Raw genomic sequence first — 60,948 nt, 5'->3', positions numbered from 1 at the left:
CCCCGAGCGCCGTGGAGCTCCGGTCCGGTGGGTTCCAGGCGGCAGTTGGAAGCGGGCAGTTGGGCACCGCTGGCCCATGGCCCCGTGGCAACGTGCTCCGGCGGCAGGGCACCGCGCTGGCCGGCACGACGCCTGGAGGCACTGATGTGCCACGGAGTGGAGCCCCACGGCCCAGCTAGGAGAAAGCACCCGGGCCCCAGTTTGCAGAGGTGAAGTGGGTCCAACCTCGCTCCCCACGGGTTGTCCAGCCTGTTGTTACTGAGAGGCAGGTCCAAGCTTCACTGACAGCAGCTAGTGGCCTCTTTCCCTTCCTCTGTCCTCTCCACGTAGGTTGCTGACTCCTGAGAAGGCTTTGCCACCATGATCTGTGAGAAGGTGAAGCAGCTCATCTCCGGGTTTAGGGATAACCCCTGCGCCATCCCCGTCCTGGTGTGCAGCTCCACCGCAGCCCTCATGGCTCTCACCTGGGCCGTGAGAAAGCTGAAGAAGAGGAAGTTTGTCCGAGCTAAGGACCATGCAGAGGCCCTGGAGCAGATGGAGAAAGCTGTCCAGCAGTTCAAGAAAGAGGTAATGTCACATCTGATTCTTTTTGCCTCTGCAAGAAAATGGCGTGTTTCAAACAAGGCTGTGGATGTATATTTGCTTTGTAGTCACCCTTGACTGAAAAAGATGCTAGTCTTCCTCACTGTGCCTCCAGAGCTTGGCTAGAGGTATGGCTGATTGCTCCCTAATCTGCATCAAGCTGAAGTAGCTGAGTTACCATAGCAGCTTGAACAGGTAGTTTTTGCCAGCTTGGTGGACTCTGCTCTGAAGCGGTTTAGGGAGCACTCGTGTGTACTCTCCACCAGGAGAGCTGAGGGGAACTGATCGGGAAGAGGATCTAGGTTTGCACAAGCTCCTTTACTCAACCTGCATCTCATGTTCCTCATCAGGACCCTTGCTTCCTACGCACCAGGGAGCGCAAGGGGGTCCGGAGCTCACTAGCTCCATGCATGCTGGAGGAAAGGACCTAATGCTGGCTGAATCAGGTCCTAAATTAGTTGCAAATCATTCCTGCTTCCACGCAGCCTCTTCCCCTTCACTCGCAGCTCAGTCTTCAATCAGTATGATTTTCCAAACACTGCTGGCATTGCCTCAGGCTGGCAATGCCTAGCACAGCTGGTTTAGCAGCAGTGTAGCCTTTATAGGGCTGACTCTCAATGTGAACCTGTTTTTCTATTCGGATTGTTATAAGCAGGAGTTCATTTGGGTGAAGTTAAATTGTTCCTGACACCTTTGCAGAACCCGGACATCCAGACTAGCCATATCCTGTCGCTGCCATTGGCGGAGTTGGTGGAGAAACTGAAGGAAGGTTCCCTGTCTCCGGAGAGTGTCCTCTACTCCTACATAGAGAAGGTGAGGGACCAGCCCTGCTATGCAGGACAGGCAGCAGATAAATCCCCAGTCTACAGAGGCTCATTTTCTGACTGTAGAACAATGAAGTCCATCTCCTGAGTTTTTCTTTGTCACCTGTCCAGTAGAAATGGCCCTGGTTCCCTTGTTCTGCCTGTGCAGATGACTGGTACTCTGATACAGGGACAGATTTTGCTTTACTGTGTACCTGCAGGGCACCTTGCATGCCTTCTACTGCAGCAGGAGCACCAGACTGGAAAGGGTCAAGAACATCCAGTCCAGGTCCCCACAGGGGCATTAACCATCACAAGTGCCAAGCTCAAGATAGATAGTGATGTGTTTAAAATTTCTTTTGTGAGCAAAAACTTGCTTTCTTCCAAGGCTGAATGAACCTCAGGTATCAGTTAGGAAGATTGTCAGCTGAGGGGTTATGGCCCAGATACAATCCATCAGATGAAGTGTTCAACTTCTGAAGATCCTTCAAAGGGAAACCCTGTGATGGAGCACTTTTTAGGTCAAATAGGCGACAGCAGAGAATCTCCCAGAAGATAGTTGTGGGTTTTCTCTTTTTGCTCACACATAACCTTAAAGAGTAAGCTCAGGACAGTGAGCTGCATGGACCAAAGAGGTGACTGGCCTTTCTCTTCTGTTTTATGCTTCCATGCTAAGGCCTTAGAAGTCAACCAGGAGGTGAACTGCGTGACAGCGTTTATTCCTAGCTGCCTGCATCACATCCAGGAAATGAGAAACCAGAAGAAAGGATTACTCTATGGTGTTCCCATCAGCATTAAGGATTATGTGGCTTGCAAGGTGTTTCCCCTTGTCCCCTTATTTGGGAACCTCAGTGTGTGGAGCTAAGAGACAGTGAGCCATCAGGGCTGGGCAGAAGTGCACATGCTGCGTCATGAAGAAGACTGATTTATGATGGGGTTTTTCCTGTGTCTGCTCACCACAGCATCCTACTGGTTAGATGCTATAAACCCTAAACTGCTACCTCCCCAAGACAGTTCCCTCCTGTTCCGGCTGTAGACAAGGCACTGAACTACAGCATGGATCCCTTAGCTCCCAACCTTGGTTACCTCTTCAAGAGACAAATTTTGCTCCCTGGATTGATGGAGTTTGCACTGATTTCAGTGGCTACCTCACCATGGTGCCTATCTCCAGTAATTGTGTCTTTTGTGGGACTCCATGGCAACAGCCTTTCAAACCTTCTTCCTCCAAATGGTCCCACTCCAAAGCCTAGTGTATCAGTATCTTCCAGTGGGACTAGGTAGGAGCAGAAAGGTGAAGGGTTCAGAGTCATGACTTTACAGCAAGAGGATAGTTGGAAGTGTGAGGAGTGAGCAAAGCCTACTGTGGGTGAGGGGAAAAGGAGGTGAAGTTAGACCTCCAGAAGGGGAAATGCCCAGTGGGGAAAGGAGAGGAGTGACATGCAGAAGTCTGAGATGGGGAGAGTGTCATAGTGTTTAGAGTCCCTTGAACCTGGGACTGGGAGTAAGGGAAAAAAGGCCCATTTGATCTGACTGCAGTTACATGCTGGTGCTAAAACTCTGGAGTGTCAAGCTCTTTTTGAGGAAGAGCCTTGGGCTGGTGACATGGTTCCTTTTTCTCCACTCAAGTAGGGCCTGCAAGCTTGCTCATTAGCAGCAATGCTGTATCCCCACTTTGTATCTCTAACGAGTTCTGTGTTTGCCCTCTGGTTCAAGGGCTATGGCTGCATCTGTGGTTCAGGACAGAAGTCCAGCCTCCTAGAGCAAGAGCAGAGCGTGCTGGTGAGAGTGCTGAGGAGCCAAGGAGCCATCCCCTTCGTGAAAACCAACACAGCACAATGCATGATCAAGTAATTGGCGGGACCTCCTCCCCTAACGGTGGCCATGTCTTGTCCCTGGCTTAGCCCTGTGGAGCTTGTCCTGGGACATGGTCTTGAAGATTGGTAGAAAAATGCCTCAATTCTCTGAGGCACTGCTGAGACCTTTGCTTCAGGAAGCAGGAGAAGGGCAACAGGGAAGAGTGCAATTCTGTAGCTGCTCTGCAATATACCAGGCATTGATTTCTCTATGGGGTTTCACAGACCAGGCAGCTTAGACTCTGTCCCCCTTCCTTGAATTTGAAGCCACCTCAGGGCCTTCCTATTGGCATAACCATAGTTCAAGGTGCACCCATTTCTGCCCCCTACGCTTCTCTATTTGGCCACCCTGCAGCCACTGATGCTCCGTCATGTGAATGCAACCGAGCTGAGGATGGTAGCAAAGGCCCAGCCTCCTCTCTCCCTCTGTTCTCCACTCATGAGCTCGTGATCCCGTGTGGGCTTTGTTTTCCCCTATGCTTGCACTGCTGTTGGAAGAGGGGCCAAGATTTGTCAGCAGCAAGCTTGTATTGGCCAGCTTGTCCATGTTTCCACTTCTCAGTTACTCAGGTTGTTCTCAAACAGTTGAACTTACCCACTGACTGAATGCTCCCCCCATCCTCCACAGCAGGGACGATGAGCAGGTTCCCAGTGACTAACTTGTCCCTTTTGAACTCTCCCAGCTACGACTGCAGCAATGCCATCTATGGCCAGACGCTGAACCCTCTCAATCACAAGAAGAGCCCTGGAGGCTGCTCTGGAGGGGAAGGAGCTCTGATTGCAGGGGGAGGCTCCATCCTGGGCTTTGGGTTGGATATTGGTGGCAGCATCCGCCTGCTGTCCAGCTTCTGTGGGCTGTGCGGGCTCAAACCCACAAGCGACAGGCTCAGGTAGGTTCTGGGGTCTGCCCTGCTGGTCCTGCTGGAAGTCTGTGTTTCCTAATTGGCGTCTGGCCAGCCCCTTGGAGAGTGAGGATGATGTGCTCAGCATGCTCTTCACCCTTCAAGAAGAGATGTCCTGGAGGAGGTTGGTCTCAAGGGGTGCAGATGGGATGGATGCTGTCTAGCCTTGCCCTCCAAAGCCAGGCAAAGGGCCAGGAGAAATCACTGGGCTCAGCGAACCCAGAAAAGCTGACATTTAGTCTGGAAGGGACCACCAAATGTCCAAGCCGTATATCTTATCATCCACAGAGAAACTTCACAGCCTTCAGGAGGCAAGCCAAAAAGCAACCCAGTGGCCAGAGATCGGAGAACAGGAACAACTATGGGTTTTGTCAGTGTCTTAGAGACCACCAGCAGCTAGGGCTCCTAGTGGCAGCCCTGCCCACAAGACTTTCTTCCTGATCACAAACCTTGGGCATTTTCCCCAGTGGCAGGTTTTTAATCTCTGTCTCAGCCTCTGTCCATGAGTCGGTGATATTGCTGTTGTTTGTATTTAAAAATGTGTTTCTTTCTCTTCCATAGTTACTGGGGAGTTAGTGGTCCATTGGATCATGTCCAAACAGGTGAGTCAGATTCAGAGTATGGAGACCTCAAAATCAAGGAAGACACTTTTATTGGTGCTGATAAGAACTCCTCAGAGAACAAGGGTGGCCTGATGGCTTCACAGCTCATCTTTGTCAAAGGAAATTGCCACCTGGAGCAACCAAGCTCTTTGCCTGCCTGCTCTTCATTTCAGTCAGTAGGAGTCTGATCCTTGTGGGTGTTTAAGGGTTAACAATTAAGGTCTTAGGGTCAGGAATTAGCATTTATGGCACTGAGAATAACACCTTTGTAGCACCCTTTTTATGCTTCTCCCTAGCCTCGATCACCTTTGGGATACTCTCTGCAAGATATCTTTTCCTGCCTTCCCATTTATTTTTACAATCTCCATTTAATCAATGACAAGCAGTGTTTTGGCTGTTATGGGCCAGCTCTTCCCACTAGCATTGCCTCTGTTCTCTATTCATGTCTGGGGCAAGGGAGAAGGAAGCACCTTTCCCTCCCTGCTTGTTGCAGAAGAGATAATGGAGTTCTGAATTGCCAAGGGCACAGAGCGTATCGGTCCATAGGCAATGTTGGTTTTGTTGCAGTGGGAGTGGAAAACCCTTCTCAGCCCTAGCAAAAAAAATGCCTGTCAGCTCAATCGGCAATATATGGACACACATATGCAAAAGATGATATTTCCAGAGGCCATGTAAAGTGAACCTGGGGGCTAGATCTCATGGACCTCCTATCTCTGTTTGGTAGCTGCATAATAAAAAATCTTCTTTGATGGTTGTGGGAGGTGGGAAGGAGAGAAGGAAAAAAGGACAGTTTTGTGTGGTTGGTAGCAGATCCACCCTGGACACGTCTTATGACCTTTACCAGCTTAGCTGAGGAACAGGTATTTGGCCTAGAAGCTGTGTATATTTTTCTCTGTGGCAGCTACAGGTGTGGTGGGGCCAATAGCAAGAGACGTGGACAGTCTGGCCTTGTGCATGAGAGCACTTTTGTGTGAAGATATGTTCTGCTTGGACCCTACCGTGCCGCCTATCCCCTTCAACATGGAGGTAGTTCATTAAAAAGTGGTGGGTCAACACATGGAAGTAATGCTTGTTAGATTCCCACCTAAGCCAAAATCCTTGGCACCATGGGCTGAGATCCCCACAGCTATCCTAGGACTGAACTCCTCAAAGACTGAGACAGACCACAACTGTTGAGGGCGGAAGATAGTAGGAAGGATGGAAGAGAAGATAATGTAGAGGAAATTAGGCTCTGGGTAGGGCTTTCACCTTGGGCTTCTCCCTAGCCAGTGTACAGCTCCTTGTGCTTGTACTCACAGGTGTTTAGCAGCCATGCTCGTCTTCGAATTGGCTTCTATTCCCTGGATGGCTACTTCTTTCTCCCACCCTGCATGACTCGGGCTGTCCACGAGACCCGGCTGCTGCTGGAGGAGGCTGGACACACAGTAGGTTAGCTAGGTGGGCCCTTTGGGTGTGGGTGAATGTGTATGTGCATTTCTGTCTACCCTTTCCTTCTCTTACTGGACTCCTCAGCCAATTTTACTCCACTTTGATAGAGATGCTGAAGCCTCCAAGGTAAGAAGGTCTTAAAGGTTTTGGGGATATAGACTAAGAAGGGGAGAAGGGAGAAGATTTCATAATGATTCCCAAAGAGAGAAGGGTGATGGGTATACTCAACTGTTTATTAGACATCAGGAAACCCACCTCCTAGATACAGGAAATCAACTCTGAGCTCTGCTTACTGACTTTCTGTCCTCTTCCTCTCCCAGATGATCCCCTTTGTCCCTCCCAGTGTTGACTATGCAATGAACAGCCTGTTTGTGAAGGGGCTCTTTGCTGACAGTGGCTCTGCTTCTGCAAACATGTGGTATGGCTGACACATCCCATTCCTACCTCTTTACCTGGAACAAGTAGGGAAAGGGTGCTAGGTGCCTGTGGGGAGATGGGATGGCTCCCTGCACTGCAGGCCACGACACATCTGATGCACTAAAAGATCAACAGCGACAACATCTTGTCGGCTCCTTGTTGGCTCCTGTGGGCCTTTACCTAGATGAAACGTCCCACTCCCTCGCTCGGTGTAGACAAATAGGATGACTAGACTGTTACTGCAGCCTGAGTGGGGATGGACAATTAGTTCCTTCCCTGTTTAACTGGCTCCTCTGCTTAACTATGAGCTGTTTGGTGGGACTGACGTCCCAGAGCATGGCGTCACAGAGGGATTTTCAACACTCAGGGTGGCCAGTAGGTAGTGGGACTCACTCAGGTGGAGGCTTTTCTTGGTCACAGGATTTCTGCTCATGCATTAGTCTCAATAAATCAGAGATTGAGGCTTGATTCACAGGCAGCGATGGGACTGACTCCTGCCCACCTCCTCTTGTCTTTTCCTCTAAGCAAACTGGACTCTCTGGAGCCAGGCTGCAGCCACTCCATCCGCTGTGATGGACTCCCAACTGTGCTAAGAAAGATCCTGGCTTGTCTCACAAAGCCCCTGGTGAGTGGCCTGTTGTTTACCATATTCCAGCTGGGTGCAGAAGGGCTGCTCAGGTGCTGCATGTCTCTCAAAAGGAAGAGATGGTGCTGGGTCCATTCCAGGGTTCCTGAGTTACTCCAAGGAGCACAACAACATCAACCAAAGGAGAATCTGGATGCTGGAGCTGCCTGGTTTGACCCACCTGTGTCAGCACTGCAAGGATGCAGGGGTGGTGGTAGTGGGCTTGAACCAGGGTGGCCCCATACTCCAGTGAAAGGTTGGCCCAAAGTGAAGCAGTAACCAAGGTGAAAGCAGCATGGACCTAAGGCAAGCTCCAGTAACCTGACAGTGTGGACTCTGCTTTGTAGCTAGTTGTCCAGGGTCAGACAGGAACTGTGCAGCACAGCCTGGGCCCTCTGAAAGCCTGCTGATTCCCGGGTTATGGGATTGTGCCTCTTATCTCCCTCCTCATTTCCAAAAATTGATGCTCTTCTGATGACTCAGAATCATCAGCTTTGAAAAAGGAGCTGGGATTAAGCTAATCTGGGAGTACTAGGAGCCTGGGGTAGGAGCTGAATGGTCAACGTGGAGCTCTAATGTATCTGAAAAGCCAAAGCAAATGTCTTTCTGGTTATTGCTAGCAGTAGCCTTCAAAATAAGACAGGAATTTTACCTAGTAGTTAAAGCTGCTGCATGTGAACTGGGGTTACTGCATCCTCAGCTCTGCCACTGGCTTCACTATAGCCTTTCATCAAGGCAGACCATACTCTGTGCCTCAGCTCCCCAGCTGCAAAACGCAACCCATTGCAAGGTCCCGGCTGCGATGTGCAGAACAGTAGCAAAGGCAGTGGGGGAGGGCAGCAGGCAAAGGAGCCAAGGAGGCGGCAGAATGGTGCAGGGGTCTGGCATTGGCATGCAGGTGGCTGCAATTGGAGAAAGTGCGTAGGAGCTGAGGACACCAGGAGAAGGGCTTGGCATGTGATGTGGGAGGGGAGCTTGGAGATCCAAGGACATCCACTTATTCCAGGACTAAATCACAGCCCTGTTGCAGCCACGGACATCCTCATCTTGTCCTGACAGCTGCTGTTCATTCCTTTGCAGTCACCGTGTTTCGCGAGCTATTTGGACATGCCATGTGGAGTGCGGTAAGAGCCTTTTTTGGGATCAGACCCCAGGGTGGGTGCAGGTTGCTGCAGAAGGGGGTTTTGCAGCATACTGTGGAGCAGAACAGCTGAGGATGAGTCCTGGTCAGTCCCTCTGCTTGGGAACGACTATTCCCATGGGTGGATTAGCCAGATGGCAACTGCACAAGTAGCAGACATAAGAGCAATCGTAGGATTGGGATTTCCTTTCCCTGCTAGTAGGAAACACAGCTCCACAAATTGTTCTTGTAATCACTATGTGGCTACAGAGCCACAATGAATGTGGAGCAATGAGTTTTCACCTGGGCCCGTTCTGCAGTGTGAGGATCAGGTTAAGGAGGGCTTTGCTGCAGCACAGGGTACCTGCTTGTATGTGGAGCTAGTGTTTTATTGCATTGCCCACACTCTCCCTCCTTCCCCAGGAAGGCATGGTGCGGACTGTGCTCTGCCCAGCCACATACCTGCTCAGTGACCAACACAGTTTTGCATTTGGCTCGTTGCAGGTCGTCGAAAGAACTCGCGGACCTTCATGCTGCCATGATGGTAACGGGACTCCTTGAATGTGGTGAATACCACTCCTGCTCCTCTCGCCACTGGTGTGGTGGCTGTTTCACATGGGTCCTCAGGCTGCTGTGTCACATCCACAGATAAAATCCTGGTCCCTGATTTCTGTAAGGTCTCCATCTATGCAGGAAACAGTGTGCTCTGAATCACAGGTGGCTTCATATTTCTTGCAAAAAATGCAAAATCGATTTTTGCTGCTTCTTAGGGGACAATTTTGCTGTTACAGCTATGGGAAGGAAAAGATTTCCCAGAAGCCATCTTTGCAATGTAGTGTGTGTCTTTGTCAGCAGCCCCCAGTGGGGCTGGTCTGCACTTCTCTGTACCCCTCTCATCACCTGTGGAGCTTGCAAAGCACCACAAGCTCTTGAGAGAGGAGGAGGTTGGTGCATCCAGGAATCCATAACAACCTCTTGACTCTCTCTGGCCAGGTTTATCGCTGGGAATTCATCACCCGATGGAAGAACCTTGACCTGGACGTTATACTGTGCCCTGTGCTGGGACCGGCCTTCACGTTGGGCTACATGGAGACAAACCTTGGTAAGCCTCAGAGAGCAGGTGATGTATGGACAGGGTCAACTGGAAATTCACCAAACCCTTTTGAAAGTAGAGAAATCCAAGAAAATCCTTGTAGAAATCATAGCTTTGTTTCCATGTAACTCAAGCCCTCCCCTCTCATCCTGTCTGTAGGGTTAGAGGACATCTCAAAAGGTGACATTAAGGCAAGGTGAAAGCTTGGATGGGCACAGCCTAAAGATCTTGAACAACAAAAATATATCAGCTACTGGGAAGGTTTCAAGCAGGGGGACTGAAGAGATAAATTAGCTGGTTTAGGTGCCCTCTCCTGCCTACCATTAATACCAGCCAGTATAAGGAACTGCTTCTGGCTCTAGGATGTTCTACTTTTGCGTACGTGGTTTGGGCACTTGTGTTTGAAGCAGCATGATGTGAGTCCATCTCAGAGTATTTTTGGCACATCACAGGCCTTACATGTGCCCCCTGGATCTCCCACTCCTTCCCCCCATCTTGCCTAGACGCTCTGTCCTCCACCATGTTGTACAACATCCTCAACTTCCCTGCGGGAGTTGTGCCCGTCACCACGGTCACAGAGGCAGATGAAGAACAGCTGCATCTTTACAGCGGGTACCTGGATGAGCCCTGGCACAAGAAGCTGAGGAAGGTAAGAAAAATGGGTCCTTTTCAGGGCTTAGGTAGCCCAGTGCTCATTGTGACAGAGCTCTCTTCATCAGATTGTGGTAATCCCACACTGGACTATGGGGTCATGCAGGCTTTGTGACAACCTCAGATACTTTCAGGTGCCAAACCTGGCGCTATTTAAGGATATGGAGTCTACTTGGCTTCCTTTACTGAGGCGTTAGTGTTAAAGGCTTGGCTAATCCAACAAGTTATAGTGTCACCAACAGCAAACAGTTGCCAGGAGATACTAGACAAGACTCTGTCTGAAAGTGTTTGGACTATGCCACCAAACCAGCTCAATGTGATCAGGCTATAACATGCCAAAGACTTGCTGGCTATGGGACTACTTGGGGTCTGGTCTGGCTGCCAGACAAGAAGCCACTTCTGCCCTCTTCTAAAAGAGGTGGCCCTGACTTTCCCTGGGGACTCTGGGTCAGGATAGAGCTCCTGTGTGTAGCTCCTGCTCTGTGGTATACTTGTTAATATCCTGGAGACCTTTTTTCCACCAAAGCTTGGAGCTGTACTTGATTTTCAGCCTTTGAGTATCTCCTGTCATGCTTCTTTGCTATCTATCTGTTTTAGACTGTGGAAGGAGCTGTGGGGCTCCCTGTGGCTGTCCAGTGTGTGGCTTTGCCATGGCAAGAAGAGCTGTGCCTTCGGTTCATGAAAGAGGTTGAAAGATTGACCTGTGAGAAGAAACAGAGAACTGATGCATCCGGGGCTAACAAAGCCCAGAGACATGGACTAAGTCAGGCCCCACTGGGAGCAGCCTCTGTGGCTCAGCAATCCGAAAAGTCAAGTAGCACATTTCCAGATGTGTCCAGCACGGTCAGCAAGACAGAAGAGTGCCCAACATTACAAAGAACAGCCTTGCAAATCACCCTCGCAGAGGACCTGTGGGACGACATGCAAACAGCTGCTCTCCAGCCAGAGGTGCAGAGTGAGGTGCAAGTGTTGTCATCCAAGCCTGATGCGGCATCACTGGTGTCCTGGTCAGACAAGGAGAGTGAAGGATCAGTCCTGATTCACCCCCCTGACATGCAAAAGGATTTACAGCCTCGTGAGCCTGAGCCTGATGTGCAAACAGAGGTACCCCAGAGGGATGAAGAGAGGGACCCACAGCGTGGTGAGCTGGAACATGATGTGCAAATGCAGGTACCCCAGAGGGATGAAGAGAGGGACGCACAGTCTGGTGAGCTAGAGCTTGATGTACAAACACAGGTGCCCCAGAGGGATGAAGAGAGGGACCCACAGCCCAGTGCACCAGAGCTTGATTTGCAGACACAGGTGCCCCAGAGGGATGAAGAGAGGGACCCACAGCCCAGTGCACCAGAGCTTGATTTGCAGACACAAGCACCCCAGAGGGATGAAGACAAGGACCCACATCCTGGTGAGCTAGAGCTTGGTTTGCAAGCACAGACACCCCAGAGGGATGAAGAGAGGGACCCAGAGCTTGATTTGCAAACACAGGTACCCCAGAAGGATGAAGAGAGGGAGCCACAGCCCCATGTGCTGGAGCACGATGTGCAGACACAAGCCACTGGAGGTGACATGTCAAGCGAGGACCAAAGCCAACCAATCACCCAGGTTAAGCTCACTGCTCTGTGATATGCAAATCTCCTCTTCCTCCTCTGTGGAAATAAAACTTGGAATACAACTCAGCTACTGTGCTGACCCTCCTTGTCACTGCTCAGTTCCTGTGCCTGTGAAAAGTGCCAGGGGTCCTTTAGCAAAACCTAGACCTCTCAAAATATCTGAGAGGAGACATTTCCCCTTCATTTGGCCTGTTAAATTATAGGGCTTGTTGGCTAGAAGAGCTTTTGGGGGCATGGGATTTTATAAGTGTTTTTTACCCTTAGCTGGCTGCTCCATACATATCATGGAGCAGCTATTGTGTGGTGGCTTGATGGGAAGTCAGAAAAGTGTTCAGTAAGTCATAGCAGTGAGGTGTCCCGGATACTGAGACCCTTTGGGACATCCCTGAAGTTGCTTAAGGCATCTTAAACAAATACTGCAACTTGCAAACATGGGGGGCAGGGGGCTGGCTCTGAAAACCTCTTCCTCTCTGTACAGGTGGGGTAATGGGGACTTCTTTCTAGCAGTGACTGTGTGACAGCAACCTGAGCCAAGCAGCTTTGCATTTCACATGAACATTAAAAAATAAGAAAATAAAAGAATGAGGAAGAGAATTTAAGTGGCCGAAATTACTCCCATAGTTGTTTTACACAGTTGGATGAAGATAATTGTATTGGCAATTGTGAGTGATTACAGTATTATCTGCCATCAAAAAAGTTATTTTTTTGAATGCTAAAAAAATTAATGATACATAAAACTGTGCTTAGATTGAGTGCATTCATCAGCAGAAATGCCTCATGCTGGCACTGCTACACTGTAATTACTCCAGCCGCTTGGAGAGAGAAAGAGAGCGGGAGATATGGGGCTATTCTGGATACTGCCAAAGATTTACATACATTTGCATCCTGAGCAAGTCGGGTGCTCAGGGAAGGGGAGTGGAGCCAGGGCAGCAAAGCTGGACATAGGGGACAAGTTTGACCACGTCTTTTTCTTTACTGGTGCATTTCAGAGAAGAGAATAGGAGGTCATCTCTAGGTTTAAAACTTTTTGGAGTGAAGCCAGCTTGGAGAAGAGGGTGAAGTGCTCCTGAGCATTGCATGATAAGAGCCCAGTCTTGGTATGATACTGCCTCAGCATCTGTTAAATCAATTAAGTCCATTACTGGGGTCATAAGCAGTGCTGACCTGGTCCTAGGAGGCTGATGGTGGAAACAGCAGAGGTGGTGCTCCCCAGGGATGTCTGCATATGCCCTGCACTTTGAGTGAGCCCCTTGTGTTGCCACCTTGGTGGAGCTGGCAGCGTGAGTACGTCTCAGCTGGGAAGAAATGCTCCCCGGCTTGCTCTGTGCCCTGTGATCCTTCAGCAAGGAGACACGGTGAGGGATATGTTTGCAGCCTGGGACAGCCCAGGAAAGGCTGGTGCAGGGGGTGCGAATTAAGCGTGCAGAGCTGCTGGGTGCCTCCCGTGATGCAAACCGAAAATGGGGAGCACGCCTCTGGCAACGATTCGGAGGGGCTTTTAAAGGAATGGGAGTGGGTTGCACCCCTTTATGGAGTGCAAAAGCAAAAGGGGAGAGCACAGACCCTTTCCAATGCATGTGTGAATGCTGGGCCGGGCACGGTGTTCAGCACACACTGCTCCAAGAAGACTGCTAGATATGGTATAGCCTTTCCAATGTAAGCCAGCAGAGAGCAGGATTGAGCTGCTGGCCTGGCATAAATCTGGTGCTCTGGAGGCTTTTGCACCCTAAAAGCCTGCACTGTGCTCTTGGCTTGCAATAAGCACTAAAGGAATAGCAGCCTCTTTTCTGGCGCTTTGGGTGATAGGACAACTTCAGCATTTGTAGGGAGCAAGGCTTTGATTTCAGATGATTTTAAGTCCTCTTAAAAAATGATGGGAGATTTGCTGCCAGTCCATCCTGGCTGGGCTGCTTTTACTAAGGAGGATGTCTCGGAAGGGTTTGATCCTGGAAACCACTGGTGCTCGGAGAGGTCCATTGCCCTGCTGCTGCCAGGATTTGTGCTGGTGCCCAGGATTGTGCCTCGAATCTGCAGGCTGCCAGCTCCCCTTGAGAGCTCGTACTTGGCTATGTGCAAAGCTGCCTGGGCTTTTGAACCAGCAAGGGTATCTCTGCCACTCTCTCTGATTGCAAATTGCAGAAATGGGGGGAGTGGTAGAAATTATTTGAGTTTCAAGGCACCACAGGCCAAGTTTTGAGTGTAACAGGAGCCAAGTTTAATCCCGATTGTTTCCTTGTGGGAAGACTTTCTCCTGTAATTTGGGGTCAAGATTTAAGTGGGGTCTTGAGCCCTTTTGTATCTCTCAGCGTGTCTGGGCTGAACCCAGATCTCCTTGGCCACTCGTTCAAGTTTTCCTTGCCTGGAAAAGTGCGTGTTAGACCAAATTCATTTTTTTTTCTGAGCCTTACTTACTGAACAGGCCAGGAGAGGGAGACAGCCAGCCAGCCACCGCACAAGCCTGATTTCGAGGCCCGGCAGCGCTCCCTGTTTGCCGTGGGATGGGAGCATTCACGCTTAAATGTACACCCTGATACTCCCAGTGCTCCCAGAGGGAAGATTTGATCTGTCAAACTCCAATTAACATTTAAAAGAGCAGGAGACTGGACCGAGGGAGAAACTGAGGCAAGGAGCAGGTGTGCACCTGGCCGGGAGTTGGTTGCAGGATGGCAGGAGCAGGACCTGCATTCTTGGGGACCCTCTGGTATTTCAGATTTTGAACAGTTGCTTTGCATCGACTGACGTAAACCTGCTTGGGCCTGTGTCTGGGGAGAATCTACCGAGCAGGCTGTGGTGGAGCATTTTAGCATTACCCACATTACCCCGGCGGCTGGGAGAGAGCTCACCCCAGCCCTGAGGAGGTCCGAGAGGTCTGTGCATGCAGAGGCAGCCACGGAGGGGCCCTCGCTGGACTCCTGCCAGTTCATCCTCCTGGTGCCACTGGAAACGCTCAAAGCATTGAGGTCCTTCTTTAAACCAAACTGGCCAATCGATTGATCGGTCCCTGCTGCCTCCCGTGCCTTCCCTCCCTCTTGCATCTCTCCCAGACCGACGATGCTGAAGAACTGGTGAGATCACCCCTGCGTTGAAAAGAAATAAATAAATAACCAAATAAAAATGCTGACGTGGAGAAGTCAATCAGCTTTGTGTGGCCTTGTAATATCTCATTTTATCCGCGCCACGCTTTATTAAATTCTCATAAACCTGTCAATGAGGACAGATACCATTTCAGTTTACCCCATTAGTTCTACACAATGACATCGGGGGAGAGGAAGACAGGGAGGTGGCGGGGGAGGCACAGAGAAAAGAGGAATGAATTAAAAAAAAAAAAAAAAAAAAGAGAGAGAGAGAAACCTAGAGCCAAACTCAGCTTTACGACAATAATGTAATAACGTCGGCGCCCAGGGAAAGTAATTGAATTAAGTGGCTTTTGTTAATGGTTTTAAGATTTAGAAATGTAAATAATAGTTAGGGCTCTTTAATGGGACTCTGGTTTTAGGTAACTGCAGCCCTGAGAATAAGAAATGCTTTGCTGTTTAATATGATGTCAGATAGTTTTGTTACTCCTCTGGTTTCATGCCTGCAAAGCATATTTTGCAGTTTTAAAGCCGGGTGTGTTTATCATCTTTCCTTTCTAACTTCAGACGGAGCTTAATTCGGGAGTATTTGCATGAACCCTTCTTAGCCGGTCCCTATCAGTTATTTGCACCGCCAGGAATAAAGTATTATTTCTGCCGAGCTGCTTTGGCGAACTTCCTGACTGAAGGGTTGCTCTGCTCAGAAGCCTCCCGTCTATTTACATGTTCATTAAAGGCAGGCAGGAGCGGATGCTCGCTCCGGCGGGGCCAGACTCTGCTCCTGGAGTAACGCCCCCGGGAGCAGCGCCGTTACGCCCGGCTTAGGCCAGTGGGGATGGAGAATCCAGCCGACAGGTAGGATGAGCTGGGCGATTTAGAAATGACTTTCATGGGAACTCGTTCTGCTTAAAATATTATTGGATTTTCATTTAGGAACCTATCAAAGTGCAAGAATAAAGTCTGAGCTGCCTAACCCACATAGGTCTAAACAAACAGTCCTCCCCGCTGCCCTGGGATCTGACAGCTCGCGGATTGGAGAGGGTCCTTCGTTCAGGGCGCAGCTCCGGGAAACCCACTGCGCCAGGCAGAATAGGCGTTTTGCATTTATTTGTGCTGAGAAGCCCCCCCCCCCCCCCCCCCCCCCCCCGTTTTGGGGTGAAGGCGGCCGCCAGCCTCGGCGCTCCCCTTAGCTCTGCCCGCTGCTGGGCGCGCAGCGGCCGCCCGGGGACCCGCCGCTCCGCGCTGCTGGGGAGGCAGGCGGCAGCAGGGACGCGCGGCCCGCCGGCTCCGGGTCCGGCTCGGCAGCGGGCGAAGCGGCTCTGCGGATGCACCGGTCACTCGTGCATCCTCTGGAGAGCTGCCTCCCGACCGACTTCGCCTTTAACCTGCAGTGGTCTCTGCTTCTGCTCCGCTTCTGTGGCTGGCAACCGTGCTGCTGGGCTGTGAGCTGTGGTTTCTCTCCAGCAGGATTTCCAGACCCTGCACAGCTTCCAAAGCCTTCCTCCACCACCGACACGGGTTTGATTGGAAAGAGAACGTCAAAGTCCCCATCGCCAGCCAAGCCTGCTCCAGTTTACACGGGCAGAGGAGAGAGTCCAATCAAAGTGTAAAAGCAAAAATAAAGCGTGCAAGTTACACATTTTCCCCAGGGGATTTCTTAAGTAGTTTTATTTGTAAATAAAATAAAAATAAAAGAAATAGTTCAGTCCCTCTCACAGAATTTGAAATGAGGCTTCTAGGCACTATTTTCTATATTGCTGTACCTTAAAGCAAAGCCAGGGAAGAACAGAGATGTTTGTTTCTTCCTTTATGAAAACATAAAACATGAATGTCAATAACATTGTTATCAGAACAACTATTTTACCTCAGTTAGAAAAGAAAACCCGTCCACCTTTATCAACGGTGCTCCACCTCGTAGGCCCTGCAGAGGCAGTTTCCCTCTGACAGGCACAGAGCACCCTGCTCCTGCCCTCGGCTCCCCTCAGGGTGCTGAGTCTCGGCACAGAGCGCGTCTTACCAAAATCACCCCGTTCTTCCCAAGAGGCTCTAATGCAAATGGGAGCTGGTGGCTTTCCCTCTTCTGCAATCCAATCTGGAAATGCCAGAGGACCCGGCATTTAGAAATTCAGCGCGCTGGCATTTTTTGTGCTTCACTGTTTCTCAGTGGAGATGCTCAGCAATTGCCTGGCTTCTTGCAGCAATCCTGCTGCAATGTTGCTGTGTCCTCCAGGCTTTAATAAGTTTCTTCGTTGTGCGAAACACAGCCAATTGCAGAGCCTGGGAATGCTTTTCTGTGGAAAGCTGGCAGCCTGAGAGCACTGGAAGAAAGCAAAACTACAGGACTGTTCTCACAAAGGCAGAGCCCTCTTGTCCCACGTGCTTTGCAGGAATAGGTGCTGCCTGGTGAGGCTGAAGAGTGAAGGACCCCAGGAAGAGGGCTCACGCCAACCTCCGCCCCAGCAAGGCGAGGGGCCTCTGGCTCCCTGCTTTGAGGGCTGGAGCAGCTACAGCCCTAGTTAATGGCTCTGCTTTGCAAGAGGGGACAGTCAGCCACACATCCTCATCCAGCAGGCTAGCAGCTAGAAAGAGATTTACATAACTCTGTAGTTGTGGAAAGACTATTTATTGCTTGGAGAGACATTAAATAATTGGTCATGATAAGACACAGGAGATGCTATTTTCTGCAAACAAAAGACAGGTTGTTTTTCATTAGCTTAAAAAGGGCTGTTGGTGGTGATATTTTGCCACAGGGCTCTGTAGCTGAGCAGGTGTGAACAATATTCTAAACTAAAATAACTGAAATTACTAAAGGTTGCAGCAAAGTGCTTGCATCTTGGTGCACCAGGTGAACTGAGAAAGGGATGAGATGAGATGATCCTGATTCAGGAAGCTGTGCTGGCAGATGGGGAGGTGCATAAGCAAGCAGCTCGAACAGGTGACACTGCTGGCACTGCTCCTAACCTGCAGAAACTACGTACGGTTGCATGTGAGCAGGAGTTTGTTACGCACGGCACATCCAAGCGTGGGACTCAGGATGGTGCAGGCCATAAAAGAGGGGGTTGCTCTGTGGTGTGCCCCAAGAGCTAACGAGCCCCAGGTGTACCATGGCCAGAGTTACCACACCGTGGGGTTGCTGTAGCCTCTGGCAGACCCTCCAACAGCCTCATGATTGCTGAACAAACTAAGGCAGCAAAGGAGAAGTGACGCCTGATGGAGGTTTTGTGACACTGCAGACTCACACTGCAAGCATCCAGGCACTGTGGAGTTTTGCTACTAGATGACCTCTTGGGAACCCCATACAAGAGCCAAACCCGTACAGGAGTCAATCTATACAAAAGCCAAACCCATACAAGAGCCAAAACTGTACAAGAGTCAAACCGCAGAAGGCAGCTCGGACTGAGAAGAGCTACGCCTGGCGTTATCTGTTGACATGCACACTTGTTACCAGCTGAGCTCATCCAGCTGCTGTGTAACTATGATGTAGCATTATTTGATCGGATAACAAACTGAGCCCAGGAACAAAGAAAACATAAAATAAAATAAGCCACATACCTCTGGGGCAGACTTGGCCCCACTGTCAGGCGGCCTGTGGACCTGACAACCCACCCATCAGAGGGGGCACCTTAGATGTCAACTGCCAGGGAGAATGTGAATCATCCCGATGCAGCTTGAGTGTGGTGAGAACTATCCAGGGAAAACTATGCTGGAGGGGTGGCCCATTAGCACAGGCAGAGCATGAAAGTGGTTGCCATACTATGCATCCATGATTTGACCACAGAGCTCTGATATGTAAATATTCCCTTTTTCAGTCCTACTGTATTCTATAGCTTTATTATACTTAAGCTTTGATATACTTGTCATTTGTAGATTGTTTGGTGTTAATTGTTTAGTGTAGTTTAGTGTTGTCTGCTATACGTGTAGAACTACTTATCTCTAATAAATTTTTACATTTAACAAATGATGATCTCTCAAGTTCAACATGACTAATGCTGGAGTCCAGAGGAATCCCAGATGCTTTTGATGGTATATAACAGCCTGAGCCTGGCCTGGCTGCAGTGCTGTGTCCATATGAGACTGAATTGCAGGTCTGTTGATGGGTCTGTCCTGGGAAGACATCCTCACTAATAAACTCCCTGCTCAACCAGGAACCTGTTAGAAGCAAACAAGCCTCCCAAATGTAATTTGCACTTATAGCTTGGGGAGAATGGCTCTGTCAGGCAAAGATATAAGGCTCCAGATGATTTACATGGAGCTTGAGAGGCACCAGAAGGGCAGTCAACCCAGAAAATGAGATTATAAACCATCATCTCCTGTTACATGCTGGGCTGTGGCTACAGGGTGGCCCTCTGGCATCATTTGAGGAAGCATTATGGTCGAGTGGTGAAAGCAGGATGCTTTTGTCTCCTAAGGCTGGAAAATCCTCCATCCTGAGGAGTCTCAGAGAACCTGCCTGGGTCTCTGTCCTGTCTCCTGCAGCCTATTCTTGATCCATTTGTTGCATCCAACAGCTTTGGAGGAAGCAGGGACCAGTCACAGCTGAGCCTTGCTGTCCGCATAGCAAGGTCTCAGCTGAGCTCTCAGCCAGGTCGCTCAATGGTACTACAAATTGCTTAAGGACTGGCTGAGTTTGGGTCCCACAGAGCTTGGTGCTGTGCAAACATGGGATGGGTGGACACAATGCAAGGGAAGCCACAGGACAATCCTAATTTTGGCAGCCTCATTCTCAGAAGATGTTTGCAATGTTACTGTATGAGTGGGACTGTCTGCCTGACTGTGATGGTGGGAGGGAACCAGACTTTTCTGCTGTTGAGCCAGGTCAGTGTATGGTGCCTGAGGTGGACCCACAGGCATACACTGCCTTCAGCCAGGGGTGAGGACCCCTCCAGCTACCTTTGTCCAATGCCAGGGCCACAGGCAATAACCATGACCTCATCCAGACCACATTTGGGAGCCTATCTTACATTTTGAGATCCAATATATCAGATTTTGGAGTCGGTTTAATATGTCTACTGAATAGTGTAGTGCTGGTTGAGGGGAACTTGTACCTCCTGCAGTCTGAGTTAGCAGTTCTGGGGCAGGTGGTACCCAAAGTACATCACTGCTGAAGGAGTTTTAAATATTCTCTCTTTTGGGAACAGCAGAGGGAAGAAAAAGAACCTGAAAAGGAGATACAAGAGGCCTGATGTGGATGCATGAAGATGCTTAAACTGGTTTTAGGTTCAAACAAAGCCAGTGTTGCACCTAAGCCAAGAAAATGCAAAATAAATGATCTGTTCACATAAATATTATATCCTCTGGTAGAGGGCTAGATTTTTAATGTTCTCCACTTCTACAATGTGAGCCCATAGGAAAGAAAAAGAAGCACTACAGAGGAGTCCTCGGAAGAGGCAGAGCCTCTTCTGGCGTTTAATCTGTGCTGGCATGGAAATGGTTAATAAGATAATCTCTGGGCCCTCTAACACAAAGCAAAAGTGAGTTTTCTGATCCATAAAGGATCAGTCTGCAGGAAGCCCCATCAGACTCCTCAGCGTGAAATTACACCGCAGCAGGGGGGTACAGTCTTCCTACTGTACAACATTAAAGAGATGAATTAGAACTTGACATTCATGTGCTTAATATGCCTATTCCTGGCATTATCCCACAAGAACCAGTCACTGCCGAGGACTTACGGTCACCAAGCCTAGGAAGGTATTTAGGGTTGCTCATTTGCTTGTTTCTAAAGCAGGTCTATCTGCCTTTCCTATCTAATCTCTCAGCATTAGGAGCAGGGAGGCATGCAGCCCAGCTCGCCTATCTCGCAGCAATCTGGTCTAGTGAGCAAACAACAGCCACGCCATTGCTGGTCAAATAAATTGCAGCGATCCTCTGGACTGATGTGTATAGAACCAGAGGAAAACATGATACATGTGACGTTATGGGTTGGTAGTCAAGGAGCTGAGAAAGGGTGAAAGATCCAACCTTGAAAGTATGTTTCTCGGATAGTTGCTGCTAATAAAAAACTAAATATTTACTGGAAAGGAAAGTCCCAGAAAACCTATATTAGATGTTTTTTTCTCATTTTAAAACCGGATTATCTTCCCCAGTGTTAAATTGGTGGGAGGCGTGCTTTCGACAAATCTGGGTACTTCGAGCTACTTTACCGAACAGACTTTGCCAAGAAGCCAGAGCAATTCCAAGGCTCAGGTCTGTGCTGTGTGAAAATCCTGCCGTTTGAACTTTGAGCCAGTAGAGAACGTTTTTGGTTTGTTTTTTATCCATGAAATATTTTGATGAGAAAAAAATTTGGGGGTGGCAGGAGGAGGGAAGAATCTACTTCAAATTCTGGAAGAAATTATAAAGGAAAATGTTGGCTGCAAGGCCAAATAGTTCTGTTTTTGAGCTGAGCATTTTCCAAGAGAAAATTCAAACGTTTTTCAGGAAGTAGCTGTCCTGCAGGAAATGCCTGATTTGATGGGTGTGCCGCACTTCTAGCAAAAAGCACTTCTGATCAAACTAATTGAAAAGCCATTTAATGGGAACTTGTTTAAGAAGCAACTAAAATTTGGCAGGATTAATGGAGGAAGCATGGACTGGCACAAGAATGAGAAATGAGAAGCAGAGTTCTTCCAGAGGTTGATTTTTCAATCGGCTGGTGTGGAGGAACACTGAGAGGTTCCCAGACATGGCATGTGGGTGCTCTGCAGCACACAAATCCTGCTCCTCTGAATGTTCAGGTTGATCTATTAGACCGTGTGGAAACCAAGGATGGAGGGAAAGGAGAGAGAGAATACAGTGTGATCCTGGCTCTCATCCAGATGTAGTCTAGCCAGGGTCTGCACAAACTGAGCATGAATCTGAAGGTTCAGTCCTGAGCCTGGCAGTACAAAACCATCTCTTGCATTGGTTAGGGGGGCAGGTTTAGCTCAGTTGGTTAGAGCGTGGTGCTGCTAATGCCAAGGTCATGGGTTCAATCCCTGTATGGGGCTATGCTGATGGTTGAGTTAGATGATCTCTAGTAGATTGCTTCCAACCTTACCATTCTATGAGTCTATGACCCAGAGGACGCCCAAGCTATGAAACATATTTGTGCACCATTTTGAATACTGAAATAGTTCTTTTCTTTTCTCTCTGCTTTTTATTTAAAGAAAATGCTGCAATGAATTCTTATTAAGAATGACAGTTAAAGGAATATATCCTGCAATTGCAGTAGAAAATAATCAGGTCTGAGACTGTCATTAGAATCATAGAATCATAGAATCAGTAAGGTTGGATTTACCCCACTTCAGAAGGTATATAACAGGTAATTAGGCAAATTCATGGAAAAAAAAAAAAAAGAAAAGAAAGTACATTGGGGCACTTAACACAAAGCCGTGGCGTTGTCCCTCTTGCTCTACATACAATAGCACTCTGTGCTGGGAGCGTACCACCACGCTCCTGCACTTGTTTCCTCGATCTCTCTTAAGCTCTTGATGACCGGTGGGGATAAGATAATAGAGTTCATGGAGGATTTCTAGGAGCTGTTTTTTGTTTTTTTCTTTTCCCTTAGACTCAGGCATTCTGGAAGCATTTTTCTACTTAAATGTAAGGCAGGGGTAACACTGCTGTGGATGAAATCCAATAACACATTACACCCTGTCATCTTTACTCTTTTCTGTGGGATAGGTGTTCTTGGTGCTGGGCCACAAGGGGCACAGCTCATGTGTTTCAATGTTAAGTCCATCATGGAGATGCTCCTTGGATATACAGAGCAGTCTCTGGTGAATGCAGCTGCTACCTGATAAAAGACAAATAGAGTTAATGGTTGAAGTGGCTGAATACCTCTCTCCATGGACAGAACAAGTTGCCCAAAGTTGTTTTCCTTGTGTAGAGGCACCATTTCAGTGGATGATATGTGGTCACCACTCCATTTTTGAAGTCTCTAGCTGTGTTGTTTAATGAGGAACATCTCTGGAAAACACCATTGTAGCCTTAGATGAATGCCGCCACAATGAGCATAGCAGGTCTCAGCAGTTGCTGGTCACAGCTGCAGTGAGCCTTCAGGGATGGTTGTGTGCGGTGGACTATTGCCTAGGAGAATTACAATCTGAAAGGTTCCCATGACCTCATCCTTGGAAACAAGCACTCTACTGTCCCAAGCAAACCATTAAATCTAGATCTTCACAGAACTTTCAGGATAAAACAAGAAGGAGCTCTAGGATTCTGAAAGCTGTTTCACTTTTTGGTTGTCCCATTGCCCTGTCAAGACAGAGACAAAATGTTCCTGAATCCATTTTGTTGAATTAAAAGAAATCTCAAGAACAATAAGAAAAACTCAGCCCTAAATAGAGCAATGTGTGGAGGGTGATAGAGCTCTCACACCTGATTGATAAAGCCCCATTCTCCAAACAAGTGACAATTTTTTTTAGTGCTCTTGGCTTTTGTCTCCTATGAAATTAGAAATCTCCCACTGAGGGTTGGGTTTCATGTCTGGGTCACAATTTCTACAGAAAAGAATTTTCATTATAGTCTTGGAAACACTTAAGCCTCCCTTTGCAACTGATCTGGCTGAGCTTTTCATAACTAGAGGGACTATGGATGCCATCAGCAATCAGGAGTGAAATCTCAAGCAACCCGAGAAGGAGGTATGAGCCATAGGATGAGAGAGGATCTCATAGTGAGGTTAACGTGGACTGTGAGGGTAATTAACCACAGTAACAACTTGCTAAAGGTGAGGTGGGGGGTGCATCCTTGTTGGCAGTCTTTAAACCAGGGAATGGATTCCCTATTTGAAGAAGGAATTAATTCTTTCAATTTCTTTGGCTTATGATTTGCAGGTTGACAGACTAGATTATGAAGATGGAAAAGAGGTTTGAGGACCAGTCTAGTGACAGCTAGACAGGTCACACAAAGTGTGAGAAGTAAATAGCTATTCCCAACATATCGAATGACATAGTAGAAGAGAGTGTCCCAAAGAGACCTGAGACCTGAGAACTTCTCACAAGGCAAAACCATGTGTAAAAAAAACAAATATACTCTGATCAGCAAAATTTAAAGAATAAAGTTCTTAGCTTGGGTCTTCAAGCCTGAATTTAATTCTTACTCTGCCACAGGTTTCCTAGGTGACCTTGGGCAAGACACCTAGAACTGGAATTCTCTGAAGTTGAATCCAAATGCCCAAGAGATATTTGGTATCCACTAAGGACTCTACATTTGCAGGAAGAAAATATGAAGCTCGTTCTTGTTTAGTGATTCCCATCCTCATCCCGACCTTGTATCTCTGAACAGCGTCACTGAAGTGCTGGAAGACATCCTGAAGCGTGAATGATTATCTTACTGGATACTTTCTAGATGTGTATTCGCTTTCCTCTTGTGGAGCTTCAGAGGAGGAGAATCCAATTTTTTTCCCAAATAACCTGTTCTAGTGCTCTTGCCCTTCTCTCTCAGATTACACAACATCAGTGTTCTCAATCTTTCTTTCTACTGCTTTCCAGTTATTCTCATTATTTTTCTGTGGACTTTTTGTGGACTTTTCTCTAGCCAATACAGTTCATTCTTGAAGTGCAGCTGAAAATGAGACATGCTTTTCCACCTCAGATCTAACTAGAGATGAGTAGAGTAAGAAGATGCATTCCCACGTCCCGTAGGTGCTATAAGGGCTATCAAAGGTTGCAAAAGTACCTGATGGGCATCACACATCTTAAGTCAAGCAGTTATGCTGAAAATCTGTCACGGAAGTAGTAGGCTGAAAAATGGTACACTGCTTTGTGACTATTTTTTTCCTCCTAGAAATGTGCTGAAAATGTGGAATGTCTCCGCACAGCTTTCTCTGGAGAGGTGAGATGCCAAAACCACAAAATATGTTAAAAGGAAGCAAAATAACTGGTGTAAGGTGGCCCTCTTCATCTGTGTTCTATATTTAGAGGGTAACTTCATTGACTAAAACAAGTTTTGACAATTGCAATAAAGAGAAGCTGGGAAGATTTTACCATGGCTCACACATTGATAACGGGTAATAATGCACTGCAATCCAGGCTGACTCAAGGTCTGATGTAAATCTGATGAAATGTCAGTCTAGACCATCAGTCAATGTAGAACGATTTTCATCCCCCTTTGACAAACAGAAAAACCATAATCCACATTCTGAAGCCTTTTCTCTGAACCATGTGTAGTGAGTTAGCAGTGATGACAACAGTAAGAGAAGGATCTTTGACTTGATGAGGATTGAAGTCTCCCCATGTTTCTTAACTGAAAGCTAATCCTTTACTGTGGGTGGTGGAAGCTCTATTTTTAGGTCTCTGTGTTCTTTTAGATATGATCAGATTTTTATCCCCTAGAAGCTGCCATGCAGAGTCTCACAGTGCTCTTCTTACAATTTTTTCCAGAATAAAACTGCCTATTGGACTGTCAGTGCATGAGTAACTGAAGAGCATCCTGGGGTGGTGCTGGGGCATCTCTGGGCTCTCCAGCCCAACCTGCTGCCTGAGCGATGGCTGTTACAATGCTGGATGAAGTTGGCCATGGCTGTGTCTAGCCAAGTCCTGAAATCCTCCAAGGAATGTGTTCTCTGGTGTCCTGTCCCATGACTGCACCACTCTCACAGTAGGGAAATTTTTCCTAATGTTCAGTCTCAATTTCCCAAGCTGCAAGTCGTGGCATTTGTCCATTGTCACATCATCTGCTTGTACAAGAAATATTTGGCTCCATCGTCTCTGTACCTTCCCTCAAGCAGTTGTAGGCTGCAACTGCTGAAAAGGGCTGTGAAGAGCAGGCTGATGGAGCTAGTGTGAATGATGCTATGAGTTGAATCCAGAGTGAAAGAGAGTGATCTCAGGAAAGTTAATAAGGGTGGCACTCTTGTGGTGCTGAGGTTAATCTCTCTGAATTATCTGTACTCCCTCTGATGACCCAAACTGCGTGTGCCTTGTCAGTAAGGCAGTTCCTTTTGAAGTACAGTATTTGGACTAATAACTTGGGTTGGAAGGGGCCTTTGGATGACTTCTGGTCCATACTTCCCCTTTGCCATGCCATACAGCATCTGAGGTTGGGCTGACTGCTGTTCTGCAGGAGTCCATCCCTCATCACCAACTGTGCTGAGCAGAAAGCAGGTCCCTTGTTTCTATACGACTGAACTGAGGCAGGATGGAAAGACTTGGTTTGTCTTCAGAATCTCATGATTTCCTTGGCTCAGGAGGGGTAGCACACAGAGCTGTCATTGCTGTAATTGCAGACCAGAAGAGTCTGGCTGAGGGACTGTGTAATAAATATGAATGCTTCTTACAGGCTCAGATAGGGGCTCCTTCCACTTAAGAAGTGTTAAGCCGTGTTGAGAAGCTCTTCAGGGCAGACAACATGACTTTGCGTGTCTCTGCATTGGAGGTTTCTGCTTCTATTGGGAATTACCGAGAGATCCCCAATTACATTCACTCGTTTCAGTTCTACCACAGACTTCTTGTGTGCTGCTAGGCAAATCCTTTTCTGATTTCTGCTTCATACTAGGAACATGTTTTCTCCTTCTCCCACCTCCTCTTCTGTGTGTAGGTGATGCACCTCTCTAAGGAAAGAGTTGCTTTTACACATGATAACTATGCACGGTGCTTTCCACCATAAAGATCTCTTCCTCCTAAGGGAAAAGGGCCTCAAACAGAATAAAAATAAATGCTAAAAATAGCACGCTGCTGAGCAGGTTTCTGGGGCTGCTCTGCAGAGGGGTAGCAAGCCGGTCCTTAGGAATGCAATCAGAAATGGACTCAAGGCAAGGGAAGAGATGGCCCTTTCCACCAGCCCCCACCTGCCCGTCTTTCCCCTACTGTGTGAACCTACTGTAGATTTCTTGAATTCCCTTTGATGTTTATCTCCTCCAGTAATTCTATTTGGGGGATTTGCTAAAGCGACAGTTAGAAGAATACAGCCTGGAATAGGGAGGCCGAATGGCAAAAGAATGTTAGAAACAGGATTAAGATCATATTCTACAAGCGGTTGTCAGCCGCTGAATAGGGCTAAAGTTTCTTATCGGGCTGGGGTGCCAGAATTCCTTTGGATTCTTTTCCCCTCTTTCCCTCCCCTTTGCATAAGGCTTTCAGCGTAATGGTGAAAGCATAATCATCGCCCTGAATGGGGAGATGGGCTCTTGGAAACTTCTCGGCATGGCGCAGAAGCTGGGAGAGGGGATCAGGGGATTGTTGGTTGTTCAATGTTGTGGGCAAGCAGCCTGACTGCTTGGGGAAAAAAAAAAAAAGGCATGGATAGTTAATGTTGAAATGGCTGGAGGATTTTAAGGTGCAAACCTCTATATTAGTGGGAGAATATTTTCTTCTGAAAGTCCTGAGCTCAGCTTCATGTTTTTTTTTTTTTTTTCTTTTTTTTTTGCATGCGATTTCATGGCTTTCACTGGGCATTTTAATTTTTTATTTTCTTTTTCTGTTAGATGAAATTGACATTCTAGTGGGAATTTATTTGGAAATATTTGGAGATTGTTTCCAGATTTTAGAAAACAGAAGTTCAAGAAAAGTAGAAAACTTTGGAAATATGAAAAAAAATGTATTTTGAAACCAACAGAGGAGAAGATATTTCTGAAAGAGAAGAAATTTTGATAATTTTTGAAACCACTTTCATATAACAAAAATACAAAGCTCACTGAGACTGCTTGGGCTATAGATGCAAATGGGATTAAATTCCCCTGGGAAATATTTGTGCGCTCATTTCAGAAAGCTAAGGACATACAGATTTTTAATGTTTCCATCTGTAAGTTTCTCATACCCTTGTTACAGGTTAGGACCTCATAACAAGGAAGAATTTGTCTTAATCACTGTTTCCCAACCATCTAAGGCAACAGGTGGGCTCACAAGTGGTTCTCAGTAACATGTGAGCATATGAACAACTGACCAGAGCACATTCAAAAAGTTTTCAGAGACTGGAAAAAAGATATTTCAGCAGAAACTTGGTAGAGAAGAAGTGATTCTGATAAAATACCCATATTCATTTACAGGAATCTGGGTATCATTTGACTGTTCGACTAATGTATACAGATTAGGAGGATGTGGAATATTTTTGACTTGTTCTGCACAAAGCAAATTGAAATCTTGCTGACATTTCTGGTTTGTGCTGGAAAATGATATTTTGCAGGTAATATTATTACTGGAATGACCAAAATAGCTGGGAAAAGGAGTAAATTAGCTTTACGGATGATGAATACATGTAGTTATTCCTGCTGGTCTGACAGAGTATTGCATCTTTCTGCAAAGCTTCCCTGTTTTAAAAGGCCAGGAAAACTTGGTCGAGACCGGTTGACTAAAAAGTGTTCAGAAGAAGCATCAGAAATCCAGCAAGAGGAACTATTTCTCCAGAATTTGCAGTATTTGGGGAGTGAGAATGAAAATCAAAGGAGTTAAAACATAACTCCTGAAGTCCTGTGGAAATGAGAGCATCTCGGCTTTTAAGTAAGTTTTTCCGTTGTAGGTTACAGAGGTTTGACAACTGAATACTAAATACTTATTTTAGAGACTCAAGAGTAACTTTCTTGATGCTCATGATCGACAATATTATGAAACTTAAGTGAAAGAGGGAATGAATGACATTACCGTGTCCAAAGCGATGAGGTTAAGGAAAATTAAACAGCAACAAAATAAATTAGACTTTCAAAATTCTTCTGTTTTTCATAGCCCTTAACAAATAATGCTTTCAAGTTGAACTGGGAGGCTACATGCCATAGTTCTTATTGATTTCAGTCAGAGCTTTGCCTAAATAAAATATTTCTGCTTTTATTTTGAGTCTTTAAATCCATCATTCTTTACCATTACTCCTAGACTTTGTCACATCAGTCCCTGCTAAGATCAGCCCTGGTGTGTGAGCACAATCCGCTGGCAAGTTGTAAGAGTTCCTGCCTCAAGGAGCTGACAAATGGTTGGATTTTCACACTTGCAACCACTTCTGACAATCCTCATTTAAGGTACTGGAATATGAAAAATCAAGAGGAGCCCAAGGAGCTGGAGTTGTTGGAGCAGAAGGGGAGGCTATGGGAGCAGGGGCAGGGGCAGGGGAGGAAGCAAGTTGAGGGACTGCTGGTACGAGGGCCATTTGAGGAAAAGATGCTCTGAGGTTAACATCCCCTTGTATCACTTGCATAGTCCTTCCTGCCTCCAGCTCCTCCCTCCTTGTGTGACTCAAGGGTTTATACAAAGAAAAACACGAGAAATAGTTTATGTAGATAAAGAGGATGTGATGAGCCTACTCTCACAGCTGGGCAACTCAGAGCACCTCCAAAGCCCCAGAGTGGTAATGCTGACCAGCTGAGCCAGCGTACGGGAACCACGTTAATGCTCCTTTCCACCAAATTGCTTCCCACAGACATACCTGGGGTCAGGAACTTGGTCTGGGTCAGAGCATGGGGCTGAACCCAGTTTCCTGGAAGCAAGCCTGCTCCTTCCGTCTGTTTTGCATTTGGATGTGGTTGTGAACGCCCACTGCCAAACGTAGCTGGGATGTGTTTGGGGCAGCCCTCCAAGGGTTTTTCCAGGAGAGCAACACTGCTGAATCCGAAGCAAAACCAGCTGAATCCAAAGCAGGAATAGATTTGGCTCCTTAGTACTCCAAATCCCAGTGTCCGAGCAATACATCCATCTTGTGTAGCTTCATGTACAGTCTCATGCTGTGACTCAAACAGGTAAGGAGCTATATGAATACTATGCATTTTGTTTCTTTCTTTTCTTAACCAAGATTCAGGCATCATTAAACAAGGCAGGGTACCTTTGGAAAGGGAGAAATCTTTTCAAGAATCACTGGGAGATGGGCTGTCACCTCAAATCCACAGAGTATAACCAGAGCAGTGAGAAATTTGCTTCTACCTCATAAATTGGTGAAGAAATTCTCTGTCATTAGTCCCTGGTTGGTTTGGTATTACCAACATGCTGCAAAGTGCTGTTTGTTACACCAAATACTCAGTCATGTCAAGACTCATCCAAGCAGAGAGAAACCCAAATACCATTTTTTTTCCCATGTGAGTCTGTCTGTAACCATGGCTTTCCCTCCCGGCCAAGGCCACCGAGCACAGTGGTGGCTCCTGCAGCCGCGAGCAGCTCAGGGTGACAGCTGGGAGCCAGCGAGCAGGACAGGCGCCTCTAAACACATGCTTAAACACGGCGCTATTTGCCAATAATCAGTAACATCGAGAGGGAGACATTAAACAAAATAATAAATTGTCTGCTGGGCTTCAAATTGGCTCCCTTTTTTATTTGACTTTGCTGGGATTTATTCCATTTGACAAACCATGCTGTTTAGAATACAATAGTGGCATAATCACAGCCCCAGGCCCTCATTCTTCAAGATAATGGGATACTTATTCATCTAAGGCAGGTACAAGTCTGTCCTTGGCTTTCATTTTATAAGATTACTTGTATTTCTGTCTCGTTTGCAATAGGTGATATCTGTCAGAAAGCAATTTTCACCCAATTTGGGGTTCTTAATATTTTGTCTTTAAACTCCTTTGTTGCTGATTTTTTCTTCCACCACTGCTTGACACACGTTTGGCAAGAAACCTGTGGACAAGTCTCTTTTCCTTTTAAATAAATAAATAAATAAATAGCATCCCTGGCCCTGTTTACATAGCTCAACGATTTATTAGTTAAGCGTGACAGCACAGGAATTTTTCAATGTACAAGACATCCTGGCTGGTGTGTGTTCCACTTCATCCTTATAAAAGAAAGCTGCACTCGCTTTTGTTCAGCCTGACAGTCTGAAAGTTCACCAGATAGGAGCCCCTGGTCCCCCACGAGACGTGCCAAAAAGCAAGGTTTTAAATGCCAGTGGAGTTGCTGAACAGACATCCTGATTCAGCAAAGCACTTTTAGAGGCAAACTTAAATTTTAAAGTAAAGGCGAGTGAACCAGGCGAATATTTTTTTGGCAGGAGCGACGTAAGTTGTTCAGATAGTGCTGGCAAATGAAAAGCCAGATCTGGTCCACTGGTAGGATTCTGCTTAATGGCCAAACGAAATGTTTGGGATTTTCAACTAAATATGAACTAAAATTTTTGAGAGAGGGGCGAACTCATGTCGGTCTGTTCAGACCTAAGAAATATTTTGATGAGACTCTAAATATTTGGGAGTTCAGCCCGTCTGTGTTCCCCATGCAAAAAATCTCTCATTTCAGCCCTCCTTTCCCGTTCCCTGTGTGCTGTGTGGACGCAGGGGAAGCCTTGCCCGCTCGTCTTTGCATAAAGCCCGTGGTGAGAGGGCTGTGGTGTCCCCCCTGCCACAGATGTGTAGGGGGAGTGGGGAAACATTGGGACCAGAGCCACTTGCTGTGGCTGAACCTCCTCTCCAGGCTTACGTCGCCAGAGAGCTGTGCAGGAGGTGTCCTCACTGCCCGTGGAGATGGATCCTGGAGCAACCCGGCAGGCAGGGGCAGCGCTGGTGACGGGGGAGAGACTGGAGGTGGATATTTAGGTCTGACTGTGCAATGTGGCAGAGCGAATCTGTGCAATGAAAGGTGGCGAGCAGGAAGCACCCGGCCCTTGTGGACCACCTGTCCCGCCACAAGTGCACCCAGGGCTGGAGGGATTTGGAGGCTGCATCTTTCTCAGAGCAACACTGAAGATGTCTCAGTCACAGGCTTGACCGATAGTAAGGCCTGGAGCTTCCCAAAACTCATGTTTAGCCATTTTCAAGGGTCAGCAACAGACCTGGGAGTATCTGAGAGCATCTGATGAATTGTAGTTGCTGTCAGCGTGTGCAAACCTATGCTGAAAAGGCTATGGACCTGAAATCACCTCTGCAATCAACCCAGGTTAGTTTGTCCTTAAATTTCAGTTCTGAAAATGCAACAGCTACATCTCGATTGATGCTTTTCTCCCCTGTGCTTCCTATTCCTTGCTGAAAGCTGCAGGAACATGACCAGAAGTGAAGCTCCTCCAGCCAGGTCCTAAGTCACACATTCCTGCCTCTGCTTTAGCAAAAATCCCATACCTCCAAGATAACACAGTCCTGTGCTGGCAGTCGAAAATGCAAATGCCCTGGGAGGTGGAGAGACCCAGAAATGCAGGTGGAAGCAAGGCAAACAAACAAAATTGGAGAAATACGGCTGAACTCAAAAGCTCATCCCTCGTCTCTCTTTGTTTAAGCCAGTTAGAGGAGCTCTGTGGAAAGAAGAATTACTTTGAACCTTTCCCTTCTCTGTGGGTGTCTCCGAAGGCAAAACTAATTCACTTCTTCTGCTCCATCAGGTCTCCCCTCCATTGTTCCCCACTAATGTAATTTTTTTTTGTCTTACTTCAGAAACATTCCTGCCTGAGTAATCGTCTCCAGCACGGAGAGCAGAGAGAGGAAATTAAGATGTTATTGAGGGTTCAGAGATATCTCATGTTTCAGAGTGGATCAGAAGGCTATTTTTTTTTTTCCTTGAGGTGCCTGTTATGGAGAGGTTAGGCAAACATGTTAGATGGCTTAGCTGGGGGGAGAGGGCCAGAGTGGAGCAGGGCTGATATTTAGGAAGCTGTAATGCTTCTCTTGACACTGCAATAAATATATCCTTAATTCCACATGCAGGTCTGTCTACAGCAGGTAATCTTTCTTAGGGGAAGAGTTTCATCTTTGGTGGTCTCCATGGGGCAAGCACCAGACCTTTTCACTAGATAGTTAAGACTTCTGGGTTTTATTTGGAGAAGGGAGAAGCCTGAGCCATGGGAGGTATCAGATTATATATATATATATATATATATATATATATATATATATATATATATGGTGGCAAAAAGCAAAACTGAAGCTGAAACAAAACAATTGGATAGGTTTTTTTGCCTCGAACAATCACAACCTGAAAGGAACTCAGCCATCTCCACCAATCACAAGCCATTTATCTCATTATAGAAAAGTTCATTTTTTTAACTATAGAACAACTCTGTACATGAGAAAAACTGTCAGCAATGATTTTTACAGGGTAACACAATGGATTTTATTTTTTCTACTCATTTCCCAGGGCAACTGTAGAGTCAGCCTCAGGAAGATTTTAAGCCACCTTCAGAACCACTTTGTTTTTCTCTGTTCCTTTTCAGAGATTCCCTGGAGAAATGGTCTCTTGCCCTGATGCCTGCCCAGGCCATGGGCTGCAAACTGCTAGATGGGCTACTTTGCTCAGCTCACACAGACCTTATGGCCCTTGTGGCCTGTTAATTGACTTCATAAAAAGGAAATAGTGGGGAAATTAGCATAAATATTGCACTTGCAATCAAATCGTGCTTGCAGCTGTCATTGGGGTAAGGGAGCGGCAAGAAGTAATACTTGCTGTGCAAAAATGATAGCTCCAAAGTCAGCCTGGGAAGAGCAGGTATTTCATCAGGACTTACTGATGGTGGAATAACCCCAGGGGCCCCCCACCTCTTTCACTGACTAATTTCAGATGTGTTATTCTCTCTCTATTTTTTTTTTCTGTTCACATCATCTGAGGCATAGCATTGTGCAAATTGATCAGGCAGGCCAGGGCTGCTCTTAATTCTGCCATGCGAAAGCCCTTGGAGGTTGTAATGGAGAGTGGCACTTCAGCCCCAAATGTCCACCCATTTCCTGGACAAGGCTGGAAGAAGGCAGAGTGGAAATACCCAGGGAATTTAACTCCTAGACAGAGCAGGATAGTAGGAACCAGCTCTGCTGAGGGCCTGTTGCTCAATGCTGCAGAGCCAAGCCAGGTGTGGGATGACCGCATGCAACCTCCCCAAAATATTCACTCCAGCCTCTGGCACTTTGCAGGGCTCCCTGAGCTGGAGGTAGCACTTTTTGTGTGGACTAGCTCCAGACAACTCTCTTTCCCGTATACTTGTCCAATATCATGTAGACTTTTGGCCTCCTGGCATCCTGCAGAAAGGCGTTCCCAGGTTAATGATGTACTTTGTGAAAAGGGATCTCCTTCAGGCAGTTCTGAAGACAATGCCTGCTGGCTTTATCTGATGTCCCCTGTTCTTGTGCTAGAAAAATAGCTGGAGAGACACCAGATTTTGTCCCTCTCATACCTGCCATGGAGGCACGAGGGGACCTTGGGCTTGCTCACTCATTGCCCTGGCTCTTCTCCGTGGATGAAGAACAACCTCAGGGTTTTAGGACTTTGCATGCTGTGAGTGAACCGGTAGCAATGAGATGGAGTGGAAAGCACTGCTGTGTAGGCGGCACCAATGCGGTGTACTTCATGCCAGATTACAAGGTTGTATCTTGACTTTTATAAACCTACCCAGTTTTCCCTGTCATATGCGGTCATCTGTGATTTGTTTTCCCATTATGATTCCCATGAAAACCATAAGGAGGAAGTTCAATCTCTTAGGAGATAAAAAAAAAAAAAAATCCAAGTAACATCATCTTTTATCGGATCTTTAGCTATGTTTATTGAAATAACCTAGGCATCCCTGTTTAACAGCTCTCCCATGTGCTTTCTTGTGGATACAGTGCAATCCAACCCTGTCATAGTTTGCTTTACTAATGCAGAGAGAATGTGTTTGAAAGAAATTCAAACTGAAGGAAATCTGTGCCTTGCTGGTGGACTGGATATGTTTTCTGTCTCGGTCTGCTAGTGAATTGACTTGACTTTAGGTTCCTGCATTTGGTGCTCAGGGTTTGTCAGGAAGGTAATGTGTGAAACCCTGAAGAATCAGTGCTGCTGAAGAGCAGAGGAGCTTGAGCATCTGCAAGCATGACCCCAGTCTGGCTGCTTCCAGGAAAAGCAAAACTAATGAACAGACTCTGCATGTCTCAGCAGTGCCTGATTCCGTCTTGGAGGTAATGTGGGGCTTGCGAAGGGAAAGCACTATTCAGGCTGCAAACCCACGGTACAGACACTCGGCTCCCACCCCTGCAAAATCGGTTACATGAGACTGCAACTAATCACAGGCTCTGGCTGAACCTCCTGGACCAGGCTTTCGTGAATCAGGACTCAGTGAAAACTGTTCCACTGACTAACTTCCATTGCTTTCTGCAGAAGTTAGACAGCTAAACACCTTTGAGGCTCTAGGTCTAATCTGATAAATCCATTGGTTAGACGTAGTCCTAGCACCTCTTCGCTTTGACACTGCCCTACCAGTACAGGAATGAAAGCGTTTCCCTCTGTTAGCTGCCACAGGCGAAGGATCATCTCCAGCAGGAAAGCTCAGAGGCTGGGTCTGCCCGGCCGAGCCATGCTTGCCGGGGTAGAGGTCTGGCTGTGCCTGTCGATGGGAGCATCCGGAGGAGCGGAGCTGAGCAATTTCCCGCAGCCGAACATAAAGTCACTGTCATCGAAGAATGGGCCTGAAGACGTTGGGTAACACGTATGCAAAGGTCTTAAGTGATATATGGACAAAAGTTGCAGGTATTTAAGTCACCTGGGCATTTTTTATTTACTATATCAAAAGCAGGGTAGGTTTTTCTGATGTGTGTCTTGCAGCAGGTTAAAATAAAAGACCAGCCTGGTCTCTTGTGGATGTGCAGCTACTGGAAACAGGCAGCCTCAGTGTATAATAGGATCTTTGCTGCTTTTCCTAGGATTGAATAACATTACGGTGACTTTACATAGATTTTTGCCCTTCATGCAAATAGGGAAATGATTTTCTAATCAGGTAAGATAAAGTTGAAACATGATAGATAGATGTGGAGTTGTTAATGAGCTACAAAAAAGTAGCCTGTAGCTCCTTAAACTATTCTTAAAAATAATGCAACGTTAAAAAAATTAGTTACTATGGGTAACAACAGTGTGAAAGAACTTTGATGCAAATCTTTGTAATGAGTGCATTTTGATGAGCATTTGAAAAATATATATGTATTTATTTGCATTGATATGTTTATATGGCTTTACATATCAACTTAGTCAGGAAAAATTGAATGAAATGTCTCAGGTCTGGGAAATGAGAAGAGATTATGAAAAGCAGATTTAATACAGCACCGTTTTTTGATGTTTGTGGCACATTTCATCATATTGCCAGAGACACCCAATTACACAGCTTGCAGAGTAATCAGCAAATGGGGGATCCAAAGGAGAATATTAACTGTAGTCTTTATTTCCCCTTCCTCCTCCCCCTCCTTTAGCAAATATTATGTTATGCTTTATGGAAATGGATCAAAATGCCACATATGCAGTTAATACTGAGCTCTGGAGCTCTTTCAAATCTTATTTTTCCTCTGACATTGTATTTTTCTGGAACGAACCTCCAGATAACTTTAGGCTATGACTTTTATGGCCAAATCATCACCTTTAGCTTCCTTGAAGTTTGGATTCCAGTTTTGGTGGGTGGCTGATTTTATCTCATTGACCTTGCTTGGTAGGTAAGATCAGATCCTATTCTTAATTGCACGTAACTGCAGGAAAGGAATTGGTCATAACTTATCCGTTTGAGAGGCAGGAATTGACCGTTTCTCTGAAAGCTGTGGCCTGATCATGGAGGAGATGCTGGCTCCAGGGCAAGTTCCAGCAGTGAGCGTGCTTTGTGCAACGTGCCCTGTCTCTGCGGGCCACGTTGGTGAGCATGGAGCCTGTCCTCCCCGAGACCCCACATCCAGCTCTGAGCAGATCTGTTCCTGCCACCAATGGGGCCCTGTGGGAATTTCTGCACACAGACAGACCTCAACCCACTGTCCCGATGCTTATTTCCAACTCTCTTGACATTGCACTGGGGCTATGGCTGTGTCCCAAAGGCACTGGCATTTCAGCCTGGTGGATTGCCTGTAGGGAGTGAGCTACTTGGTGGTCTGGAGGGTCATGGGCTTTCTTTGCCCACAAGATTTTTAGTATTCAAAATAAATCTGTAAATACAGTGAGGAAGGAAATGACCTTCCATGGTCTCTTCCATGGTTATGGAAACAAACAGTCATAGTCACAATCTGACACTTGTGGGTGACTGAACTTTTGGGTGCATGTGATCAAGCGGCCCTTGACAGCATTGATGAAATTGGGTCAAAAAAATTAGGACTAAAAATATTCTGAGCAGGAATCCAATCCCTGTCTATATTCTTACTGTTTCTGGCTCTTTGCCTGGTTTAAGAAAAAGTCACTTTTCTTCCTCCATATGTCAGATACTCAAACTGTAGAATGAAGGTAAATGGCACGCCTCTATAAAATTCTTTGTGGTTTATTGATGAGGATGCCATAAAAGATATAAATCATTATTACAAATGCACTTGCTTTTCTTTCCCGATGTTTCAATTACTTTTTTTTTTCTCCTAGGATATTTCTACAGTTGGAAGAAGAAACCATAAAGCCATAATGGCAAGTTTGGTGCTGGAAGAGGGAAGATTCTGAAACCAAAAAAAAAAAAAAAAAAATCCTCAAGAGAACAACTATTAGATTAGTTCAGGAAAATCTCAATAATTTCAGGAAAAAAAAAAAAGCTTTTCATCAGCTTCATCAGAAATCAGATTATGCCCATTGACAAGATGCAAAAGCCCTTGACATCATTCACAAGTGTTGCTTATCTTTTGTTTCACCATCTAGGTGATTTTCAAACTAACCCTGAGTCTTTCTGAGCATGTCCCACCCCGGTCCACTTTGAGCCAGAAAAGGGACGGGTCTTCCTCCAAAGAATAGAAACATCCCCAAAATTGCAGGAAAGCCCATGAAATGGTAAATTTATCCTGCACTGCTGTCGGTAAAGATAAGCTGTCTGGTCATCCTGCTGCTGTCCCATCAGGTATGAATTTTTCTCCCGGCTCATGTTGGAAGATCACAACAGACCAGACCGCTTTTGCTTGCCTAAAAGGTGCTGCCCAAGTGAAAGCAGTTTTCCATTTGCTTTAAGCGCCACCAGCTCTGTACATGAAATCACGTTGGTCCCCTACCACTGTGTCAGCGTCTTGTAGCCAAAAGGACATTTCACCCACCACCGCCCCAGCTGGTGGCAGTGACCCCCGACAGCAAGAAGCTGATTACTCTGAGCCCGTGAAGATGACTCTTTTGGTGAGGAGGTCCCAGCTGTCACGACTCTGCAGCAAGGGTGCTCGGCATGGGACCAGCCTGGGGACGCGGAGGTGCCGCAGGGCCAGTCGGGGGGCGAACCCAGACCTGGGCTCCGTTACCTGCCCCGTACTCCATTTCTGAGTTTGTCTGCACTAGAAAACTCCTCGCAGCTGCCTGGGACACAGCTCAGGAGCAACCCTGTTCTCTCTGCTTACAGTTACGTCCCTGCTGACCAGCACAAGTTGTTATTATGGAAGGACTTGTCAAATAAGCTGTCCTTGCATTTTTTTTTCTTTTTTATTAGTGGAGTATGAAAACAGGCAATAATTTTACAGAAAGCAGGACTGGCACAATTGGTACATAGCATCATGCTGCAGCTTTTCGGAAATGAATATAAACTCTTTTTTTTTCCCTTCTTTTACCTACCAGAATAAATAAATATGATACACATTTGAGTTCATCAATAGTGAATTCTAAAGCACAACTTCTTACACTACAGCTCAATTTTACAGCAATCTGTACAGTATATTACTTTGATTTCCTTTTTTGTTTTCCTTTAAAAGCCTTTGTTCCTTTGCAAGATAGGTTTGACACACAAACACTGTTACACTTTGGAGCTAACTGTACGCCTTGGGTCAGTAGCTGGAAAAAAAAAATTGATTGCCTCCTGGCACGAGAAAATAAACCAAAAAGTTATTTCCAGTTGCAAAGACACATCTGAACTTCTCTCCAGCATGAGACGGCACTGCTCAATAGCTAGAGCATAAAAAAAGGCTTTGGCTATTCGTAGAAGACTAGATGCAATGTTTAACTTAAGATATGATGATCATATTCTTTATAAACAAATTCTGGGGCCAAATTTTGTTCTTAGGGTAAATCTGGCATTGCTCCACGGGTGGATGCACTTACTCCTCTTTGGCCCCACAGCAGTTCAGAACTGGTCTTACTTTACGAGTCCCTATGGGTTTCTTTGCAAACAGTAAAATTGCATGATCTGGGGCATGTCCCGAACTTTGCGGCAGATCCCGAGGCCACGCTCAGCGCTGGGATTAGCGGGCGTGCTCTCCGGTAAGAGCCGCGCCGTTTACAGCCGTGGTGACATTGGCTTCTCGGCTTTTACATCTCTTCCCCAAGCAGCTGGAGAAATCAGGGAACGAACACGGAGGGCTCTGTTTATACAGCAGGGAACAAACCGACGAGTCTGCAAAGTCTGTGGAAAATATAGGAAGTCAACCGTTACCGGGCCATTTTGTAGCACGACGGGAAATTCACATGTGCACTTATCAGCGCAGGAATTTTTTGTTTTGATCTTTCTTTACTAGAAATCTTTTGTTGTTGCTTATTGTATCAACCTTTTCCTACTCCTCTGCTATTGATTTGGGTTGGGATCAGAACTCCTTAGAGAAACAGGTCTTTGCTCTGGATAGGGAAAATAAGATATATTATGTTGCTCTAGAACAGATCATAAAAAATCAGCAAGGGGTACACGAAGGGATAAGGAGGGAGGAATAGAAAAATCAACACAGCTTGTTAAAAACAGCAGGAAAGTTCTGTAAATTACTTGTTTAAGCTTAATTGAGTTATGTTTCATAGCTACTGTAATTAAACTAACAAAATATGGCAGTTTTGAATTTACATTTCCTTTTCTACAGAGGTTTGTTAAGTCCTTTACATATTAACTGTTAAGAAGCGTCCTGATGCTGCTAAAATTTGTTGTGTAAGTGGAAGTATCACACGTCACATACAGGGACAGAAATAGCTCCACTTCCCTCCTCTGTGTCCCTGCACTTTGGTGTTTTTTCAGCAAAATGAGCATCTCTGGCTGGCTGGCTGCTGTGGCAACAGAATCCCAGACCTGACTCAAGTTTTTGACATTATGAAATACCTAAGTCAGAAACGGGAGGTGGCAAGTGCTGTATGTGTGTGGTTATTTTTGATGCTTGGGAGCTGGGTTTATACTTCTTACACAGCAAACCTTGATTTTTGGTTGGGGAAATACGGGAAAAACCTGTCCCCCTGCTCATTACCATATTACCATGCTCAATATCATGGATATTTCAGTTTACAAAAAAAAAAAAAAAAAAAAAAAAAAAAAAGGAAAACAGGAAAACAGGACAAAAAAAAACAGGTTCCTTTTCTGCCTCCATTACGAGTCCATTACTGGACCTTTTTTTCACTAATAGTAAGTACTGGGAATTTCTTCTGTGCTATTTAAAAACCTTTAGTTTTATGAACACCTATGAGACTCCTCCTGCACAGTAGAGGAAGTTTTGCTGCAAACTTTTATTCTGAACATTTTGACCAGTTCTCTCACAGTCCCTGATCCTGCAAGGTCTGTGGCTAAAATATTTTAAAATTGTGCAAGAAGGGGTTTTGAGGGATAACTGGTTCACCAAGGAAAAGGAATGCAAGAAAGCCATAGAAAAGGCGAAAAGACCAGCAGAGAAAATCTCCAGATATATAACCTATTTCAAAATAGGAATTAGGGAGAATTTTTCTAGGCTCTCCACCACTATTTTTTTAGGGAACAAATAAGCCCTTTCCCAGCCTTGATGCCACGCTATGCGTTTTGGGGGAACATACTTTTCACATATAAAAGATCAACTTGACAGTCTGCATTACAAAATACAAAATGCTGCTTCCCTTTCTACATTTATCTCCCGAGGCTGAAACTGTACCCGAGCTGTTATGCCCCGGGATCAGGCTGGCTGAACACGCAGAGAAGAAGGGAGTTTTCCTTTCCACAGTCGCTCTTCTATCTGACGGGCTAGGATAATTAATACGGGTTACACTCCAGGCGTTTCATGCCTGTGATGAAAGAAGCCATATTACACCCAATTTCATCGTTTGCTAGAGTGGAGCAAATATCTGCTTGGACAACGAGAGGAGGGAAATGTTGCTCTTTTTTTGTTATTGAAACTCCTCCATCAATAATTTGAATTTCTTACATAGCTCAGGCTGACGGCCTCAGAAAGGGAACGAATGGAGCTCCCTTTCTCCGCAGCAAACCAGGGAAGATTTGCCTGACTTTTTTTTTAACCTTAAAAAGTTTTCAGGTATTCAAAATGACACAATATCACCCCTTTTGGTCTTCCTACTGTGCACACAGGCTTGAATTGGTTAGGGAGTTTGTTCTTCTCTCTCTCTCTCTCTCTCTTTTTTTTTTTTTTTTTTTTTGGTCAAAAAAAGCCCCAAGCCCAGAAGCATTAAAACAAATTGTAGATAAGAATCAGATTTGACAAGTAATTCATTATGAAACTTTTATAAGTTAGGAATCTAAATTCTTGCTTTTTGCATTTAAAACCAATTTTGGCTTATATGTAAACTTACTCCCATTTTTGAAACTGCAGTTAGTTTTGACCAGGAAAAGAAGAAAAACCAGACTTGGTGCAAAATACTTCAATGGGCTCATATATTTTGAAGGCAACCTTTTTTCTTCTTTATTTTTAAATTTTAGATAATTTTTTAATCCTGACCCAGAATGGGAAAAATAATCCCAACATAAGAAACATTTCCATGCCCTGGTCTAGGAGCAGATGTGCCTCGGTCAGCTGGTGCATCTTGCAGAGGCAGACATGTATGATAGGGACTAGTTGTCCCTGGAGAGATGGATATTTGGACATCTCTGCTCATGGCTGTGCTGGGCCCAATTTACTTTCTGTGCTATTCTGGTGTCATCCAGATGCTTGTGATTTTCATGGCGTGCCAAAGGCTCTGCACACAAAGTCCATAGGAGCTGATCAAAGCCCACCATGAGGATCCCAGGAGTATCACAGGGGAGAGAGAGGTCAGTCACAGGAGTAGCTGAAGCTGTGTTAAGATGCAGGACGTGAAAACGAATTTTTGCACCAAAGCACTGGGCAGGATTTGCCCCCAGCCTGGCCTCGTTGGAAGTCCTCATCTTCTCTTGGAGGATCAAGGCAAACCTAGCACTCCATTTTCACTTGCAGCATAAACATCCACGGATTTTGCCTTACTAACAAATTGTGACCTATGACGGGGTTATAATTGCCCTAGCCTGAGACTGTGTCGCCCTCTCCAGCCCTGCAATGCCAGAGGAGAGAACGGATGCCCTTCTAACCTGGGATGACACAGAGAGATGGTGACCCATCTCTCTGCTTGAAATATGACCTGCAGTTTTGTTCTCTCATGTCTTATTATTTAAATGTCTTATTATTTAAAGAGCTGAAGTCCAGGTTCTGATCTCTGTGCAGATTTCCGCCTTGTGTGGTTTTTCGGCTCACTTCTAGACTGGCACTAGAAGACAACATCTAAGGGACGTCAATAAAATTTGCTGTTGCCTTCCTCTGGCAAAGCAACACCATAACATACATGTGTGCTGAGGTAAGCAAGAGGCTGAAAATAAGTATAGTTTCTGGGGAAGGAGAGGAAAAAGTTAAAGCTCTGATCTGGTGTCCCTGGTTTCAGTGACAGGCTACAAAAATGAAGGTTGGGACTTTCAAAGGATCCTTTTGGAGACTGTAGATGCACTTTAGTGCTTCTAATTTAATCAGACACCTTTGAAAGTGGCAGCCAAAATGCACTTTCTACAAATACATTTGGCTTTGGCAAAGTGTAGACTTCTGGTCACAGAGGCTTATTTGACAAAATTAAAAAAAATTAAAGCAGGAGATAAACCCCCAAACTGAAGTATATGGCAGAACAGAAGTGTTTAAGGAAGGTATTCCATTTTCCTTGGAAGCTGGTGCTGCTGATGAACTGTGCTCACACAGAGGTCTGCTCTTGCTACAACTTTAAGAGGGAGAAAACATCATTTCCAACCAAAACCAACTATTCTCACATCTCAGTTGACAGGAGTTAGATGCTTTTTCAAGAGACATTAGCGGAGCTGGAAACAGGCTTTTCTCTTTCCCGTACTTAAAGAAGTAATTTGAACCATGGCTTCTGCACTGGAATGAAGCAAGAGAGGAGTAAGAGGGGCTGTGAACTGTGCACACACACCACATCTACGCTGCATGTTAAAATCAGGCATGGACCAGATTATCATCTGCAGTGAATTAGCTCCGCTCCATTGAGTGTATTAGTGGCAGACCCGGCTGACATCCTTTGGATTCAAACCTACACCTGCCACAGTCTGGATTTTTGGTCCTAGGCAATATTAGAGATTGGATCTGGATTTCACCCCTCCCTAATACTCAGGATAACAGCAGTAGGTTCAATGGCTTTATTTGGGTTGGCAAAAAAGTAATTTGGGTTGGCAAAAACATTGCTTCTCAAAAAGGAAAAAATCCTAGGTTGATTATTGAAATGAGGGGTCATTCCAATGAAATGAGGCCAAAACTATTAACTGAATTCATTTTGAAGCTGGTGAATTTGGGTTACTTGCTAAACCCTGTATTTTTTGGCAAATTTATCTATTCCCTCTCAGCTCCAGAGAATATAAAGTCCCTGCACATCACCTGCTTTGCCTCCAGCACTTCAGCATTTTTCACTTGTTATAGTTTCACTTGCTAACCAGTTTCTGAAGCTGCAGGGCTTGAGGGTATAAATTCGGTGATGAGAGCATTTTTCTAAGCACAGCTTGAATTAATCGTGGTTTTATCAAAGAACCTTATAATATATGGTGTATGAACACACTAGGAGTTCATACAAAGTTTTTATTGCCTCTGTTGTCAAATTAGACCAAGATGCTCTCCAGAAAGAAAATTTGTAAATAGAAGAGTTAACACTTCACTAAAGATCAAAGAGGAAACAATCTAGATCAAAAATAATCCTGTGAATCTGGCTTTCATTCTTCTCCCCGTAGGCAGCAGCATTCGGCCAATATCTCATCCTCCATCTTTGAACAAGTGCTGTTAGAACATAAATGAAAAATGCTCGTCCTATAGGAAGTGCTTAAATGGGAAATTTATCTTTGTGTTATTTCCCGGTCATTACAAAATTGGCTTTAGCAGAGAAGCGGAGCAGTGAAGTGCACCATCCTTTCTCTTCATCTCAAACACCTTTAGGCCTCTGACCCAAGAAGAGCAACTAGCTGCAAGCTGAGGTGGGGACGATGGCTGACTTGTAACTTTGATACTAGCTTCTCAAACTGAGAAAGAGGAAGGAATAAAAGCAAAAGAGGTCACAGGTCTGTAACACTGACAGTAACACACAGGCGAAGGATGCTTTCAACATTTTAAACTATATACAGGATAAAGTAGGACTCTTTCTTTTCCCAAAGAACGCAACAACAACAAAAATATGTATATAACACAGTTGGCACATTATCGTGGGGCTGAGGAAAGGGGGCTTTTTCTGAATCTCACAAGCTTAACTGACGGCAGTCGAGAGGACAGTTCATCTGTCTAAATATACATCCTCTCCCCCTTCCTCGTTAAATATTTAGTGAAGACCAGGCTGGTAGCAACATCTGATGCAGTTGTGGTGCTAATAAGATGCTAATAAATGCAAAGTTTTCCCTGAATGGGAGCACCTTACTCCAAGAAGAGATGAGAGCAGAGGGTTCAAGGCATGACATATCTAGTGCCAACCTCTGGTGCATTTTTTTTTCTGGCTGATGGCAGCTTGTCCTGCAGTCAGTTGGGTAGGGTGTCAAGCCCAAGAGAAGCTGCGTGTTGCTTTGCCCGGAGCCTGAGGTTCTCGATACTTGTCGTTTTACTGTTGAGGCTTGGAAGGGAGCTGGAGGCCTGCAGAATGGGCGAGGACCAGACCTGCTGAGCATGGGAGAGTGACTGGTAGTAAGACTGACAGTGCAGAGAGCTCAGCGGTGCCATGTTGACATTCATACCCAAGTAGGGCATGGCAGATGGTGTCCCCATTTCGAAGGAGGAGTAATGGACCAAGTTGTTGGTTGCTGCCATATGCTGGCGAAATTGCTCCTGCAGGCGGAAGAGGCTCAGGGGCGAAGAGGAGTAGGAGTGGGTCTGAGCCAAGCCACTGCTGGATGCAGGTGTCACAGTCGTGCTGATAGGAGATTCTGCAGCAAGAGACAGAAGGGACAGGGGTTATTTCTACAAGCTGGGTGCAAGCACTGATCCTCGCCCAGGTAGGGTTTGGACAGCGGTATGGTTTTCTCCTGAAAAATGCATTGGGAATGCACCACAAAAGAGAGGGGTTGTGTTTGGTCAGAAGGGCTAAAGCATGTCATGGGTGTCATGTGTGTCATCCTAGTTCCCAGAAAGGGGCTTGCCCTTTTTCTTAGTGCTTTCCTGCTACCACCAGACCACTGTTCTCCTCCCGGTCTGGGCAGAAGGTTTTTTTTCCTTCTGCTACAATAGAGGTCAGGCCTTCCACAGGCTCCCTTTAGTGCTGGCAGCAGAAAGACAAGTTTGGCAGCCCACCTGCAAGATAACATGCTCTAGGGGGTAAAGGGTTATATCCAGCCACCGGCATCCCCATTGGAAATACCAGGTCCTGACATCAATGCTCCAACAGCATGCTGCATCTTACCTGCTTTTGGGCTTGCTCTCTTGCAGTTCAAAGCCTTGCTGTCCACACCAGGACTCTTGTCTGCTTTAGCCTCTTCCAAGGTGCTCTTGAACTCCTCCTCTCTGTCTGCCTGGTCCTCAGGTGCTGACTCGCTGGCCGACTGCTCCGACAGGGTTAGATTGAGGTCCACGCTTACCTCGCTCGGGAGGCTCTGGGCCTTTTCGGCCTCTGGGGTGGTGGCCTGGGTCTCCAGCATGGCTGCCTCTGTCTTCCCTTCACTGTGGCTCCCTTCACAGTCCTTCTGCTTCTGCAGCTGCTCCTTTTGCAGGCTGCGTTGCTTCTTCCGGAATTTGGCCCTCCGGTTCTTGAACCAAACCTTCAGTGCCACGAATAGCAAGCAGAGAAAACAGATGAAAATTCTGCTTAATACCAAGCTCAGCAGCATTTAGCCTGGGAGCTTCAAGGGAACCCCAAACAATTAAGTGCTACAAGCCCATGGTACTGAAATGTCAGTCCATTCGTTTGGGACTTAGAGCTCTACCTTCTTTCAGTGCTTTTACAAATAGCACAAAAAAAGTATTTTTTTTAATATGACAACCTTTGTATAGGAGTGTTAAGGCAAAACTTTTTTTTTTTTTCTAAATTTATCAGATGGTCAATATGGCTTATAGCTGAATTTGACGATATTACATTGTCTGAGAGCACAGTGCTCTGTCAGTGCCAGTGTCTGAATGAAGTGGAGATTGGGGAAAATCTGTATTTTTTTTAACTAAAATCTGCAGACATGGATTGGAAGAAACATCTTTGCAATTCATGTTAGTGTTGGTTGGTTAGTTAAATCAGGAAACAAAAATTCTGAAGTTCAAAATTATCTTGCCATCTGTATAAAAGAAATTAACTATTTTCTTTTTCCTAGAGCCACCACTTATCCACTTCACACTGCGGAACTTGCTATTTAGTCTTTTAATGCCATAACAATGTAAGAACTTCCCAACCAGCAGGTTACAAAGCATGTTGCATTAGTTGAAACTACAAAAAATAGGGAACCTTGGCCTGAAACGTTACAAAATTTCATGATGGTGGAAAAGAGCAGCTGGAATTACTTGGATTTCTGCTTCTCTGGAAAAGCCAGAAAATCCTCACAAACAAATAAATAAGTAGACTTCTGTTGTTGTTTCTAAAACCTCCCCCAAAGAAATGTGAAAGGACAAATAAAAACCAGTGTGCAGTTCATAGAATCCTAAATTTAAAAAATGTGCTTGTGGATTCAGAATTTCTCTAGCAGATGTGTGACTTGGGTTGAATGGTTTGGAGGTTTTTTTTTTTTTTTTCTTGTCCTCTTTGACAGCTTTATCTGCCCAAAAAATCTCTGATTACACTGTAGGAATCTTGAAAGGTCTGTAGAGCTGGTCAATCATCTAGGAACCCCACTGTATCTTTTAAAATGTCCCCACTAACAAAATCACAAAATCAGTACCTGTACTCTGGCTTCAGGTAGATTTGTGCACATAGCCAGCCGCTCTCTCATCACCACATCTGGATAGTGAGTCTTCTGAAAGGTCTTCTCCAGTGCTTCCAGCTGTTGGGCTGTGAAGGCTGTGCGACTTCGCCTTTGTTTGCGATGCTGGGATCCATAACGTGCCTCCAAAATGATGTCTTGAAATGTACAGCCGTTGGAAGACAAGAAGAGTGGCCAATTTAATTATTGGAATTTGTACGTTGACAGTTGAATAAAATAAAGCACTGGCTAACAATATCTGATGAACCTACATAGCAAGTGTTTGCATGGACTATAGATCTTAAAAAGCCTGTGCATGCACTTTGCTGGTAACTCAGATGTTTGAGGACACAAAACATCTGACTAGGAAGCTTCTTCTGGAGTGGGAACCTCTTTCTATAACAGCTATGGTAACTTTTGAGACTCCTGTGCTAAATTTGATTGAAATGAGAGAATCAAAGCTAGTGGGACAGGACATGCAGATGAACAGAACTCACTATGGCATAAGTATCGTTCATAGGAAACACAATTAAAGACAAGGTGGGGAGATTCCCTGCCACAATCAGGAGAGGAGTCCAACATTATGCAACATGTTCTTCCTGAAGCCAGTGGCAGCACTCTGGTAGGCTTCAACACTGCAATGAAACTCAGTGCTGATCAACGGGAAAAGCCCATCCATGTAACACAAACACAGCTGCCTCGAGCCTGTTGTGTTGGCCGCAGCTGCATTAGAAGGCATGCACCTTCCCAGAAACCAGGCTGAGCTGGCTCTTCTTTAGTGTCTTGCATGTCACTTATAGTAGTGTTCAAGGCGTGATGTTGGAGAGCTGTTCTGGGCTCCAGTTCAGGAAAGCACTTAAGCTCATGTGCTTGTGTCTGCTTAGCTTGAAAGCACGTGCTTTACTGAGCACGGACACTCTCCAGCATCTGGGTTGTAAAAGCCAGCCAGGAACTAAACCCAGCCCTACTGACTGCAAGCCCAGAGTGCCTTTTGCAGTAGAGGAGCTACTCGGAAGGTCTGACACTGCAACTGTGCTTGCAAAATTGAGTGAAGAAAAGAAATTCAGGCGGAGGAAAATCTGAGTTCCACAGTAAAGGGCTTATTATTTTACCACAGGCATTATGATTTCACAACAGCTAGTTGGAGTAGAAAGATCTCCTTAAATCAATGAAAATAAGTTATTTAAAGTGAAAAAAGTGCCTTTATTATGCAAGTTGGGGCATGTTGTGCTGCAGCATTGGAATGAAATATTCAGTCTGACCAGAGGTTTGTTCTCAAAGATGAAATGCAGAAAGAGCTTTAGCAGTGTCTAGTATCATTTTTAATTTAGTTAAGACTGTGACTTTGATTAGAAGAGAGGGATCAACATGTTAGAAAACAACCTAATAGGGGGAAAAGTCATCATTATCACTGCACAGAGCCAGGGGAAGTCTCTTGTTGCTGTTTATTTGTGCTTTTGTCACGAGTATCATGCCATGAATGTAAACAATAAAACAAAACCTGCTGTTAGGCCAGTCCCAGAACTGCACAGCCAGGTTCCAAATATGTTAGCTAACGAGCGTAGCAAATCAGCTTTGCACTACTCAAGCATTACTCTCTCAAACATCCAGCTGTTTCGTTCTAGGTCAGCATTCGCAGCGCCTTTCTGGGCTGCTGCCAGAGCAGCGTGGTTTTGGCGACCTGGAAAAGACGTGATCAGGCTAAAGGTCTTCGGCCAAATACAATACAGTGTTGGCTGCATACAAGAGACTTTTGTATTCAAGATATCACAGCTCTTGGGGGAATTAAAACACTGGTAATAGCTGCTGCCACTTTTGGAGGCAAAGACGGCATCCGTTATGCATTCAGAAGCAGCACACGATGCAACCAGGCTAGAAAAAAGGAATGTTTCAGACAAGAAATAGAAGCTGCCCTGAAATGTTTTACAAAGCTAGTATTTATGTTTCAAGTATAAGAAATCAGGAGAGAGGACATTGGTTTAACACCCCACCTGCAGGCTGGAATATTCCCAAATTTCTAGAGTAGAGGTTAGACCTACCAGCTCCCCAGAGGCGGCAGCTCATGCATTACGTTTGGTTATTTCAGTGAAAGCTAAACAACAATTATTTTAATGCTTTAACTATGTTTCCAGGCTTTGTGCAAAAAGGAGAATATAAATTGCAGGTGAGGAGGCATTGCAGTTAAAATCAGAAACCCCTGTTTTCTGACTTAAGGTCATTTGCTTTTGTGCTGTTTTATTCTGACTGTCCCTGGGAGGCAAATGAGATCTATAACCCTGCACTAAAAGATATTCAGAGGTAACAAAATGTGAAGTAACTGCAAACGAACTGGCTTGTAGGTGTGTAATGTCTACTCCACCACAGATAAGCAGATCACAAGGGGACAGTGGAATTTAATTTGGTGACACTCTTCCAGGTGGGTTATTAATTTTAAAGATAAGAGGTCAGAAAACCAATTGAATCTCCTGCTAGAGAGTATAAGAATAGCTCTTTTATTCCATTTTTCCATTTTCCTCTGCTTTTTCCCTAGTTAGGGTCAAAGACATTAAGTCCTCCATATTCTAGAGTGAAAGATGCAAGTGATCAGAAAAATCTTTCGGAAGATCCTTGTGTCTAGGGAAGGGCCACCCAAGGCCACCCAAAGTCTGTAAGGCACACTGCAGTTCTCGAGACCATCCATTCCCATATGACCACCCGTGACCTGAAAGAGTGAGGGGAGGAGAGGACGGATGACAAAGAAAGCGCCCACCCATCATAACTCTGCAAGCCAGTGGCAGAACCAGGATTAGAGTTCAGGTCTCCTTGACCTCACTTTGATTCCCTTTTGCTAAGGACAGTGATTCTCCAGCTCTGCCCTACAGATGCGCAGGGACCTCACTGGCCGCAGTGACTGACTGAAGGAACCATGTAGAAAAGGTCACTACTAACATTTCCTTCATAAACTGGATAAGGGCACATGGGTAGCAAGAAGATTTGAGAGTCAGCAGTGGTCTGTTGATCCAAAAAGGCTGAGACCCTTGCACCTTGCTTTTCATGGAATAGCCCCTAGGAGGACTGGCCTGAGACTTTTGTGTCCTTACCTTGACTTAGGCCTATGTCTCTTAAATTTAGCCATCTAAAGTTGTCTATGTAGATGGCTCTTTCCACCTACTCAAGGCTTGAAGGAGTCACTCCTGACTGGGTGTGCTGACCTGGGTGTGCTATGGTAGGCTGAAATGTAGAGCAGGTATGTTTCCCTACCATGCAACAGAGTCTGATCTTGAATGATTCCTGCTACCAAAATAGAAAATACTGCCTGGACTTTGCAATTCCTTTTAATGGCAGTATCGTTAGGACGCTGTTACAATCATGGCTAAACATGGGAAACGGACTAGACAGAAGAAACTCTGAACCAGTAATTCTTGTTCCAGTGTCCTGCTAGCAGCAATTTTGTGTGAATAACACTCTCTGGGTAAAGTCATGCATGACTTTTTTGGGGCCTAAAAAAGTTTCTTTAAGGAAAGGAAAATACAAGAGCAAAAGACAAGGCAAAACCTGCAAGCATCACCCAAGTCAAGGGTGAGGATTTGCGGAAAAAATAGGTCAAGATGAGACCCAAGAGAAGACCAAATAAAATAGATATTTTTGCAAGAGAAGAGAGTGCTTCATGATACAAAAAATGGAAAATAGCTTCAAGAAAGGGCAACATGGAAGGAGTAGGAATTTGCCTACTCCTGCCTAGGATGGCAGGAGACAGTTCTTATGGAACGCAAGGCCTGGGCCACTCATCGAGGAGATCCGAACCACCGTGTGCTCACATTCATTGTGCTGTTATTTACTAACAACAAAGTCAGTCTTTCTGGCTTTGTTGTTCACCTGTTAAAACAGATTTCTATGTCTTTTTAATCTACCGTTTTCATTCCATGTAGTGGCACCGTGTCCCTCCTTGCACCTGGGCTCCCCAGCCTTAGAAGGCCATTCTGGAGCAAAGCACAGCCGTCAGTTTGCAGCAAATACTGGAGATGACAAATATGTGTCGTCTACACAGTTTGGTCTATAGGTCTAATACATGGGATTGCAAATGTTTATCATCAAGCAGTTAACTGGTGAAATGCTGCCACTCCTAGAGATGCAGCCAACACCTCCATGGTTTAAAAATGCACTGCCTTCCCTCCTTTTCTGCCCAGGGCTCAGTGGCTCTCCAGCCAGGGCACTCTGCAGCACACGCCGGCTCGTCCTTACCCCATCATGCTGGTTTGCTAAGTCTCACTCCAATCTGCTTAAAAATTCCTTGCTGAGGAAGAGTTTTGCCCAATGTAAGCAACAAGCATTTTTCTCAGGGAACTGCAAAAGCCATAAGTTGTTCTTACCAGCCAGTCTCTCTGCCAGCGTGAGGGCGTGCACCGAGGGTCTGTAGTCGGGGGCGTGCTGGGCTTGCTGAGCTGCCTGCTGATGAAGGTTGTACATGGCGCTCAGAGAATTCATGGCATGAAGGGAGTAGCCATTCACTCCATAGTGCTGCATGGCGACATAAACCTGAAAACAAGAGCCCGTAGAAGAAAGGTGCTTAAAGGGTACGCGCTATTCCAGCATCCTGATGGTCCAGCAGAGCCTTGGAAAAGCTGACCTGAAACTTAAACTGAGGCATACAAGGGTCACTTCCAACCTCCTGACTTTGACGGGTTCTAGGCCAGGATTCAAACTAGTTCTGTAGACCTAAAGCACCATTGACACCAATCTAGCTTCCAAGCTGAGAGACCAGCATCTGACTGTCTCCTAGAAATGATTTACCAAACACAACAGGATTTTCAGGATTGTCATGGAATATGCTGGAAGAAAATACATTATATTACCACTTTTAATGAACTGATCAAGCTTTATCCCAGAACCAGGTGGCATTTTGTCCTTGCTGTTGCCTACAGTGGGCTGTTCCACAATTCTGTTGCCATAATGTCAAAGAATCTGTCTTATCTGAACACGTTCATGTGTAATTTATTTCCATTCATTTTTCTTAAGGGTCTTCTTAACAAAACACAAATGGTAGGCAAAAAAAACCCCATATGGTATAAAGAAAAATAAATTTGTAGTGTGACAGGGCCAAAAATCTTACAGCTAAAGAGGGAAATAAAGTTTGCAATAACTACTGGAGTCTCATAGTTCAAAGCAAGCAAATTATTTGAAAAACTAATGGCTTTTTTTTACTGTGGGTTGTGTATGAAACTTCAAGTTGTTTTTCCTTACAGACCATCTGTAAAACTGAGCTAATATTGGTCTCAAAAGCTGAATGATGAGCCATTCATCCATGTTACAGACGACTGAGGGCCTCCAGAATGTTCTTTCCTTGCTTCATAAGACATCAGAAGGCCAGATGTGAAACATTTACCACAGAAGAAAATTTCCAAAATATCATTCACACCAGTAAGTCATGAGACAGAAAGTCAATGCAGTGAATGATCATTCAGAGATAGAAGAGTTCCAGCCTGCGCAGCTGGGCTAACGTAGGGAAACAGATAGGTTATCTAGGCAACTTCCTAGAAAGTAGTTTTGATCACTGGAGGGAATTGGTTCATCTCCCATGGCTTTTAGAGGAACCTGATGCATTGAACTGCAAAAACTTGTGTGTAGCTATTAGGGTGAAAAATTAACTGTTGTTTTTTCCACAATGAGGATTATCAAATCTCACTCTCATGCCTAAAGACCTCAATTTTTGCGTGTAGTGTATTTATACCATGGAGGAGAGGATCTCAGTGAAGACAGAGGAATGGAAGTGTGTGAAGGCAAACCTGTAGTGCAGAGCTCACATGGGTGACACTACCCTCTTGCTCAGATCTCCCCTTCACTCCCCACCACTTTGATGTAGCAGATGCAAACACGGAGTGATCTTGTCTAACATCCAGAGACCAAGCTGTCGGTTCCTGAAAAAAGCAGCAAATTCCTGTGTTGTGGGGACTGGCAATGAAATGGGACCCCTTCCGACCTCCCACCTCACAAGCATCTCCCACTCATGGTGCCTGCAAGCGAGGGGGAAAGTCATTTGGGTTGGAGTATGGTGAAGCTCCCTGCCACCCTGGGGAGGTTCCTCATTGTTCTGGGATGTTTTCTTTTGACTAAGGTATTTTGCGAAGCCATGAGCAAGAGTCTTTGGGGTAGTCTTCTCAATGAGGCTACAATAATTATGTACCAATAATTCAGGAATCTAGCACTTGGGCTCATTTCTGTTTCCCCAAATCCCTTGCACTTTGCCATCATTTCATCTCAGTGCCAGTAGAGCTCATGAAGGGCAACAGATCTAGATGTGGTTACACCAGGGAGATCCGATACAGACCCTAACATAGCTTTCATCTGTTCTGGGCCTCCCTACTCATCCAGTCTAGAATCACCCCTAAATTAGTCTTCCGTTTTAGACTCCAGAAAAGCTTGGTGGCTTCCCCCACACCCACCTCCCTCTGCACAGACACCAGGTGCCTCCCTATGGCACACGGAGAGTACTACCAGTGATATTCTTTCCCAGGCAAGAAAAGAGTATAAGCAAAAAAACCTCTCCCCTAGTTTAAACTACAGAAAAACAATTTTTACATGAATAGATGAGTTATTGAAAAATGTGCCTAAGTGGGGAAGGGTACCTGAGAAATAGTTTGTAACTGTTTCTGGAAAATCTGGGGAAGGGGAGGATTGAAATCCAATCTGTTTTGTTTTTATATATCCAAGCAATTAATTTTGATTTCATTTTCAAAATGCTTAATTTCAAAATTTAACAGTTTAATTTTTAGAAAAGTAAAGACATTCCCAAATTAAAATAATCCGTTCAACCTTGATCTGTACCTTGCTATGGTTTTATTCATTCTAATGGGGAAGAAAGCACAAGCCAACACTGGTTTGAGTTGAGCCACTGGGATGATGGATATTTTTGATAATGATGCTGTTCTAAATGCAAGAATAGCTCTACTCTAATACAACTTAAGGAAGAGCTAAGCAATGCCAAAATTGTGTTGATTCGCTGTTCCAGGTGAAGAACTTCACTTGCCAACTATTTTTTGGCAATTTATTTTCACCATGGTGAGTACATAGTGAAGTTACTTTGGGGATGTTGCAGGGCTGGGCTGTACAGGTTTGCTGCTCTGGCCAGGAGCTGGGAAAACAGTTCAGAAAGAGATGTAGGCAAGGGAAAAAGCATTGCTCTCCCTTTTGCCGTTGCGGTACACGGTACGGGGCAGGAGGGGTACCGGTGACCCATGCAGCTGATATGGGACCAGAGGTGGTATCGTGCAACCCACAGGAAGGAACAGCCTGGACAACTACCCTGGCCAGGTCTAGTGGTGCCTCCAGCAAAGTCTCACCCCGTTCATCCCCTGCACAGCTGCTCCCCACAAGTGTCCCACAGCCTTGCGCACCAGGCGGGAGCACCTGGCGTGTGGATCCCTGTCGGCAGCGAAACCTGCCGAGCTGGGCAGGGGCAGCCGGCCAGAGACCTTCTCTGCGGTGCTTTCCCAGACTAGGAGCTGCACTGGTGTTTCCAACCCCACACAAGCAGGGAAATGGGAGCTTTGCAGCATCATTTTGTCTCCTCTCTTCCCCCCCAACCCCGACTTTTGCGCTGGCAGACCAGTTTCACCAGCGGCAGCCGGCCCGGCGGAGTCTCAAAGCTTATTAAGTTCCTGTGCGTGTTGTGAAACCCGCTGAGGACACAGAACCTATTAACTGCCCTGGACTGCTGCCAGACCTCAATCCTTAATAGACGCTAGAGAATCCACGCTGGGCTCAACCTTGCCAGGAGATACGTGGGAGGCCAAGTGGCTTTGGCTCCCCTGCTCACAGAAATGCCCGTTTATTTTCTAATCCCCTTGGCATACAAACAGCAGCGTGCAAAACGGCGCATTCGGCAAACAGCAGGGAGAGGAGGCGAATTCCCCCAGAACGGGCAGTCCTCCGAGGACGCTGCCACTGAATTCGGGTCTGGAGCCCAGCGTTTCCACTGAAACGCTTTCCTTCGCAAGATTTCAGTTTATTTGGTTGTTAAAAGCTGCTTTTGTATATGTGTGTTTGAACAAACTCTCCTGAATGGCCTAGAATAAAATGCATTAATAAATAAATAATAATAATAACAATAGTAATAAAGCAGAGAACTTAAAAAAATAATGACAGGCACATGAGGGGAGTCAATATACATCGCAACTTTAGTGATAATTGCCTGATGCGATGCAGTGCGGATGACAGGCAGAACTTTTTGGTCTCTTGTGCAGTAAATACACCATCCCAGATTCAGTGCAAAAAAAAAAGGGGGGGGGGGAGGAAAAAAGGAGATTTTTGCATTTACTGAGCAAGATTGTTCAACCCAATAGGCAAAGTTAACTGAGACTGCAGACAATTCCTATTTAACTATCAGCTCTGAGCACACTCGAACCCCAATAAATTAAATATTTAAAAGACATCATGCAGCAATTTTTTTTAATGGAGAAAGCCATTCATCAAGCCACTGCTGTGTTTCACAAGCTGTCGAATAGTGCTTACACTGGTTAAAATAATCTTTATATTTCATTAAGCAACCAAATAAGCTGATCCCTCCCCACTGGCTGTATAGATGGTTTTAATTTTCAAAATCTGCAAATGCATCTTTTATGTCTCTGTTGGCTGGAGGGCTTAAGGAACGAGAGCAGCGAGGAGGGAGATGAGAGCAAAGTTTGAGCTCCTGCTTTGTGGAAAGGTTCGGCCTCGAGCGGCTGGCGATGCAGCGGGGAGGGTAGCGCAGGGCTCGTCGGGAAGGAAAAGGGATGTTTCACGCCACTTTTGCACGGCAGAACGGGGACTGAGAAAGGGCGCGGGGCAAGGACAGAGGGCCGAGAGGCAAACACGTGCCAGGGAGGAGGCGAGCGCTGCTTTGCCCGTGCCGAGGGCCGCGGGAGGCTTTGGTTGACCCGCTGTGAGCGCGCGGTGCGTGCCACACCGGGGCTGCTGCTTCCCTTCCGCGCGGCGGCTCTCCCGCCTCCGGCGGCCCAAGGCTCGCTCCGCTCCCGGCTGCCCGTGCTGCCTGCGCTCACCTCGTCCCCCGAAGCACACGACCTCCCTTGCTGCACGGGCCGCATCCCTCCGCCACGGCTGGCCAAGGCGCAGCTTCGCAGAGAGGACCAGGAGGAGGAGACGGGGCTTCCCGCCAGGTCTCACCGCCCTGCCTGGGCGAGACACCGGATTCTCCACCCTCTGCCTGCCGCAGAGGCCGGGCAAGGTGCATCTCTGCCCGTCCCAGGCAGACCCTGGGAGCACGTCACTCTTTACCAGCTGCTGGGGTTCAATCCAGCGCAAAACGCTTTGCACGTTTACAGAGCAGGATGCCCAGAGCAGCGTTGCTGCTCCGGCTACTTCGCTGCTCCCAGTTGCATCTTCCCAACAGCGGCTGTGAAAACTGCAATCTCCCGTAACGCCGTTAACACCAGAGCAGTGCAAGTCCCATATGCCTCTCAGCAACATAGTGTACGAGGGAAAGTTTGGCCCTGGACTTCAGAGTAGTATCATTAACTACAAGCGCTACCGTCAGCTGGCCTGGGCTTCTCGACTTGTACAAATGGCTCTAAGTTTCCCTATCTAATTAGTATCTAATTACATATGCAGGTGCACAATCCTGTCCTGAGACAAAGGAAAGTAAAGAGGAAATAGCCACTTGTTTCCTCACCTGGTGAAAACTTCTGTACCCAATAGCTGGTATTTTTACTTGCATGTATTTAAAACAGGTATGAGAACAATAAAATATATTCTGAAAATTTGAGTATTGCAGTTTTCTGCAAAGTATCTTGAAATGAAACTTTTGTATTTTCCCTTTCTACCAAGAAAGAAAGCAAAAAAAAAAAAAAAAAAAAAAAAAAAAAAAAAAAGAGAGAGATGTATTAACTGTACCCAAGAATTTGAGAACAGGGACATTTTCTGCTTGCTACTCTCTTCATTTCTCCCCCTTATTCCCCATCAAAACATCGTCAATCTGTATCTGACTTCACATGCCATCCACATAAGACATTTAATGAAATACAGAACTGACAAAGCCTATTAGAGGAGAAACGTATCGATTCCTGCAGCCTGCAACCTGAAGGGTCACTTGTCCTGGCCACAAAGCTCATGGAAAGCGGGAGAGTTGTCTCCACGGTGAGCTATCCTGAACGAGGACATCCACAACAGCTCCTTGTGCAGACGCTGCTCTGGAGTAAAGCAATGTTAAACCAAGACACTGGTTTTGCTTAAGTGGGTTATTCTGGAGGAAAACCTTTTTCTTCCAAAATAGACTGTGTCTAGATGGATGAAGCTTCTTCAACAGATTATTCTGGCTGATTTCCCCAGGTGGAAGTAGAAAGTGCCCAGCATAAGACGACAGTTGTTCTGCTCAAACTTGGCTGGACACCATGAGTTTGAGGTTGAGTGCAGGGCTCAGACCTTTGCAGGGCCTTAGGATCATTTTCTCTTTTCCCTTCAGCTTGCTCCTTCGAACAGTGAGTCATCCCAAACTCAAAAAAGGGCTCAGACTAAATTCACTGGTATGTACAAGATGCTTAGATACTATCACACAGAATGAAATAATAAAATCTATGAGGTTAAAGAGACAACTATATTTTTTTTCTTTGAGGAGTCAAGAATGGGATACCAACACCTGCTTGAGACCAGTCACCATCAGTGGGATGTTGCTTCATCATTTCATCTGAGCTTTGCAGAAATCGAGGAGACATTGGTGGGAAGAAAGGGGTATGCATGAGACTTTCTTAATGTAGAAAATAAGCTATAATGAGAGGATTATGTCTGTATTTTGATATTCATTGGCATAAAGGAATTTCAGCACCATAGGTACCATCAAGGATCTCAAGAAAGTTCATTACTGATGAAAATAAATTACCTAGAGATGCATTTTAATTTTGGAAGAGCTCTGCACTGCCTCGAGTCCGCACCTTGAAGCAAGACACCCCATGCAGAATGGGAGAAGCACCAGGAAAAAATCACAGAAGAAATGACCTGTACCTTGCTCCTGTTGGTGTACGGTTTTCTGTAGGTGACAGAAAAATAGCAGCAGTCCTGTCACATAAAAAGAAAAGTTGTAGTCCGTCAGCCTGGCACAGCACTGTCGGCGCCTGCTCAAATGGTATGAACTGCTGCTCGTGTTTCCCTACGTGAAGCGCGGGAATCTGTTCATTTTTAACAAGGAATAGCAGACAACAGTTTGTGTTAACAGTGTCCCCCTTATTACTGCTAGCAACAAACGTCATCCAAATAAAATCACGACAAAATATTCCCCTGGTCCTAGGGGGGACCTGCTTTATGATTTCGTGCTTCCAGCCCTTATTCAGACACACTTTAAATCAGCAAGATAAATAACGAATCTCTGCCCCTACTTATCTGACAATCTAGCAAAGAGGCTCAACCTATCCACAGACATAGGTTTATATGTATTCGGTGCTAAACAAGTTACATACCTAAGGGGTTCTGAATAAATGAACCTTGCAAAAGGTTTTCTTCATTTTTTTTAATATCCTTAAAACTTTAAAAGGTCCAAATATAAAAGAGTCCAAAATCATGTAGGATAATAACTAGCATGTCATAAATCAGTTTTGTTCCTCACATGAGATTGTTTCCTTAGACTTTCAGCAATCTCACCTTTGTAGTGGTTGAAATATAAGTAACTTGAAATACTGCAACACATCATATTTTCTCGTTCAAATGCCAAAGTCTCAGAGCAACATGCATCACAAAAACAGGGTTCCAGAGGGTTTTTCTTATGACTGGAATAAAGGAATTGAGAATAGCTCCAAAAATCAAGATTCCTCGTTTCTAATCTACCTGCAATATTTTTACACCTGTACAAATCCCTGGATCTAAATACAGTTAATTTCTAGATGTAGAGGGAGATCCAAATTGTATCTAGTCTGCTTGAACTAATCTCAACTCACTCAAAGCAAAAGTTGGCTTATTACACAAATTTTTGCAGCAGCTACTACTGACCTTATTAATACTACTCTATTCCTCTTCAGCCTCAGGCAGGCAGTGCCTTTCTCTAGCCTTTAAAATGAGGAGGATCATTTTCTTAAAAAAGTGAAGTTAGCTAGCAGCTGAAATTTGGAAATGCTTCCATTTAAGGCCAGCGTCACAGTTCTGGGGTAGACCTCGTCGAAGATCTGCCTCCGTCAGGGCCTGGTACCGAGCAGTCCAGTGACCGTATTTATAACGCTCACGTACTCGCAGTGGAAGTGTAAGAGGATCTGAGAGGTTTTGTAAGGTTTACGAACCAAACCTCAGGGCACCCTGCTGAAACGGGGGAGTTTGATCGTGTGGCTCTGCAAACTCGGACACGGGTTACGAGCAGGTGAGACAACGGGCCCCGGCTGACGGAGGTAACTCATCAGTTCCCGTGACTTTTATTTAAAGCTTTTGTGAAATCATCCTTTTTGTTCCCCCTCCCTCCATCAAAACCCTGGATAACGGAGCCAAGTGATTGAGCAGACAGTTCTCATTTAAAGAGTTTCTAGAGCTTCTGCTCGCGGAGGCGTGCTTCAAAGTGCGGTCTCCAAAGCTCTGAAATAAAACAAAACCAAGAGACCCTCAAAAGCGTCTACTTTTGAGCCAGACACAATTTTGAAGGCTTGGAGACCAGCGATTTGCAGTGCAGGGGCTGGATGGGGACCACCGTGGGGCTAAATCTCTTGCTGTCCTTTCGAGCCCATCAGTCGTGATTTACACCCGACAAAGCGTTGCTGCGGATCGGGTCGGTGTCCACACAGCTCCCGTTTCGCTTTCGGAGTGATGTTTAGCCCTCACTAACAGCTCTTGTAATCTAGGCTGAAGCAGAAACGTTTTCCTGAGTAAACAAGAAAACCTCTTAAAAGGAACATCACCTTGGCTCTAGATCCCGTTCTGCTTCCAGTTCAGTGAAGGCAAAGAAAGAAGGCGTTTACCCTGATTTCTCGCGGCTACTGTTACAGCGGAAACAGCAGCCAGACCCACCCCGGGCCGCTCGAGCACCCACGGCCCGGCGCTGCCGCCGCCGCGCACCCCCCTTCTCGGGACGTCGACCGCCGCGGCCGGCCCGTCCTCTCCGTGTCTCGAGCCCTCTGCCTCGAAACCAGCCCTGAGTTCAGGACTTGGAGTAACCCTAAAGGGCCGTGCAAGCAAACTACCAAATTCACAAACAGCTTCGAATGTTTAACTTGGCTCTTTGCATGCAAACACCCCTCGTGCAAAGCCCTCGCTGCTTCCAAAACAAGCATGTTTCTGGCTTAGCTGCGTTTGGATGTGGTTTGCCTGGCTCGGCCCTTCCTCTCGCTTCAGTAAAAACGGCTTTGCTGGAGAAGCGTCATTTCGTCCGCCTTAACGCTGGCGGAGGGAATTTTCCAAACTGCAGGAGGAGAGGGGTCCAGCCTCGCCTCTGCCCTTTCCCGGCCTGGGGGACTCGGGGGGGTTTCAGAGGCAATCAAAAACATTTCCAGCTCTTCTCCTGCTGCTCAGCAGCTGTTACCACCACTCCAGGTGCTGGATTGGCAGAAGAGACCACGTACTTGGTGCTGGCCCGGCACCTCAGCCAAGACCCCGGGCTCCGGGAGGATGGTGGCGACCGGGGCGCGCTCCCCTCTGCTTTCCTTTGGCTATGGGAAAGGGACAGCAGCGGACAGAGGGCAATTTCTTCACCCACCACAACTATTCACAAAGCAAGACAGGGCGGTAAGCGAAGGGTGCCAAGCTGATAGTGATTCAATGCACACTAGGGGGAAGAAGAGAAAAGCATCCTTGTGAAATTCAGTGTTTTTCGCCCCATCATTGGGGTTCATCTCACTTGGCATGGAGCGACTTTCCTGGGTGCTCTTTCATCTGTTTAGCTGAAATGCTGCAAAGCCACAGCAGCACCGGCGATTTTGCTTGAATCTGATCTCAGGTAGACCTGAAGAACAAACTAATTTTGAAGGAAACAGAGAACATGAAATCCCGGGCCCGGGATGTTTCTGCAGGTACAACTGGATTCTGGGTCTGCCCCTGCAGACAGTGTTTGTAGCACTCTAAAAACTGCAGTCACAACCCATGTGGTGGTAATTGCTTTTGCTCAGAGTAAGGTCAGGCAGGATGACAGGCAAGGCTTACCTTAGCCAGAAAGAAAAACAAAAACAAAAACAAACAAACAAAAAAAACTCCTGAAAAAGACCTCTTCAGAAAGCTGTAGAGCTGCAGGATGCTTGGTACTTTTGAAAGAATAAGCATCTGCCTTGCAGAAGTTTTGAGTTTTCTTTCTTCACAACAGACAATGCTTGTTTTCCTCGCTTCACTGCAAAAGCCATTTGTGCTCAATGGCTTTTCCAGGGAGAGGAGGGGGGAAAAAAGAAAAAAGGAGCTATGCCCTCTTAAAACAGGGCCACAAATTAGAGTTAGTACAGAAACCGGTGGCTGGGGAGAGCTGTGGGTGTACGTAATGCTTCCTTTCCCGTAAGCTTTTGGATACGTACACTGAATTCACTG

The 60,948-nt window shown here is 46.0% G+C and overlaps 2 protein-coding genes and 1 long non-coding RNA gene across 6 annotated transcripts in view; 2 read left to right on the top strand and 1 right to left on the bottom strand.

Annotated features, from left to right (window-relative positions):
* Positions 1–360: 360 nt before the first annotated feature.
* Positions 361–11,699, top strand: LOC134143492 (fatty-acid amide hydrolase 1-like). The gene is made up of 13 exons (XM_062581596.1): positions 361–567; positions 1,282–1,395; positions 2,062–2,202; positions 3,099–3,232; positions 3,922–4,128; positions 4,702–4,742; positions 5,644–5,768; positions 6,041–6,166; positions 6,491–6,588; positions 8,837–8,876; positions 9,326–9,434; positions 9,929–10,074; positions 10,674–11,699. The coding sequence occupies exons 1-13, from the start codon at positions 361–363 to the stop codon at positions 11,697–11,699; spliced, it is 2,514 nt and encodes an 837-aa protein (XP_062437580.1).
* Positions 11,700–18,322: 6,623 nt separating this feature from the next.
* LOC134143613 (uncharacterized) lies at positions 18,323–39,230 on the top strand. Of its 3 annotated transcripts, none has more exons than XR_009959143.1 (5): positions 18,323–18,437; positions 27,977–28,154; positions 28,521–28,663; positions 29,062–29,377; positions 36,885–39,230. It is a non-coding gene; the product is annotated as an uncharacterized LOC134143613 (long non-coding RNA). The 3 variants fall into 3 exon arrangements; XR_009959142.1 differs by having other exon boundaries at positions 27,960–28,154; XR_009959141.1 differs by lacking the exon at positions 18,323–18,437 and having other exon boundaries at positions 27,302–28,154.
* Positions 39,231–44,152: 4,922 nt separating this feature from the next.
* Positions 44,153–60,948, bottom strand: part of DMBX1 (diencephalon/mesencephalon homeobox 1) — a 22,124-nt gene continuing 5,328 nt past the window's right edge. Inside the window, exons 2-5 of one of the 2 annotated variants that reach the window (XM_062581621.1) lie at positions 50,853–51,018; positions 46,483–46,661; positions 45,027–45,381; positions 44,153–44,553 (exon numbers count right to left, since the gene is read on the bottom strand). In XM_062581621.1, the coding sequence (XP_062437605.1) occupies positions 44,153–44,553; positions 45,027–45,381; positions 46,483–46,661; positions 50,853–51,006 (1,089 nt within the window). In that variant the 5' untranslated portion in view covers positions 51,007–51,018. Of the gene's footprint in view, positions 44,554–45,026; positions 45,382–46,482; positions 46,679–50,852; positions 51,019–60,948 lie in introns of those variants that run through there. The other variant, XM_062581622.1, reaches the window with a different exon arrangement.

Source organism: Rhea pennata, chromosome 8 (genome assembly GCF_028389875.1).
Source record: "Rhea pennata isolate bPtePen1 chromosome 8, bPtePen1.pri, whole genome shotgun sequence".
Classification (NCBI taxonomy): Eukaryota; Metazoa; Chordata; class Aves; order Rheiformes; family Rheidae; genus Rhea; species Rhea pennata.
This window is presented reverse-complemented; position numbering and strand designations above follow the sequence as displayed.

Bases quoted from the DNA above. Each gene is read 5' to 3' on its own strand.
- LOC134143492 (XM_062581596.1), top strand. From the start codon at position 361: ATGATCTGTGAGAAGGTGAAGCAGCTCATCTCCGGGTTTAGGGATAAC. The intron at 5,769-6,040 runs GTAGTTCATTAA...TTGTACTCACAG, and splicing joins CTATCCCCTTCAACATGGAG to GTGTTTAGCAGCCATGCTCG. The intron at 8,877-9,325 runs GTAACGGGACTC...CTCTCTGGCCAG, and splicing joins ACCTTCATGCTGCCATGATG to GTTTATCGCTGGGAATTCAT.